The sequence below is a fragment of the Nicotiana tomentosiformis genome, chromosome 6, assembly GCF_000390325.3.
Source record: "Nicotiana tomentosiformis chromosome 6, ASM39032v3, whole genome shotgun sequence".
Taxonomy (NCBI): Eukaryota; Viridiplantae; Streptophyta; class Magnoliopsida; order Solanales; family Solanaceae; genus Nicotiana; species Nicotiana tomentosiformis.
Window position 1 is genome coordinate 66,440,360 of NC_090817.1, and position 72,089 is coordinate 66,512,448.

General features: G+C 38.9%; 4 protein-coding genes across 5 annotated transcripts; 2 read left to right on the forward strand and 2 right to left on the reverse strand.

Moving 5' to 3' along the window:
- Nucleotides 1-27,683: 27,683 nt before the first annotated feature.
- Nucleotides 27,684-33,752, forward strand: LOC104107740 (probable protein S-acyltransferase 7). Of its 2 annotated transcripts, XM_009616619.4 has the most exons (6): nt 27,684-27,985; nt 28,139-28,261; nt 29,951-30,133; nt 31,831-32,127; nt 32,664-32,897; nt 33,074-33,752. In XM_009616619.4, the coding sequence occupies exons 2-6, from the start codon at nt 28,163-28,165 to the stop codon at nt 33,584-33,586; spliced, it is 1,326 nt and encodes a 441-aa protein (XP_009614914.1). In that variant the 5' UTR covers nt 27,684-27,985; nt 28,139-28,162; the 3' UTR covers nt 33,587-33,752. The 2 variants fall into 2 exon arrangements, with proteins under 2 accessions (XP_009614914.1, XP_070033536.1); XM_070177435.1 differs by having other exon boundaries at nt 27,684-28,261.
- Nucleotides 33,753-34,846: 1,094 nt separating this feature from the next.
- LOC104107739 (mitochondrial import inner membrane translocase subunit TIM8-like) lies at nt 34,847-37,456 on the reverse strand. Its single transcript, XM_009616617.4, has 2 exons — nt 37,262-37,456; nt 34,847-35,142 (listed from the first exon to the last, which is right to left on the reverse strand). The coding sequence occupies exons 1-2, from the start codon at nt 37,307-37,309 to the stop codon at nt 34,954-34,956; spliced, it is 237 nt and encodes a 78-aa protein (XP_009614912.1). The 5' UTR covers nt 37,310-37,456; the 3' UTR covers nt 34,847-34,953.
- Nucleotides 37,457-45,622: 8,166 nt separating this feature from the next.
- On the reverse strand, nt 45,623-46,090 carry LOC138894136 (uncharacterized). Its single transcript, XM_070178816.1, has one exon. The coding sequence runs from the start codon at nt 46,088-46,090 to the stop codon at nt 45,623-45,625; it is 468 nt and encodes a 155-aa protein (XP_070034917.1).
- Nucleotides 46,091-67,962: 21,872 nt separating this feature from the next.
- LOC138894137 (uncharacterized) lies at nt 67,963-68,351 on the forward strand. The gene is made up of 2 exons (XM_070178817.1): nt 67,963-68,112; nt 68,196-68,351. Exons 1-2 carry the CDS (start codon nt 67,963-67,965, stop codon nt 68,349-68,351), a joined length of 306 nt encoding a protein of 101 aa, XP_070034918.1.
- Nucleotides 68,352-72,089: the final 3,738 nt, after the last annotated feature.

Sequence of the window (72,089 nt, forward strand, 5' to 3'; positions counted from 1 at the left end):
TTGCGTGGATCAACTATTAGTGATGCATCTCTTCTTGTTTTTTTGTCTTCCTATTATATATTTGCGTATTCAAATCTTATATTTGGAGGAGAACTCGAGCTATTTATTTCATAAATATTTAACTTGTGGCATACTGATAATCTTTAAATTCAGTCTTACTGTTAGTTGGTACTTGGATTTGTTTTTGGTTTCCCACTCGGTATCCGATATCTATATTGGGGCCCGACTAAATCCGTATTCGCGTCGGAATGTTTCACATTGAGGGGGGATAAAGCACTCCCTAATAAAGGTGACTCCATACCCAGAGACTTGAACCCGAGACCTCTGATTAAGGATGAAGGAGTACTTACCACTCCACCGCAACCTTTGTTGGTAGTGATAAGTTAATTTTATCTTTTATCTTTAGTTTATGAGTAAATCCGACAAAAACTCCTTAACCTTTAGGGGTTGGGAAACTATACCCCTCCACCTTTTGAACAGGAAAGACAACCCCATTGAACCTTTATTTTTCGATGGGTAAATTTTACTTAACCTCCTTTAACTTCTAAAGGTTAGAAAACAATACCCTTCACATTTTTGAAGAGACCGATAATTAACCCCTTTAGCTTGAAGATAATTTTTCGTGAAGTTTATAATTTTAACACAAAACAACTATTGGTGTCTTTTTTCTATGCTATAAGATCATTATTTTGGTAGTGAATAATGATAATAAACTTTTTGTCAATGAACTGCCTGCATACTTTAATCGCCTGAAACTGCCTGCGTACTTTAATCGCCTAGAAAACATTTCTATGGGCTTAAGATTCTAGAGTTTGCCAATTCCTAATTGACATATGTGTTTACGTGCGTTTGCTGCTTAGGTGTGGAGGTCAATATAAGCCTTTAATTATTTTATGTGGAGTCCATATATGTTTTGCTTGTCACCTAGTTTTTTGCAATTTTGAGCTGCCTAGATAATGGTCTAGAACCATCCAAATAGAGGTCCAAAGCCTCAGGGACCATAGGTATGACTTAGAATTGAATTAGAACGCTTTTAGGTAGTAACTTTAACATAGTAATCGGGCAGCAGGAGATGATAGTATGTGCCCGCTGAATAATATGAGTAACTCCTTATTGTAAGAGAGTTGCGAAGTATTATTTATGTTGCACGGGGTGATATTTTAGGCTAAAAAACTTAAGACCCCCCCATTAGAACGAAAAATAGTTGCACCTCCCTGTTCAAGATTTCTTTGTAATAAAATTCTTAGATTTTGTACTCTCTTTGCTTACTTGATCATATAGCCTAACACCTTCTCTTTAAGGTAACTTGAGCCCTTACCCGATCTTTGGTGGAGTTGACCAGTTAAACTGGAGTCATTTGCAAATGGGTGCCCTAACGCACCTTAAGAAATCGTTAGGTGGTGACTCTCCTCTTTTAATACCTCATTTAAAAGAGTTGTCACGTGTCGAATCCCTCCTTCGCGAGAAAAAGGGGCGTAACATCATGGCGACTCTGCTGGGGATTTACACTTAGGCTCTTACCATAGCGAATTTGGCTTATATGGATTAGTCTTCTTTGATAAAACGTGCTTCCCTCTTCCTTTTTATTTTGCTGCTACATGCACATCCCTCCCCTATTCTCCCTTTATTTGAATTCGTTATAATATGCAAATCCTTTCCCTTGTCCACCCTTCCTTGCTTAAATTGGTTATAACATGCGTATCCCTTTTCCTATTCATATTTATTTGCTCTAAAAATGCTCTTCATTGGTTTAAAAATTGCTACATCATGTCTCTCCCACCCCTATTCCCTTGCTTACTTTATTATATTCCATATATTCCACGAACTAACTTCTTCTTTTGTCTTTCTTTTTACGTCCTTTATGTTTTACCTTAATACTGCGTTTATTGCTTTCACATATTTATCATGCAAATACTTGGCAATGTGTTATTATCTTTGCATAAAGCATGCTACACATCATATTCCACTCGTGCCCAACAAATACTATAGTGGCACTTGATGAGTGTTCGCGCTCTTCCAAAATTATCCTTGGTATTAGAAAGGCTTATTTGCGGTAAACTAGTCGATCAGCGGTGCAGTCGACGGTTCCGTGCCTTTCCCTCTCAAGTTGTCCACTTGAGATACCAGTCTAGACCCTTCTAGAAACCTCACTCCAATATCAACTGTGCATGCATCATGTCAAACCTAGTATGGGTTAGAATGTTGTCCACGTGATAATCCACTAAGATAAGCCTTGTCCAAAGTCTGACAGGATTTCCATAATCCCAATGGACACCATCACGTTATGTGCATTACTTGGAGAAAACATGCTGGTATGTTGATCATTAATGCGTAAATAGTCAGACTCGGAAGGGAAAAGGTCTAACTCTATTTGTTTTGTAGAAAATGAGGCATGAAGTCCCCAGGTTTGGCATGGTTCAAAACACCCCACCCTTGCTACCAGATTGGTGGAAGAACCTCTCACCTAGTGACAAGAATCATGTGAAAAGGGTCCTCGGAAATTTACCTTTCTTATTGGACATTCGGCCAAATAACGCATTGATTGAGGTCGCCACTATGTTTTGGGATGAGAAAAGAGATGTCTTTCGCTTTGGTGATGTAGAAATGACTCCTCTCTTAGAGGAAATAGGAGGCTTCGCTAGGCTACCATGGGATAGTCCGGGTTTATTAGTACCAAATAATCGCACTCCCCGCAGGTTTTTGAAAATGATGGGTTTCAAGAAAAATGATGAGTTACTCTGTCTGAAGAAGTCATACGTACCATTTGAATTCCTTTATGAACGTTATGGTCATAGCAAGTCCTATCGCCTTCCCCATGATGAACTTGTCATTACTTCTTTGGGTTGGACACACCGCCGAGTTTTTGTGTTCATTGTCTGTTTCTTGGGGTTGCTGATATTTCCGATGAAAGGGGGGAGGATCCACACTTGCTTAGCCATGGTCGCTGGGACTCTAATGAAAGGAATTGAGGGACAAACTTACACTATCATCCCCATGATCTTGGCCGAACTGTACCGAGCTCTAGATCGATGCAAGCAGGGGTATGGGAACTTCGAGGGCTATAATCTGTTGCTGGATGTTTGGTTATTAGAATATTTCTAGATAAGTGAATATCATTAGGAGATTCTGTGATGACCATTGAATGACTACATAGCCTACCATCATCCAAAAAGAATGACATTTATCCCAGATAGGTTCGTGCAACCTGGAAGTGCTGTGAGCTGAGTGCGCTTCTTCAGCAATTTGACTGACGAAAAGTACATTGGATGTTCGAATGGTTCCCTAGCAGCGAATTCATCATCAGGTCAAGAGAAACCACTCATTTATTGTTGATCGGGTTAAGAGGAATCTATCCGTATGCTCCTATAAGGGTAATGAGGCAAGCAGGAAGAAAGCAGGTTATACCTCGAGTTTCCAACATGTTCCAGTACAAAGCAGACTTTAAAGGGAACATCATTCCGTTCAAGTTCGAGGCACATCATATGTGGAATCAAAAGGTCATTATAGAGAAAGACACTATCGAGCCAGATAGGTACCATGTCGTCCATGTATACTTCTACCCATCATGGTTGGTAGATGATATAGCGGGAGATGTCAAGCCAGGAATTAATCTAAAAAATAGGGTTATAGATGACGCTGCTGAAGCACAAGTCAAGTATAGGATGCTGCGCAAGAGGGTTTTCAAGTCTGAAGCTAGGCATTTGGAACAACACAAAGTGGATATGGAAGCAATCAACGAATGGAAAGAAATTGCTACTAAATCGAAAGAAAGATTAGAATATTTGGAGCAAGGGTTAATGGAACTTGAGTGGAAGATGAGGAAGAGGCACTCGGATTGTCAGAATACGGAAGGCAATGAAGGAGGGCATTTAGCAAGGGCTTACCTACTATTGGACATGCGCGACCTGGGGAACTTGATTGATGGATCCAAGAGAGCCAAGCACGGGGAAGGTCCTTCTGGGACCAAATAGATTAGGAAATGATGTTCTTTACTGCTTTTTAGCTTAGTTTTAGATTTCGAATGTAATAAGGCAAATGCCATTAGTAACCTTCTTATTATTGTCATTTTAGTAAGGATTTGATTTATTTTCGCATTAATGAAATGACACAATTATTGGCATCAATTTTCTCCAAGTCTATATATCGCTTAGGCCTACCTCAGGCACAACGAGGTCCCCCAAATTAGGACGCAATTATGTTATACAATTTTGCATAGCATGTTCAATATTGCAAGCATTCTTTCAATATCCCTTACTGACTTGGTTACCTTTTGTTTTTCTTTCTTTTGATTATTCTCATTCCCCAAGGTTGGTTCGTGCATACTGGCATCATCCGCATATCATACTAGATCCAGAGGTCCTCCCCCTCCTCCTCCACCAAGTGATCCTAAAGGCAAAGGCAAAGGGAAAGGAAAAATGGAAAATTTAAGCGGTATCAGAAAGGACAACGCAGAGAATGTTGAAACTTCGGACAGTCGGAGTACTCCAGCACATAATGAATTGGTCCTATGTCTAGAACATAAAATATTGGAGCTACAAAGGTAACTTGAGCAGGTCCAGAACTTGAGCAGGTCGGAACTTGGCAAACCTTTAACTCACTCTAAACGTCCCTGACTTCAAGCAACAAAACACAAACGCCCAAAACCCGACACCTCCCCAAATCATGCAGAATCAAAACCCACCACCGAATCCTCCCACACCATATCAATACACCACAACTTCTCAGAACCACAAACCTCCACCGGTACCTACTCCTTAACAACACCATCACCATCCAACTCAATACTCACAAACAACCACATACCACACCCCTCAGAATGCACCACAGCCTACTCCTGATCCACAAAACTTAACCAATGACCACCATTACACCCATATTCCCAGAGTCTACCAAAGCAATCCCATATATGTGGAAACTTTACCCCACACCCCACAACAGACCCTATATATACCCAAATCTGCTGAGAAAGACCTGCTCATCAAGAACATGGCGGAAGAACTCAAGAAGCTTACTAGCAGAGTTCAAAGTGTAAAAGGTGGCAAAGGCATTAGGGGTTTGAATTATGATGATTTGTGTATTCAGCCAGATGTAGAACTGCCATAGGGTTACAAACCTCCTAAGTTCGAAATGTTCGACGAAACTGGTGATCCGAAGGTACATTTGAGAACGTATTTTGACAAACTTGTAGGGGTTGGCAAGGATGAACGAATCAGTACGAAGCTGTTCATGAGGAGCCTCACCAGAGACGCCTTGTCTTGGTACATCAGTCAGAACCCAAAGAAGTGGGTTAATTGGGTGAGCATGGCATCAGATTTTATGGATCGGTTCAAGTTTAACATAGAAAATGCACCAGACATTTTCTACATTCAGAATCTCAAGAAGAAGCCAACGGAAACTTTTCGCGAGTATGCTACTCGGTGGAGGTCTGAAGCTGCAAAAGTAAGGCCAGAACTAGAAGAAGAACAGATGAATAAGTTCTTCGTCAGAGCTCAGGATTCGCAATACTATGAAAGACTGATGGTTATTGAAAACCATAAATTTTCTGACATCATCAAATTTGGAGAAAGAATAGAAGAAGGGATCAAAAGCGGAATGGTGACAAATTTTGAAGCACTCCAAGCCACAAATAAAGCCTTACAGTTAGGAGGCATCTCCAAGAAGAAAGAAGTAAGTGCGGTGATGGTAGCCCAAGGTCTAAAGTCTCCTCTTACATACCAAACACCCCCACCCACATATTAGCCTTCACCTCTCAGATACCAACAACCTGCCACCACTTACCATACTTATAACACCCAACCAGCATACTACCACTCACCACCAGCCCGCCAAAACTACTAAAAACCTAGACCAAATTTCGACCGCAAACCACCCAGATAATACACCCCAATTGCTGAACCCATAGACCAATTGTACGAGAGACTGAAGGCTACCGGTTATGTCACTCCCATTCCTGTTGTTGCTATGGGAAACTCCTCTCAGTGGATTAATCCAAATAAGACACGTGCCTATCACTCAGGCATGAAGGGTCATACTATTGATGAGTGTCGTACTTGAAGGATAAGATTCAGATATTACTTGACACCAAAGTCATACAGGCAAAGGAGGCTGCGCCCAATGTCCGTAACAATCCTCTCCCAGATCACAGGGGTGAATGGGTAAACGTGATAGAGACCGATGAAGAATAGGACTCAGAGGGGTCAATTGGACTCATTCGAGAAGGGGATAATCTTGAAACATCTCCAGTCACTCTCACACCTATCGTGGTACAAACTCGGCACCGATTGAAGTTGAGGTAGCCGCACCAACTCCGTTTGAGGTTGAGGTAACAACACCCTTCACCGTGATGGTGGCACCCACGTCGGCTTTTAAGTCTAATGTTATACCTTAGGATTATGTTGCGGAAGCAAGAAGGAAAGGAAAGGCAAAAATGGAAGAAACAGGTGCAGCGCAAGGCATGACCAGAACTGGTATGGTTTATACACCTGAGCATTCGGGAGGAACAAACAAAGAAGCCGCCTCTAAACCGCCTATCATTGAGACTGACCCAGATGATCTTTGGAGAAAGATGCAGGCGAGAGAGTATTCTGTGGTTGATCATCTGAACAAAACCTCTGCTCAAATATCTATTTTATCTCTGCTGCAAAACTCCGAGGGGCATAGGAATGCCTTGATAAATGTGTTGAATGAAGCTTGTGTACCAAATAATATCACCAGTGGAGAGATGGCCAACATGGTAGGGCAAGTGTTGGAAAGACACAAGATTTCTTTTCATGAAGACGAGTTGCCACCGGAAGGACTAAGTCACAACAGGGCACTACATATCACCGTGCAGTTTGAGGATAAATTCATTGCCAGGGTCCTGATAGATAGGGGTTCGAGTCTCAACATTTGTCCACTAACTACTTTGAAAAGGTTGGGTAAAGGTCTGCACGAGATACAAGCAGGGAGTATGAATGTGAAAGTATTTGATGGGTCTCAAAGGGCTACAATTGGAGAGACCAACCTCAGCCTACAGATAGGCCCGACCTGGTTCGGTGTTGAGTTTCAAGTATTGGATATATCTGCTACATACAATCTGTTTGTTGGGGTGACAGTGGATACATGTCGCTGGGGCCGTGGCTTCTACTCTACATAAGGCCGTGAAGTTTGAGTGGAAACATCAGGAAGTGATCATCCATGGGGATGGAAGTAATCCCATTTACACCAATCAAACTGTTCCGGTTGTCGAGAATAGAAGGAAGTTGGGTGGATAAACATACCATCGCGTCGAGCGCGTCAACACAATTAAAAAAGACAAATGGTGGAGCAGTAAGATAGAAGATATATTAGCATAGACAGGGTATGAATCTGGCAAGGGTCTCGGTAAGAATCTCTAGGGGATCGCCAAACCGATACAGCTAAAGCGTCACGGCACAACCTTTGGGCCTGGGTATGAATACACCTGGCACAAGTATCAGAATTGGTCGCCACCATGGCGTGGTCCTTATTACACTCTAGAGCAGCCAGTACCACATTTGCGCCAGTCGTTTCATCAAGCTGACATGATGTGGGGGTTCGAAGAAGATGAAATTCTAGCTAGCATACGGAATCTGTTTCTGGATGATGATGACATGGACTGCAGTGTGATAATTGAGGAGGAGGCGGGGGAAGACCTTATTATTCAGACAATGGAGAAGGGAGTTGTTCTCAAGAATTGGACTGTTGCACCATCAAGGGCCCATCGAGTTCCTGAGTAGCCTAGCAATTAGCATCATTTATTTTTGAAAGCAATTTTATGGGCATTTAAGACATTTTTAGTATTTTGTTTTTTTTAACGTTTATTTTTTGAAATAATTGCTAGAATCATTAAACTGCATTTGTTTGACGTTTTTAAATATTTATCAATGGATTGTTGTTTTAGTATTTATTATTATCCTTTGCATTTTTCTCTACAGCACTATTATTACTTATCCTGATGAACCTACGACTGTGACATGTAACGAGACAACGCAACATAAGGATAATGATTCAAAGGATCTGGGAGATGATATAATACCCGAGGAAATTGTCAGAGAAGTGGAAAATTTTGAAAACAAGCCTAAGTCTAATTTGGATAAGACTGAAACCTTTAATTTGGCAGACTCTGAAACAGTCAAGGAAACTCGTGTAAGCATTCACCTATCGCCGTCAGAGAAAGAAGAATACATCCGGTTCTTGAAGGAGTATGAGGATATTTTTGCATGGTCCTATCATGATATGACTGGTTTGAGCACGTCCATAGTGGCCCATAAACTACCTACTAACCCCATGTGTCCGCCTGTAAAGCAGAAGCTCAGAAAGTTCAAACCAGATATGAGTCTGAAAATAAAGGAGGAAGTCACCAAGCAGATCAAAGCTAAGGTTCTCAGAGTGGTTGAATATCTGACCTGGTTGGCCAACATTGTGTCGGTTCCAAAGAAAGATGGGAAGGTCAGAGTGTATATCGACTATCGGGATTTAAACAAAGCAAGTCCCAAAGATGATTTTCCTTTTCCCAATATACACATACTGATTGACAACTGTGCTAAGCATGAACTTCGATCCTTCGTGGATTGCTTCGCGAGATATCATCAGATCTGGATGGATGAAGAGGATGCCGAAAAGACAGCCTTTATTACACCATGGGGATTATATTGTTACAAAATGATGTTGTTTGGCCTAAAGAATGCTGGAACCACTTATATGAGGGCCATGACAATCATTTTCCATGACATGATACACAAGGAAATAGAGGTGTACGTGGATGACGTCATCATCAAATCCAAGAGAAGCATAGATCATATAGCAGATTCGAGGAAATTCTTTGATCGACTTTGAAGGTACAACCTGAAACTGAATCCCGCAAAATGTGCCTTCGGAGTCCCTGCTGGAATGCTGTTAGGGTTCATCATCAACCGCCGAGGAATTGAGCTAGACCCGTCAAAGGTCAAGGCTATCCTAGATTTGCCACCTCCGAAGAACAAGAAAGATGTGATGAGTTTCTTAGGGCTTCTCAATTACATCAGCCGTTTCATAGCACAATCAATTGCGATCTGTGAACCGATTTTCAAAATGTTGAAGAAAGACACTGCAACAAGTTGGACTGAAGAGTTCCAGAAAGCCTTTGACAAGATCAAGGAATATTTATCCAAACCACCTATTCTGGTCCCACCGGAACCTGGGAGACCTCTGCTACTCTATTTACCTGTACTAGATGGGGCTTTTGGTTGTGTCTTGGGACAACACGACGAGACAGGAAGAAAGAGTCGGGCCTAGACAATTCACACTAGGCCAATTGGTGCTAAAGCGGATCTTCCCGCATCAAGATGAAGCCAAAGGGAAATTTTCACCCAATTAGCAAGGGCCCTACATGGTTCACAAAGTACTAACAGGAGGAGCGCTCATACTTGCAGAAATGGACGGAGAAATTTGGCTAAAACCTATCAACTCAGACGCAGTCAAGAGATACTATATTTAGATTGTTTACATTTCTTCATTTGATGTAACTGAACTATGCTTGACCTGATTCCCATTTAAGAAGGGATACGTAGGCAGCCCTGTGGGTTCGGTCACATCTCAATAAGATCTTCATTTTGCCATGGTCAGAAACTGGGGCAGAATTTTGAGGAGGAGCCTAAAAATTCTGAAGCAAGTCCAGCCAACCTCGTAATTCATAGAACAGTCACATAATTGCTTTTAAACTGGAGCAGAATTTTGAGGAGGACCCTCAAAATTCTAAAGCAAGGGAATCGCAGTGTCTCTAAAATATGTCACAGTCATTGGTTCATCTAAATTACTTGATATTACATACTACTATATTTAAATAATTACATTCATCAAATGCACGCATATTTTTTGAAAACTTTATAAACAGCCAGATGCTGCCCAGGGTAACTCAAACAGGATCTTAAGATAGGAGCAAAAGCAAAGCGAGAAGGCGAAAGCACAGACCGACCTTCCCCCCAAACTCACGATTTTTCTTTGGATGCAGGCACAATGAACATAACAGGAATATGCGCAAATACATACACACATCAGAATCACTGCCTTCATAATGACAAAGTTGCCAAACGCCAACACATCTCCAACTGAGAAATACTTTGCTTTCTCACTACCACTCATTGTTTACTTGCATGAGGCTAAGCATTGCCTCTTTAACTGCACAAGGCTAAGCACTGCCTTTCTTTGCATGAGACTAAGCATTGTCTCCTATTTGCATGAGGCTAAGCATTGCCTCCTTAACTGCATAAGGCTAAGCACTACCTTTCTTTGCATGAGACTAAGCATTGTCTCCTATTTGCATGAGGCTAAGCATTGCCTCCTTAACTGCATAAGGCTAAGCACTACCTTTCTTTACATGAGACTAAGCATTGTCTCCTATTTGCATGAGGTTAAGCCTTGCCTCCTTAACTACATAAGGCTAAGCACTGCCTTTCTTTGCATGAGACTAAGCATTGTATCCTATTTGCATGAGGCTAGGCTTTGCCTCCTTAACTGCATAAGGCTAAGCATTGCCTTTCTTTGCATGAGACTAAGCATTGTCTCCTATTTGCATGAGGCTAAGCCCTGCCTCCTTAACTGCATAAGGCTAAGCACTGCCTTTCTTTGCATGAGACTAAGCATTGTCTCCTATTTGCATAAGGCTAAGCATTGCCTTTCCCGCATGAGACTAAGCATTGTCTCCCCTTCTTGCATACGGCTAAGCACTTACTTTTCCTCAAGATTAAATACTATCTTCGTTATGCCATCTAAGACCAAGCATTATCCTCTACTCACCCAGGGCTAAGCATTGCCCTCACCTTACCCAAGACTAAGCCTTGTCTTGTCTTATCTTCGCATATGACCAAAAACCATGTCTTTGCATTTCATGGGCTGAAACAGTGTCATTTTGTCCAAAGGCGTCATAGTCTGAAGGCATCATCCTCATAGCCGGAAGACACCATTCCATGGCCCGAGGATCTCTCAAAAGTGTACATCATTATTCAAAGGCGTCATGGTTCAGAGGCACCATTCTCATAGCCCGGGGACATCATTTTATGGCCTGCAAATCCCTTATCACATGATTCATAACCCAGGACGTCATGGTCTAAGGACATCATCCTCACCGTCCAAAAACAATCTTCATGGTCCGAAAGGAATTTGCATCATGTATAAATTCTCGCATTCTTCCATATATACTTGCTTGCATCGTGTTTTAAGTTTTGCAGGTAATCCAGGAAGTAACCGTTCTCGTAACGGGTGTAATCTTTGCTCCGATTTCGGTTCATAGCGTTCACATCCTGCAACTATTTCAAGCATAACCCAATCACTATCAGTTACCCACTTCTACTTGATAACCGTTCAGATACTCGTCCTGAGATACATCCGTAACATTTCAGGTAACGTATAAACTATCTGATACTGTCCTACCCAAAAGAACCCTTTCCAAAGCACACGATCATTCATATAACAACTTCATCGGTTTCGTTCATCGTTGGATCTAGAACTACACACGACCTGATTTTCGTAATACCAGGGATATATAGGCAACTCAGGGACCAGGGCTTGGCCTCCATTTTAAAAACAAAATCACCTCATTCGGTCAAAATCGGTCATCATTTTCTTTACCCGACAACTCTTTCATCATTCCCGAGTAAAGATAGGCAGTTGTTGATACCTAATTTTGCCCTCATATATTTTTCAAATAATATGCATACTTTCAAAATATCATTTTTGCATTATAATTAATTTACAGGATTTACACAAGCATTTCCTATAATTTTTCATAATTTTAGAGTTTTAAAATTAATTTTTCTTGCATTAATTTACATAAAAATTCAGTAATCACTCTTTTAAATTATTTGTGATGAGTTAATCACCTACAATTATTATTTGCATCCCTAATACATTTTTGAAATATTTTTACCCTATTTTTTTATATAATTACAATGGTATTTTTAGGCTATTTGCATAAATTTGCAATAATAGCCTACATTTTGCATTCTTATTGCAATTGATATTTCATTTAGGGTCAAAATAATATTTTATATTTTTATAGTCTCCTATTATTGTAAAGTATTAATTTGCATAAGTAGCATTTTTATATATTTATTTAACTATTTATTTAAATTATTTTTCTTTTAATTTCTATTTTTTAAAGCTGGCCCAATTTTGAGTCAAATTTTCGGAACAAACCAGCCCAATACACTAACCCAATAACCCCAGCCCAAGCCGGTCATGACCCGCCTAGACAACCCGACCCAACCCCTCTTTAAAATCCTGGTCGTTGATCTCTAAGATCAACGGCCCACATTTAATCCCCCCTTTTAAATCACCCAGACGCAAACCTTAATCCTATTCCCTCTAAATCTGTCGCCCTAAAACTCTCCCCCTCTCTGAAGAATCCTAATCGCCGCCTCTCTAAACCCCTCTCCTAATCCCTCTTCTAATGGGATTCTCCTCTCATTTACTTACCATATTTGTGTGTTTCCGCTACTGGTTGATTTTCTATGGTATCACCTAGTACTTACCTAAACATGGCAAGTACTACTTCTCCTATTCTGTCCGACTTATTCCTATCTCTTGAATCTGGACCATATTTCATCTACACGCGTTCTATTCTACACCGTGTGAGTCCGATTTTATTTGTATTTTGCTGATTTACACTTTCCCTAAAAATTAGGGTTTACCAGATTTTCTCTCTTAAATTGATTTCAAATTGATTTGCATGTTTCTTTTCCTCATTTGTTGTTTAAATAATTCTATTTCCTTATATGTTTGCTCGATTTTTGACTACTATATAAACCCCCTCATTTTTCCTTCTGGGACAGACTTTGAGAAAATCTATTTCTTCACTAATATTTTGAGGTTTTTGCTACTCTCTCTTGCTTGGTATTCTGTATTGGCCGGCTGAAAGTCAAGGCCATTAGCATCTTGTTACTTAACCCGTTCTTGGTACGAGCATTGTCCTGAGTTCATCGAAGCTCTTGGGAACTTTAACGCATTAGGGATTCTGGATTTTCTATGAAAACCTATTCTTTACTGTTCTTCGCTAAACTGGTGAGTCACTATACTTTGCAATTTCATTCCTAGGCATCTATGGTTTGTATACATTTTCATTCCTTAAATTAGGCAGTTCAGTATATTTTCTGGATTGCTTTTGTGTGTAATTCCATTTGCATTCCTCAACTCTTTAGGTCTCTTTAGACTTTAGCTTCAAGCATGCCTAAACCTAGTTTTATTAAGCTCTGACCAATCAATGTGTTAGAAATTATTACTGTTTGGGACCCTTATACTTGTTATCATATTTCGGTGTTTAATGCATAATTTGTACTTCTTTAGTCGACTAGTTGATTGAGTTTAAAAGCATGAATATGTACCCCCACTGTATGTCACAAGCATGTTTCCCCTCATATTCTGAATTTCTGTATTGATGACTTGCCTATCTGACATATTTTGACCCTGCTCTCCATCAGTATGCCCTTTAGTATGTTTAACTCCCCCCCCCCCCCCAAGCCAGTATGTCTTAATCACTTATTACTTCAGTGGTTACTTGGCCTGTCATAATATGTGCTTCAACACTGCCTTACCTCCTGATGAGAATTAACCTATTTGTCTTGTGATGCTAAGATGTATACTTAGCCTAAATCGGACTTCTTAGGTCTTAACCTGTTAGTGTTGATTTTTTGTCAAACTTTGCAAACATGTTCCTTCCTCTAATTCTCCCAATATGTGTTTGTGATGTGCTACTTTGCCAAACATTGAAGTTCTACTGAACAAGTCTTATGACCTACTTGACTGGCTATTCTGTATGCTCAACTTGGCTATGTCTACTTTAGGATATGAGTGTATCCCCTAACTTCTGTCCACTCTCCTTAATTGCAATTTATGCTATTCTGAACTCTTCATTCTTAGCCGGCTGAATGCCAAGGCTACCTAGGTTCTATTGTTAGCCTCCCTAGTGTGAGCACTGCTCGAGGTCCAATTGAGACCCTTGTGAACTCTGACATACTAGGGCTTGATTCTTAGTTACTCCCTCAATCCCAAACTGTTCCTATTCACTCTACTTCCCCTTGTTATGTGTTATGTACTTAAATTGGCTAATTTAAATGGTGCAACACTTGGTGCCATAGTTGAGTAAACTAGTTCTGGACTCCTCTATGGATCCCTGAGTCGTGTATTGAATGTGGCTCTTTGTTGAAGGCCTGGGTATGCTATGTAAGAGCTATTGAAGGCCCTGGCAATGATGGGTATTTATTTTATTTGGGCCTTCTATGGGCCTCTTATCACTATGATGTAACATTTGTATATTTTACTCATTATTGGGCTTGTAATAACCTTTTGTATAAGTAATTGAGGTGTTAGTAAAAAGGGAATGGATAGAATTTAATATCTACATGCAATGGGTAGATAACATGCTTATAGGACTTGGTAATATGTTTGTTATATGTGTTGTTCGATCACATGAGCACTGTAGAGATCATGCCATTAAAAGAAGCACACACACACTACTTGTTTACCATTAAACATGAGTTCAAATGCTATGTCTACTGCTACGTGTTTATAGACAACATGCCTATAGGAAGTGAGCAGTCCTTCAATTTGCATGACTACTTTCAACTGCATTAGAAACCTGCCTATAGGAACAAATGACAATAAACTTTCCTTCAATTCACTATTAGGTAATCGCTAGAAATCATGCCTATAGGATTTTGATCACTTCGTTTGCTATTGTATCGCATTGTTCACTAGAAATCTTGTTTATAAGACTAAGTATAAATAAAATGAATTCTAATCATCAGCTGTTAGAGATCTTGCCTATAGGAAATAATTGCTTGTTAATTGGTTAATATTAGACTACTTAAACACTGTTCCTGAGCGACACTGTTAGGAAAATCTGGATAATTCTGGGACTCTCCCTAGCAGATTCTATTATACCCAACTGCGTAGATCACCTAGGCATCACACATATAGGATTGGTAACTTAAAACTTTCAATAACCAGCTTGTCATACCTGCATAATTCTGTCTATAAGTAATATCTTACATCTGGAATTGCCTGCGTACTTTGGTCGCCTAGAAAGCATGTCTATAGGCTTAAGATTCTGGAGTTTGCCAATTTCTAATTGACATATGTGTTTGCGTTCGTTTGCTGCTTAGGTGTCGAGGTCAATATGAGCCTTTAATTGTTTTATGTGGAGTCTTTATATGTTTTGCTTGTCGCCTAGTTTTTTGTAATTTTGAGCTGCCTAGATAATGGTCTAGAACCATCCAAATAGAGGTTCAAAGTCTCCTGGACCATAGGTATGGGACGGGTAATGCACGCATAGGGTACGACTTAGAATTGAATTAGAACGCTTTTAGGTAGTAACTTTAACATAGTAATCGAGGTAGCAGGAGATGATAGTCTGTGCCCGCTGAATAATATGAGTAACTCCATATTCTAAGGGAGTTGTGAAGTATTATTTATGTTGCATGGGATGATCCTTTAGGCTAAAAAACTTAGGACCCCCCCCCCTATTAGAGCGAAAAATAGTTGCACCTCTATATTTAAGATCTCTTTGTAATAAAATTCTTAGATTTTGTACTCTCTTTGCTTACTTGATCATATAGACTAATCCATATAATTTAAGTTCGGCCGGGAACTACAATTGTGGACCTCGAGAAGTGTCTACACCTTCTCTTTGAGGTAACTTGAGCCCTTACCCGATTTTTGGTGGCGTTGCCCAGTTAAACCAGAGTCATTTGCAAATAGGTGCTCTAACGCACCTTAAAAAATCGTTAGGTGGCGACTCTCCTCTTTTAATACCTTATTTACAAGATTTGTCACGTGTCAAATCCCTACTTCGCGAGTAAAAGGGGGGCGACAAGTGAGAAGTCTACGATACTGCGTTCATGATCCATGAGAGGACAATTGCATTGCATGTCTCCCATTCTTCATGTAATTCCTTCTTAAAGGAATCTTTTTTACAAGTACCTGTCACGAACCATAATTTTTGTTTAGCTTGAAATGCAATTCGCATCGTTCTCTGCCACAAGCAATAGTTTTCAGTAAGTTGAATCGAAATTAAAACTGAGGATGAGTGTGATTGATCTTCTCGTCTCTCGTTGTTCAACTTGAGCAAACTACTGAAATCGACGCACAATTACACATGTAGCACATGATCATTCACGACTGCTCTGGTACCATGTGAGTAAAGCTCCAACTGAGATAAATCTGGATCTCCATTAATGGAGCCTGGGACACAACAATGTCGTGAGGGGAATTAGTGACAGAGAGAGAAGAAGGGAAGAAGAGAAACTATTTTTATTATTTTGAAGAAATATATTGAAAGAATAACAGTATAAGACTATATATAGGCACAATCCTAATCAATCACTTAATTAAGCTAAGGACCCCCAACTAGTGGCAACTAACTCTGACAAATGTAACTAACAGTGACAACTGGCTGACCATCTCCTAACTACAACTAACTATGGTCTATACACAGTTAACTATTCTCACACTCATATCCTTCTTTACCTCTAAGCAGAAGATCTGTCTTGCTCTCACACAGTTGCATGCATTGATCTTGCGTGGATCAACTATTAGTGATGCATCTCTTCTTGTTTTTTTGTCTTCCTATTATATATTTGCGTATTCAAATCTTATATTTGGAGGAGAACTCGAGCTATTTATTTCATAAATATTTAACTCGTGGCATACTGATAATCTTTAAGTTCAGTCTTACTGTTAGTTGGTACTTGGATTTGTTTTTGGTTATCCACTCGGTATCCGATATCCATATTGGGGCCCGACTAAATTCGTATTCGCGTCCGAACGTTTCACATTGAGGGGGGATAAAGCACTCCCTAATAAAGGCGACTCCATACCCAGAGACTCGAACCCGAGACCTCTGGTTAAGGATGAAGGAGTACTTACCACTCCACCACAACCCTTGTTGGTAGTGATAAGTTAATTTTATCTTTTATCTTTAGTTTATGAGTAAATCCGACAAAAACTCCTTAACCTTTAGGGGTTGGGAAACTATACCCCTCCACCTTTTGAACAGGAAAGACAACCCCATTGAACCTTTATTTTTCGATGGGTAAATTTTACTTAACCTCCTTTAACTTCTAAAGGTTAGGAAACAATACCCTTCACATTTTTGAAGAGACCGATAATTAACCCCTTTAGCTTGAAGATAATTTTTCGTGAAGTTTACAATTTTAACACAAAAAACTATTGGTGTCTTTTTTCTGTGCTATAAGATCATTATTTTGGTAGTGAATAATGATAATAAATTTTTTGTCAATGAATTCTTGCCGAGGGAAGCTTCGAGAATCAATCAACTCTTTAGATGTAAGTTGCTACATTTTCCTCTTAATGCGAATTCTGAATAAAGATATTGTGAAATCAGATACAGATGTTAACAAATGAGGAAATGTTATCCACTAAGTATTTTATTTAAACGGGAAACCATTAGTTTGATCAGTGTTGGCTTGCCTAACAATGATGTTGGGCGCCATCACGACCTAAGATGGAATTGGGTCATTTCAATATGGTATCAGAGCTCTAGGTTCACGTAGGTCTCACAAGTTATGGGCAGACCTAGTAGATTCTTGCGGATCGGTGCGGAGACATCCGTACTTATCTTCGAGAGGCTATAGGGTGTTAGGAAACTACTCTTTATTCATCTCCGATCGTGCAGTTGGTGGTATACTAAAACCCTTTCTCTCATTCTCTCACATATAGTGAGGACGCGTACGGCGGACATTCCAGACCCGGAAGGAGCTTCTCCCACCATTGCTAGAGGCCGAGGCAGAGGCCGGGGGAGGGCACCGGCCCAAAGTAGGGTACAAGGGCGTCCCAAAGCTGCCCCGGTAGCACCACCAGCGGATCCAGTGGAGGATCCCATCATTGAGGAGCAGAGCGAGGTGTCTGCCACAGAGCCAGCCCCGCTAGATTTCATGTCAACACCAGGTTTTTAGGAGGTCATGGGCCGTATGTTGCGGTTCATGGACACTATGACTCAGGCTAGTTTATTTCCAGCGGACCCAGCCACATCTCAGGCGGGAGGGGAAGCACAGACCCCTACTGCCCAGGCTCCAGGGCATGCAACTGCAGTATATAAGACTCCGGGTACACTTCCCGTGGGTGGAGCCCAACCAGTTGCAGCGGTTGCACCTGAGCCTAGATCAGTTGCGGACGGCGATCCGCATAAGCTATTGGACAAATAAACTAGGCTACACCCTCCTATTTTCGGGGGTGAGCAGCATGAGAATCCCCAGGACTTCATTGACCGGTGCAGGGACAGACTGCACAACATGAGGATATTGGAGTCCTATGGGGTGGATTTCACTACTTTCCAGTTAGAGGGCAGGGCCCGTAGATGGTGGCAGTCTTATCTACTTAGCAGACCACCGGGTTCTCCTCCCATGACTTGGGACCAGTTTACATAGCTTTTCTTGGACAGGTATATTCCACCTTCTCAGAGGGAAGAATTGTGAGGTCAGTTCGAGCAGCTCGAGCAGGGTCAAATGTCAGTGACCGATTATGAGGTGAGATTCTCTGAGTTGTCTCGCCACGCACTTATGATACTTCCTACCAATGCAGAGAGAGTGCAGAGATTTATTGTGGGGTTACACCCCGGTATTCGGGCTAGTATGGCCCGGGAGGTTGAGATGGGCACTGATTATCAGCTAGTAGTGGAGATTGCTCGGAGGATTGAGGGCTACCGCTAGAGGGGTAGAGAGCAGATGCAACAGGACAAGAGGACCCCTTTCTTTGGAGAGTTTAGAGGTGCCCCAGCTAGGGGCAGAGGTCAGTTTGGGAGGGGTCAGCCTAGCAGGCCCACATATCCAGCACCACCACCTCCTCGGGGTGCTCCAGCGCGACCCTATTTTAGTGCAATGCCAGAGATTTCTTATCGCCCACCAGCTCATCAAGGTTCTTCCAGTGCCTATTTCAGTGCCATGTCGAAGAGTTCATACCTCCCACCAGCCATCCAGGGTTCTTCTAGTGGGTACTCAGGCCATCAGGGTCAGACTTCGGGGTAATAGTCTATGGTACCGAGAGGTTGTTTCTAGTGTGGGGATCCAGGTCACATGAAGAGAACCTGTCCCAGACTTTGGGGCAAGGCAGTACAGCAGGGTTATTAGCCTATGATTGCAGCACCAGCCGTCTGACCGCCCAGAGGTGGGAGACAGACGTGTAGGGGCCGTCCTAGAGGTGGAGGCCAGGTAGGGGGAGGTCAGCCAGTTATTGTTCAGCCAGGTGGTTGCTAGCCAGCCGACGCTCCATCTAGATTCTAAGCTTTTTCGGCCAGACCAGATGCAATAGCCTCAGATGTCGTGATCACAGGTATTATTTCTGTCTGCGGTAGGGATACTTCGATATTATTTGATCTAGGGTCTACCTATTCATAGGTATCATCTCTGTTTGATCATTTCCTAGATATTCCTCGTGAGTCCTTGGGTACTCCTGTTTATGTGGCCACTTCTGTGGGCGATTCTGTGATTGTGGATCGGATCTATCGGTCCCGTGTGTCACATTTTGTGGTTACGAGACTAGAGCGGACCTTCAGTCACTTGATATGACTGACTTTGAGGTCATCCTGGGCATGGACTGGTGATCCCCATATCACGCCATCCTTGATTGCCATGCCAAGACTATTACCTTAGCAATGCCAGAGTTGCCTCGATTGGAGTGGAAGGGTTCGTCTGTCAGTACATCTAGTCAGGTTATCTCTTTTCTGAAGGCTCGACATATGGTCGAGAAGGGTTGTTTGGCATATCTAGCCTATGTTCGGGATACCACCGCAGAGTCCCCGACAATTGATTCAGTGCCAGTAGTCTGGGAGTTCGCCGATGTGTTTCCTTCTGACCTTCCAAGCATGCCACCAGATCGTGATATTGATTTCTGTATTGACTTGGCTCCAGGAACTTAGCCTATATCCATCCCACCGTATCGTATGGCTCCGAAAGAATTGAAGGAGTTGAAGGAACAACTTGAGAAGTTGCTAGCGAAGGGGTTCGCCAGGCCGAGTGTATCACCTTTGGGTGCACCAGTATTATTTGTGAAGAAGAAGGATGGGACTATGCGGATGTGCATTGATTACCGCCAATTGAATAAATTCACCATTAAGAAAAAGTACCCGTTGCAGCGTATTGATGATTTGTTTGACCAGTTGCAGGGTGCTAGGGTGTTTTCTAAGATCGACTTGAGACCAGGATACCATCAGTTAAAGATTCAGGACTCAGATGTTGTGAAGACTACCTTTCGTTCTAGATATGGCCATTATGAGTTTCTAGTGATGTCCTTCGGCCTGACTAATGCCCCAACGACATTTATCGATTTGATGAACAGGGTGTTCATGCCTTATATCGATTCCTTTGTTATTGTCATCATTGATGACATCTTGATTTACTCGCGTAGCATGAGCAGCATTTGCGAGTAGTACTTCAGACCTTGAGGGAACATAAGTTATATGCTAAGTTCTCCAAATATGAGTTTTGGTTAGATTCTGTGGCATTCTTGGGGCATGTGGTATCAGGCGAGGGTATTAAGGTGGATCCCAAGAAGATTGAAGCAGTTCAGAGTTAGCCTCGTCCTACTTCGCTTAACTGGTGAGTCATCAAACAAATGCCCTCAGTTCACTTCGCATTTCTGGAGAGCCGTACAGAGTGAGTTGGGGACCCGTGTAGAGCTCAACACTGCGTTTCATCCACAGACCGACGGGCAGTCAGAGCGGACAGTCCAGATCTTAGAGGACATGCTCAGAGCATGTGTGATTGACTTTGGGGGACAGTGGGATCAATTCTTGGCTTTGGTTGAGTTTTCTTACAACAACAGTTATCAGTCCAGCATTGAGATGGCTCCATTTGAGGCTTTATATGGTCGGCGATGTCGTTCTCCTATCGGGTGGTTTGAGCCCGACGAGGCTAAGTTATATGGTACTGATTTGGTGAAGGATGCCTTGGAAAAGGTAAAGTTGATTCAGGAGAGACTTCGCACAGCACAGTCCAGACAGAAGAGTTACGTGGATCAAAAGGGACGTGATGTATCATTTATTGTAGGCGAGAAGGTTCTCTTGAAAGTCTCGCCGATGAAGGTCATTATGAGATTCGAGAAGAAGGGCAAGTTGAGCCCAAGGTTTATAGGCCCATTTGAGGTATTGAGGCGGGTTGGGGAGGTTGCTTATGAGCTTGCTTTACCTCCCAACCTATCAGGGGTTCAACCGATTTTTCACGTGTCTATGCTACGGAGGTATCACGCCGACTTGTCACATATGTTAGATTTCAGCACTATTTAGCTAGATGAGAGCTTGGGTTATGAGGAGGAGCTAGTTGCCATTATTGCTAGACATGATCACAAGTTGAGATCCAAGAGAATTTCTGAGGTAAAGGTCTAGTGGAGGGGCCAACCAGTCGAGGAGGCGACCTGGGAGTCTGAGGAGGACATGCAGAGCAGATATCCACACTTATTCATCACTTTAGGTATGATTCTAAACCCGTTCTAGGATGAACACTTGTTTAAGAGGTCGAGAATGTAACGACCCGACCGATCGTTTTTCTTTCTAGAACCCTATTCCCCTAAATAAGACTTCCCGTACATGCTCTTACTATTTTATGACTTGCGGGGATGGTTAGTTAGGGATTTGGAAGAGTTCGGGTTGAAATCGAAACACTTGGTTCCTTAAGGTTGGCTTAAAAGGCCAAGTTTGGCTTCGGTCATCATTTTGAGTAAACGACCTAGAATTAGGATTTGACAGTTCCAATAGGTTCATATGATCATTTCGGACTTGGGCGCATGTTCGGATCGGGTTTTGGATGACCCAGGAGCATTTCGACGCCTAATAGTGAAAGTTGGTTCTTGAAGGTTTTAAAAATTCCTTAAATTTGGTTTGGAGTGGATTTTGGTGATATCGAGGTACCAACAGAATTCCAAGACCGAGAAATCAGAATTCCAAGACCGAGAAATAGTACCGTAATGTCATTTAGGACTTGCACGTAAAATTTGGTGTCATTCGGAGTAGTTTAAGTACGTTTCGGCGCATTGAAAGTAAATTGAAGAACTTGAAGTTCTTAAATTTGATTCAATGGGTTTTGGGGTGCGATTCTTAGTTTTAATGTTGTTTTGGGCGTTCCGAGAGTTCGAGTGAGTCCGTTTTATGATTTCAAACTTGTTGGTATGTTTGGTCGGGACCCCGAGGGCCCCCAGTGTCAATCGGACGAGGCTCGGACCAAAAATGAGAATTTGGAGTAGCAGCTGATACACCAGATCTGTCAAAACCGCACATGCGCTTGGTCAGCCGCAGGTGTGGGCCAAGCCTCGTAGAAGCGGCCAAAGGAGGGCAGCCCAGGTTCCGCAGATACGGCCCATCCTCCGCAGAAACAGGACCGCAGAAGCGGGTACCCGTCCGCAGAAGCGGTCCCAGTCAGCTAAGTGAATTCCGCCGAAGCGGACCCTTATCCGCAGAAGCGAGGGCGCAGGTGCGACCCTATGACCGTAGGTGCGGAAACCGCTGGAGGCAGTGAGCCTCATTTATTACGGGTTAGGACCATTTTTCTCACATTTTCTTCCACTCTTGGGCGATTTGAGAGCTTCTAAGGAGGGGATTTCGACCTAGCTTTGTGAGGTAAGTAATTTCTTCTAAATATGAGTTTAGTACATATATTATGTGTAGATTTTCACATGAAAATTGGTAGAAATCATGGGTTGAGATGAAAAACTTAGGATTTAATAAAGAAAATGAGATTTTACCATGAAAATAATTATGAAACTTAGTGAAAATCATATATTATGTTCCTAAGGTTATGGGTAACAACTTTCTTCAAAAGGTTTCGGAATCCGGGCGTGTGGGCCCGGGGGTGAATTTTAGGAATCTTGCAATTTTGGTTGGGTAATCACTTTAATAGTGGAGATATGAACTGTTGAGCAATAGATTGATCGATTTATATAATGTTTGGCTAGTTCCGAGTCGTTTGGCATCAAATTGGAGGTTTGAGCGCATTCTTGAATTGGGAAGTAAGCTTTGAGACGAGGTGAGTCTCTTTTCTAACCTTGTAAGATGGAACTTACCCCATAGGTGAACTTAATTAATATGCGTTGTTATTTATAGGGGGCTACGTATGCACAAAGTGACGAGAGTCCGTACGTAGCTACTATTCCTGTTTAAGTCCGGGTAGATTAAGGTTTATACCATGCTTATGGACACCGTTATTTGATTATATTTGTTGACTGTATCAAATGGAACTGAGTTAAGGGTTTTTTAAGGATTTAAAAGCTTCAAGTCGAATTGTCTTTATTTTGAAAAGAATCAAGGAAGGGTTATGATTTATTGATAAATTTATTTTTGACCGCGTCGCATGTATGATTCGCGAGCGGGGTAATAGATGCATCTATGATTCGTGCCGTCGACCCTCGGTAGTGCACAATTTATATTTATGTTAGATCGGGCCGAACGTCCTCGGTGGCATTCGTGTGTGATAATAGAACTGGAAGTTCCTTTCATAATCGGTATAAATTCATTGTTTGTGTGATCATATGTTTTAAAGGAAAGAAGTGATTCAAGCTCTTAAATATTTCTGAAGACTTGTTCAGTTATTTCTTGTTCTGAGTCTTATTGTTGTATATACTGCTTAATTAAAATTTCATATTATCAGGTTATTGGCCCTAGTAAGTGTCGGAGTCGACCCCTCGTTAATACTTCTTCGAGGTTAGACTAGATACTTACTGGGTACATATTATTTATGTACTCACGCTATACTTATGTACAGGATCTGAGGCAAGTGCATCCGGTTACCCGTCTGGTGCTCAAATTTGATCCCCATCCCGAGACTTCACGGTAAGCTGCCTTCCGAGCCGTTCTACAGCAGCTGGAGTCTCCCTTATATTTTATTTTTTTCTGTCTATTTCATTTTAGACAGTAGGCTAGTGTCCTTTTGTATATTCTACTAGATTGCCCACATACTTGTGATACCAGGTCTTGGCACACACACTAGTAGACTTGTGATTTTGGGTTTGTTTACATAATTATGATTTGTATTCGTTTGCTTCCATTTAATTATGTCACATTCGCAAATTTCTAAATCTCTTTAATAAATGAGGAAATGTTATCCACTTAGTATTTTATTTAAATGGAAAACCATTACTTTGATCAGTGTTGGCTTGCCTAACAATGGTGTTGGGCGCCATCACAACCTAAGATGGAATTGGGTCGTGACACTGTTTGTCTAGAAGACACATGACACAAGTAGTGCCTGAATAATATTTGATTGTGGACAATAAATTGAAGGTTCCAGAAGAGCTTATATGCAAATTTGTCATTCATATTATATGATTATGGTTAAAACATATGTTGTAGTAAACCTGAAGTTTACTAATACAAATATCTATATGGAAGATTGAAAATCTTTATGTTTCCACAATAATACATGGTAAAATATTATGTATGTGAGAAGTTTACTAGTGCAAAAGCAGTCACAGTAAATCAAAAGTTTTACTGAGGCAAAAGTACTTACAGTAAATCATAAATTCGCTGATACAAAAGTAGCCACAGTAAATCAGAAGTTTACCCATGCAAAAGCAGTTACAGTACATCAGAAATTCACTGATACAAAAGTAGCCACAGTAAACCAGAAGTTTACTAATGCAAATGCAGTCACAGTAAGTCAGAAATTTTACTGAGGGAAAAGTAGCTATAGTAAATCATAAATTCGCTGATACAAAAGTAGCCACAGTAAATCAGAAGTTTACTAATGCAACAAGTTTATGTCATAGTAAACCAGAAGCTTACTAAGAGATAGCACATGCCATGATAAACTTGGAGTTTTTATTTGCCATTTTTAAATGAGCCATTTGAGAATTCAGATAAGCATATACTGAAGAACTAGAAGATTCTTCAAGAATTCTCTTGTGTTGCTTGTTCTCATAATAAATTGATTATACCAGCTAAAGTTGGGACTAAAATCCATGAATTCTAGACTATATAAAAGGTGAATATGGGCCCATTCACCTATCATGTGAACCACTTATAAATGCATATATGAGATGGTTACATGTGTCTTTATTGTCAACCTACAGTTTGGCATTTGAAATTGCCTTTCTCAATTAAGAGCATAATTTTTAGATTATGAAATCAAGAAAGTTCATGTTGATGATGTTGGTTTATATCCCAACTAGTTTAGCATTGAATACCTCCTATTAATGGCTAAACTATTGCTTATGAGAACAAAGCCTCATGTGTTGGTCTAAGATTTTCTAAATTGCATACAACAATACTTGCATGCATCAGACCAACAAAATATGATAAGTCATCCCCTCGCAATTGGTTTAGGATCAGAAACCAAATATTTTTACTATCTAATAACTTTTGATGTGTGGTATATGATTAATTTCTCTACCACAATGCACAAAGATAAGCTTCCTCACTTAGAAGATAATTCAAGTCAAATGCCCGAAGCATTTGCTGATCCAAAATTAAATATCATATTTCAGCTGCAAATACTCCTATTAAAATTAAAGTCCTTGAAGGATAAAGTTTACTGCACGCATGAAGCGTAGTAAACCTATCGGTTCCAAAGGTAACAATCCTTGAAAAGGATAGGGGCAAATGATCATAATGAGGAGGAAATGAGTTCTAGAAGAGCCCGCGACATAATATTTCACGAAACTCCAGAAGAAGTTTAGGTGCCTGAAAATATAGAAAGTGATGAGATCTCAACAAGTTATGTCGCTTAGGAACCGATACAAAATGATCGTCGACGATATATTTGATACAATATAGTTCACAATATTGTAAAAGATTGTGAGGTCGGACCTGTAGTCCAGACACCTGAAGATGTCATGCCATTTAAATACAAGTCATAACCTATATGACTCATTTGATTAAGTCTATATAAAGATCCCTGGAGGATTTAAAATGCCTAAAGCATATAATTCAAAGTATCGTGAAATGTACTCAATTATATTACAAAGATCTTTGTATGGTTTAAATCAATCTGGGCGCATGTGATATAATCGCCTCAGTGCATATTTGCTAAAAGAAGGTTACATAAATGATATTATTTGTCTATGTATTTTTTTAAAGAAAATGACATCACAATTTGTTATACTTCTTGTTTATGTTGATGGCATAAATTTTGTTGGAACTTCAGAAGAGTTCCAAAAAGGCAATTGAATATCTTAAGAAATAATTTGAGATGAAAGATCTTAAAAAGACAAAACTTTGTCTTGATCTGCAAATTGAACATTTAGCAGACATGATCTTTATCCATCAATCTTCCTAAAGAGAAAGAGTTTTAAAATGCTTTTACATGGACAAAGTGCACCCATTAAGTACACCAATGGGTGTTCGATCACTTGAACTGAATAAGGATCCGTTCCGACATCCGGAAGAGGATGAGGAACTCCTTGATCCTGAAATACCCTATCTCAGTGCAATTGGTGCACTTACATATCTTGCTAATGCTAACAAAGGTGGTATAGATCGTATTGGTTATACAGATGCAGGTTATTTATCTGATTTCCATAAAGCTCGGTCTCAAACCGGGTATGTGTTTACATGTGGAGGTACTGTCATATCATGGTGCTTCACAAAGTAATTTATTGCTGCTACTTCTTCAAATCATGCTGAGATAATCGTTATTCATGAAGCAAGTAGGGAATGCGTATGGTTGAGATCAGTGATTCATTTTATTCGAAAAAAATGTGGGTTGGAATGTGATAAAAAAACCCACAACATTATACGAAGACAATGCTACATGCATAGCCCAATTAAAGGGATGATTTATAAAAGGAGATAGAATGAAATGCATTTCACCAAAATTATTCTACACACATGATCTTCAGAAAAATGGTGACATCGATGTGCAACAAATCTGTTCAAGTGACAATCCAGCAAATTTGTTCACTTTGCCAACTTCAACTTTTGAGAAGATGATATACAAGATTGGAATGCGGAGACTCAAATATTTGGAACAATGTTTTCATCAGGGGGAGTGAAATATGCGTTGTACTCTTTTTTTCTTACGAAGGTTTTTCCCATGGGGTTTTTCTTGTAAGATTTTTAATGAGGCAGCTAGAATTGCGTATTACTAAATATGTGTACTCTTTTTCCTTCACTAGGATTTTTTCCGTTGGGTTTTTTCTAGTAAGGTTTTAACGAAGTACAATATCTTTTAATGAACATCCAATGGGGAGTGTTATAAATATATTATATTATGGATGTTCATTTATTACTTTGTTGTAAATAAGCTTCCTGAAGAAGCTTATCCATATGGGATTTCGCCGTAAATATGAAGAAGCTTATCCTTTCGGTACTCCGTTATGGATAAATATTACCCCTGGTAGAAGATTATCTATATCTGGTACAGTAGCAACTTACAAGCAGCTTACACAACAGCTTAGAGTAGCAACTTACAAGCAGCTTACACAGCAACTTGCAGTAGCATCTTACAAACAGCTTACACAGCAGCTTGCAGTAGCATCTTACACAACAACTTCCTTTCTTCTATAAATAGAGGAGAATTCAATTCATTATTTACATCAGTTTGAAGTTGAATAAAAATATCAATCTTCCTCTATTCTTGTCTTTAATTTATTTACTTTACGGTCTTTATTTTATAACATTGATCTTATTTTTGAACATTTCTCTTTCCCAATTGCCTAACCAGTCATAAAGTTTGGAAATTTCAGAGAGAAAAGAAGTAATTCCATTATTTGTCCCCTATTCCCACTGTTCCACATTCCAAAATACTTGTCTTCAATCATTTCAATTGCCACTCACCCCCTCCACTTTTTAATCTAAATCCAACTTGGATCCCATTTAAATCTCTCACTTTCCGTTAACGCCGCCGCCGTCCATTTGGCCTTAGCTGTATAGAATTCACTCCCCTCATTATACCACCGGTAGAAGTGTCGCCGTCACCGTGATCTGACGCCACATTCCCTCGTGGCTGACGCAGTCACATTATTGCCAGTTTTTCAGTCAAAGCAAAAAGCCTAAAATAGAAGAAATACTGGAGAAGTAATAAATAGGAGTAGTAATAAAAGTTAGAGAAAAAAATAAACAAATAAAAAGCCGCCTTTTTTTCTTTTCCTTTCTTCTTTCGTTTCATTGACCTTTTCCTAATTCAACTTGTACTGATTTCTTCATTTTTCTTCCTAATTTTTCTCTAAGAGATTTCGTACAGAGAGAAAAAACATGAATGGAGTCGCTCCGCCGAGGAGTTCGGGTTCCGACGGTGGCGCCGTCGAAAGTACGACGGTTCTCCGGGCTTATCAGACCTGGAAAGGCAGCAACGTAATTACTCTATTATTTTCCTCAGCTCCTCGTACTTTAAGCATATTTTAGGTTTTATAATGTTTTTATAGTATGATGTTGTATTTTTCTGCATGAATTTTTCTCCATTTTCTGTAGGAGTTGGATTGATTGGAATCGATTTATTATTTTGATCTTGAACTGCTTGAGATAATTGAAATCTACAATACTATTGATTTCATTATTGCCTCCTTTTCAGATTATTTGAACTTTTGGCTGTTGAATTAGTCATTCATAGTCGATATTTTGGAATTAGTTTTCTGACACGTAGTAGATTTTAGCTTTTGGAAAAAAGTTTGATGCCGTTTGGATCAGAGATAAGAGTCTGTTTGAGTGAATTGAGAAATGGAAATAAGAAACTTAAAAATGGAATGCTAATTATATTATGCTCTCAGAATCATTATAAGATGGGAAAGTGATCTTGCTAGGTTGTGCATTAATAGAGAAAAGGGTAGGAAATTATTGAATGAAAAAGGATTCGGTGTAGGTAATTGTTCAGTATCTGGTTGAGGTTGCACCCAAAGATGTGACGTAACGGTCAATGAGGTTGGATGAGAACCTGGGGAGACTACGGTTCAAATTCCAGTAGAGACAAAAATATCAGGTGATTATTCTCGTTCTGCTAGTGGAGGTATCAGGTACTTGATGGAATAGTTGAAGTGGGCATAAGCTTACCTGAATAACACTGTATAGAAAATAGCACTACTACAATTTGAGGTTTCGGAGCTGGAGAAATCACAATTGAGGAAAGAAAAGTTGTAAGAATTGCTCCAGTAACCTTAGGTATCTCTCTGGGGATGAGAAGTAAATACGAACACTCAGGAAAAGCGGAACTGCTTCAAAATTCTGTAGCACTACTACAATTTGAGGTTTTGGAGCTGGAGAAATCACAATTGAGGAAAGAAAAATTGTAAGAATTGCTCCAGTAACCTTAGGTATCTCTCTGGGGATGAGAAGTAAATATGAACACTCAGGAAAAGCGGAACTGCTTCAAAATTCTGTACTTTCTACTCTCAAAATCAAAAAGAAACACAAAGATAGTATTTATAGAACCCGAAATCCTTTCCTCATCCAGAATAACTACTCCTAAACAAAATCTATTTACCTTAAGGGTCCAGAACCATAAGCTACCTCAACTTATAAAAGGAAATAAAATGAAAAAGAACCATAAGCTACCCAAAAAATGGTAATATACTATCTATTTCCAGAATTTCTTGCAAAATGTGACAAATCAGATTAAAACAGTAATACACAAATACCTTAAGTTGAAACTCTAGATAAAACTATAAGATCAGAAAGAAAGACAAAGAAAAAAAACACTTATATACTAATTAAGACCAGACAAAAGCGTGAAATGACTCAATATTCTGGTTGCTGTTATATTGAAGCAATCATCACAATTCAATTTTATCTTAGTTTACTTTCTCTTGTGTTTCTCACGGACTTAATTGTGTGTGGATGAGATTGTGATGTATTGCTACTAAAGAACTTTACTCTTTGCCTTTTGCCATAAAGAGCAGCAAGTATTCCTGGCGTGTTATCCCAATCAGCTATATTGTTGTTTGTTGTCAAAATTTTGACAGTTTTCTGTATTCCTGTTTGTCTTAAATAGCATATCTCATGATTTTGCTACTCTTCCTCAGTTCTAAGTATTGCCTCTTGATTGTGCAGAAATTTTGTCTTCAAGGAAGGTTTATATTTGGGCCTGACGTGAGGTCACTCTTTATGACTATCTTCCTTATAGTTGCCCCAGTTGCTGTGTTTTGCGTCTTTGTTGCAAGGAAAATTGTGGATGACTTTGCTGGTCATTGGGGGTGGTCTATCATGGTCGTGGCGGTCATTTTTACACTATATGTAAGTTCTTATATTCTGTTTCCTCTGAAAACATGATTCCAAAATCTTTATATACCTGTAACATTATATGGTTACGTTGACCATCTTAGTTGGTGGGAATTAAAGCAAGCATTCTGCCTTTTGTCCATTTTCGGATAATGGTTTTTGCCACTAGTTTCATTTGCTTTAGCTGTTTCTTTTCCTGCTTTGCATTTGCATTCAATTGGGCATAGGATTTTAAATTAAGTCCAGTGATTCATGAGTGATAACAAGTTTAGTTTGCACAATAATTGTAAATGTTGACAATTTGTCAAAAAGACCGTGTTATGATTCACTAATTGTGATCTAAATGCAAGAGATCTTCTGCCATTGCGTAACTTTGTATCTTGATTACTATTGTAAATCCACAGTTTCATCAAAAGTGAAACTGTCAGGGAGTTGGTTTCTTTGACCAGCCTAATCTCTTTAGCTTCTAAAACTGGAGCATGCTTAATGACTTATTTCTCAAAAAGACTACATGCTAGTTCCAGTCTGTTTAGATGCCTTTGGCGATTGGCTTAGTCTGACAATCTATTGCTCAACCAACCTAAGCCTTTCCTAGCTACTCCATTAGTGCATGGGTTCTTTTTAACAGGAATTCTCCTTGTAAGACCACATCTTTTTCTAGTTGTATTAATTCTTTTTAATGTAGGCAATATGGATTGAATGCATACTTATAATAAATATGGATTGCATGGATAATTATGTCAAAAATATAAAATGGTCAGTCGTGCTTGGTTAGACAAGAGGCTGGAGATATTTTGGATAGACAACGCAGATTATATTTTGAAGTGGATTCAATTCAGTCCCATCTTCTGCCATTTTCTCCAGTTGAATAAAATGAATTTCTGCAATTAAACGGGGATGAATATTGTTTCATAAATTACTAGACACCAATGTAGTCTGGATCATTTTTTTTTCTGATAAAGTACTCTGGATCATCAACATTTTAAAATCTACTGAGCAAAGAAGGGACACTAACTAATGGCAATAACAAGGAAACATGCTGCTGTCTATTTAAGAAAAAGTGGAAGTCTGTGCATAGAAAGCATGCAGGTTTCATCAATTCTCAAGAGAATAATAAAATTAAGACAGATTTTTTGCCAGATACTTTCTTGCCTTCTGTACTTGAAGAGTTTCCATTTACTGGATAATTCCTGTGTTTCTCCCTTTCCTCTTTACTGTGTCGGGGGACTTCAGTAATTTTATCATACTGACGTTCTATTGCTTAGCTATAAGGAATATATAAGCTTTCTGCAAAGAATAGAGATGTCTAACCACAGCATACAGATGGTAGTGATGAAAATCTGGTGGGGGGTGGGGGGTGGAGGACCACAAACATCTGATGTTGTGTGGTTTCGTGATGGAAGTTTCGATGTTCCTTATTATTTACTGCACTAGGGATTTTCTTTTGCAGTTTTATGATCATTTCCTGGTGTCACATGAACGTGGATGGCCTGTTTCCTTTTTTTTTCCTCGAGTATCATATTGAAGTAGATGAACTTCTGAATTCTTAGTACGAAAATGATTTCTGATGTTTCTTGCTAATTTCCGTAACAGAAAGGAACTACTAAATGGGTTGTCTCCTGATCTGTTTTATTAATTTATTCTATGGCCAAGAGGGAATATGATTCATGAGTCAAAGTAGAATGTAATATAGGTTTTTTTTTTTCCTAAAGGTCTTAGTCCTTCTTCTACTAACATCTGGAAGAGATCCTGGTATAATTCCTCGCAATCCTCATCCTCCGGAGCCAGAAAACTTTGAAGGAAGTGCCCAAGCTGGACCTGGTCAAACTCCACAATTACGTTTGCCCCGCATCAAGGAAGTGAATGTCAATGGAATAACTGTAAAAGTTAAATATTGTGATACCTGCATGCTGTATAGGCCTCCACGCTGTTCTCACTGTTCAATTTGCAATAACTGTGTGGAACGTTTTGACCATCACTGTCCCTGGGTAGGGCAATGTATTGGATTGGTGAGCACTTTTATCCTAGTCACTTTTCTCTTGGACCCTACGATATGTTCATTCTTTTCCAGTTTTATTTTCCTCTTGAAAAGCATGACTGTTATTGTTGTATTTACCAAAAAATGTACTTGATATTTTTCTTTTCCAGCAAGCCTTGCAATGATCAAGTGTATTAACTTAGAACTGGTTATCTGCTAAATATTTGAGATTACAGAATGAGTAAATCGGGTGGGGATGGCTCTTGTTTTTATTCGTTATTTTAACAAAATTTCTTATATAAAACGTTTTCTGATTGCAATGTTTCTGCGCATCTTCTCTTCACTTAATCCAGTTAGCACATCTTGGCCGTCTTCCTTGTTGTGATAAGGACATCTTGTCTTAAAGTTGTGGAAATAAATTGTTAGAACTTGTTTTTCTAGATTACCGTGGAAACTGTTTTGCTAGTCTGACAGCAAAGATTCTTCTTTTGTTATTGCCTTCATTGAAAATTTCTCACTTTAATGCTTTAGCTTCAAATTTGAACAATGTTCTGTTTGGTGGTGCAGAGGAATTACCGTTTCTTCTTCATGTTTGTCTTCTCAACAACTCTTCTTTGCTTATACGTTCATGGCTTCTGCTGGGTCTATATTAGAAGGATCATGGATGGTGAGCAGACCACAGTCTGGAAAGCAATGGCCAAGACTCCGGCCTCCATTGTGTTAATCATTTATACATTCATATCAGTCTGGTTTGTTGGTGGCCTGACTGTCTTCCATCTTTATCTTATCGGCACAAACCAGGTAATATATTCGTCTTCACAGCTGGGGCATTTCAGTTGTTTTCCCTTCTTTTTCTTTTTTCGTATCCAAAAAGTTTTCCTGCTTCAGTTCTATAAATGATTCGAACTCGTGAAGGCCTTCAATTTCTAGGATTAAAGTACTTGTTTTTGATACTTGACTCTTCTATGTGCTTGCAGTCGACATATGAGAACTTTAGATATCGATATGATCGGCGGATCAATCCCTTTGACAAAGGTGTACTCCGTAACTTCTTAGAGATATTCTGCACCAGTATTTCTCCTTCCATGAATAGATTCAGGGCCAAAGTACAGAAAGAACCCGAGATACCAGCTCGTGAAGTGGCTGGTGGTTTTGTTAGCCCGAACTTGGAGAAAACTATGAGCGACTTAGAAATGGGAAGGAAACCAGCTTGGCGTGAGATTGCAAGAGGAAGTGGTGATTTTGAAGGACAGCCTAGAAATGATAGTCAGTTAGATAAGGATGAAGAGCTCTCGGCTGCATCCCCAGAGCTAAGCAACTCCACCTTGGCTGAGGGGCGTAGTATCCTACATCCCAGACGCTCTAGTTGGGGAAGAAGAAGTGGAACTTTGAACATACCACCTGATGTAATTGCCATGGCATCTGAAATTGGAGAGTCTAATCGGACTACTGTCAGTGATAGTGCTTACCGGACTGACTACCAGCAATAGTAGCTGATCTGGATGCTGTTTAAATTATTGTAGAAAAACTGACAAATAGAGATCTTAAGCCAGAGGATGATAGAATCAATGGATGGGATCTGATTATCCTTGAGGTGTGCTGTTGTGTGTATAATTCTATTTATTTTTTTTTGAAAGTTCTTTGAAATGTGTTTAATCTTTTTGCGATAAAGTTGAAATATGTGCTTAATCTGCAAAGACCCCCCCCCCCCCCCCCCCCCCACAAAAAAAAAAAAAAAAAAAAAGAAATGTCTTACCACTCTTATATATGATATATTATCGTGACTCGTGAAGATTCAACTTTTATTTCTACTTCATCCCTCTCTTCACTTCTTGGTAATTACCTTTAGTTGTTACAGACTGGAATCTATGGTCCACTCCAGCTACCACCATTTTTCTCAAGATGTACGCACTTCTTTGATTTGCAAAGTCGTCTTCTAGAGAAACACATGTTAGTTTTGCAAGGATGAAAATGAAACAAAATAACGAAAGAGAATATTCAAAGGCTAGTATAAACATTTGTCTTTAATCAGAAGTCAATATTAGGAAGGAGAAAAAAAAAGGAAGTGTCATTTACGTCATCCATTTTCCCTGAGTGCCCTCCATTAGCAAGACTTGTTTGTTGATGGACAGGATTATGGGGTTTATTATCTTTTGGGTTATACTCAGAGGAACAAAAGTCGAAAATAGGATTTTTTTTTTTTTTTAACTTTTAATAAATATTAAGAACTTTGATAAAACCTAGCAATTTTGCACGAATGCTCATACAGCAGTATGTCAATTCGATTAGAGATCTGATGTGATGCACTTCAAATTTTTCTTCTATAGACATTTTGGACCTTTCATGCAAAAATCATCATGAGTCAATTTATGAATCTACACTTCAAAATCCCAAACTGGTTGACCATACAAATCTTTTGAATTTACTAATCGTCCTGCTCTACTCAGTTTCAGGGAATTTTTTTGTAACATACATACAGTAATATATAAAAGTGGGCAATTGGTCTTTTACTGTACTTAAACCGTCCATGCATTTCAAAGGATGTGGATGCTTCAAACCGTCCATCTTTATCGCTCTAAATCCAGGATAAACATTATTGGCACAGCCAAAACAGAGTTTTTAACGGAGGGGTCCCAATATCGATATGTAACGATATCCTTACATGACAAGTGACAACTATCCTCCTGCCCTAACGATTGTGAGACACCATTAGTAAATAAAATTAGAGATAGCATCCTGCAGCTAGTAGATTAACCAACAAGAAACATCAATAAAATTGCACCAGAAAAGTACTGCTAGTGACAACTGTAAGTATGTGGGAATGGAAAAGTAAGCAAAATATGAAGCTAATCGCTCTTCACTGCATGTTCCGAAAGCGTTTGACAATAATGAGGCTCATATCTATGTAGCGTTGTGCACAGTTGGTTAGACAATAAGATTCGCTGGAGCTGAACTTGCTTCCGGGAGTTCCAGTGATGCATTTGTCCCAGCAAGCACTTGTAAGCTTTCCAACCATTTCAGTCATCATAGCCCTTTCCTTCTCTTGCTGTAGAAATTAAGGATTCAGGAGCTAATATTAGTGACATGAACACATATAGGGCAATCAGAAAAGCAAAACACAACAGTTGACTGATGTTCTATAAATCACTCTGGAGCTCTTAGCCTCATATGGCGAAAGAGGAAAAGGCAGTGAACAAGATCAGAACAAGCCTCACAAGTCACAAATATGTATCGTTATGAAGAGGCAGGGAATGGTTGACAACTAGCTAGAGAAGTTACTAATAAACTGATATTCAAAGGAAAAAACATAAATTAATCATCAGGCAAAACTTGACTAAGAATCCTGTTTTAACAATCAAAAGAATATCCTGTTTCATTTGTGTGTTGTGTCCAACAGGCAGCATAGAGTAAACTTCATGTTGTACTGTTAAACAAGTTTAAAGATTTTAGTGAAACAAAAATTAAAGATACTAATTCATTAATCACTAAAGTAAAATCCAAAAATAATGAGTTAAGATCAACTTACTAAAATACATATCATTCCAAGATTGTTTTCACACATTCCTTGTAAATGACTTTCACCAAGACTTCCTGGTGAAGATGGATTGCACGGGAATTAGGATATAATCTGTCATCCCACGAACAAAACTAACTAGCAAATAAGATTTTCATGCAGCTAGAGTAAGATCAATGGACTTACATAAGTATCCTTTTTTATGTTCTTACAGTAAATGCTTTTTTTTATGATCAGTAAGTAAGAATTTTATTCCACAAAAGCACACCAACAAGGTGCAGGAATATGTACAAGCAAAAGTTAGTGCCCCTTTATAAATGAAGTGAACTAAGAAATACAAGTAAGGTGTCATAATCATAAACATTTTGCATCCTACACCAAAATGCCACAAAATATAAAGATCAGTATTTAAGCCTATGTACTGATTCAACTTTCCCCTCAGATAGATGCTTATTTTATAATACCACCTCGGGTTAGAGGTTACTAGGGATTGCTCATTTTCTAGTGCCTTATCTTCTATCTCGCAAAAGTAGGACTTCAGGAATCTAAGCCAAAGAGCAAAACGAAGGAACCAATTTCTCAACTAACCAGATCAATATCTAATTTTTATAGAAAGAATTACTGTATTATTCACAGAAATGTACCATTTTAAATTTCTTGTGATCGTTTTATCCATAGTATCTTGCTTTAACAGTAATAATCTCCAAATTAGTTTTCAGTTATCTTGTCAGTATAAAAACGTTTCAGAAAGAAAGACTCATGTGAGTTAATAACACCACACTAACCAAAGCTACCCCCACATTTTCAACTTTAGAGTTATAAAATTCAAAAGAACAAAAGAAACAAGAACGACACTCAATATTTTCTAAACTATTTGATTAAAAGCAGCTCAAGTATCGCACCCAAGGGTGTGGCCTAATAGTTAATGAAGTGGGTTGAGAACCATGACATCTCAGGTTCAAATACTAGTGGAGGCAAAACACTAGGTGATTTCTCCCTATCTGCCTAAGCTTTGGTGGACAAAGCTACTTGTTCCTGATGCTGGTGGAAGGTAGCAGGTATGCCTGTATTAGTCGAGGTGCGCGCAAGCTGGCCCGGACACCACAGTTATAAAAAAGAAAAAAAGCAGCTCAAGCATCGTCTAGAACACAATGGAATACCATTTAAAGCTCCAAGAAAGAATCTCAAAGCGTGAGAAAAAACAGATAAAACAAAGTCGCATAATTAGCTTCTACCAGAAAAATGAAAATAACAAAAAAGGGTATCTGTGTAACCTCTATAAGCAAAATCAAGAGCAGATTCAAATCCTTAATACTATAAAATTTATCAAGATTAGTTTCCTTCTGAAAGTGACCTAACTTACTTTAGACCAATATTAATAAAGTAGACAATTCCTCTCCTATAACCAAGTAGAATAAAGACCTCAACACTAAATACCTAGAATAACAGCAATCAGGAAAAGCATAAAAAAATTAACAAAAACAAACTCAGAATTAAGCATCAGTCCTACACACACCCGCTAACACAGAATATATATATGCCAATGAAAATTAGCTAAAACTCCAACATCACAGGAAGAAAAAAATCAATATACAAATACTCATGAAATTGAGCACAAAGCTGAATGGATTAGTAAATCTGAACAACTCACTTCGAGAAGTTGCTGTAATTCTGGGGACTGAAGAGCTGAAGGATCCATGGAAACTTTTCCAAAATTGACTTGAAGGAAAATTTATTGACTTGAAAAACCCTATGCAAAACCCTATGCCGATTGAGTCGGATTATATTAAGATGAACTATAATTAGACAGCTGTGTAGTTGTGTTGGATTGGCCCATAAGTTACTTATGTCCGGTCGTCTTGAGTTCTAACTTTTCATTTCATGCTTTGAAACCTTACATTGTCTTATTTGATGATTTTTGACTTGTTTGCATGGTCCGTGTTGATTTTCGGAAGGTTTAAATGTGATTTTTTAAAGAAAAATTGATTTTTGAACTTCAAAATAGTTAGAGTTGATCACGATCAATATTGTTGGTAAACAACCTCAGATTGATGTTTGTACAATTTCGGTAGGTTTGTATGATGCTTTTAGACCTGTACTGATGTTTGATTGGGGTCTCGGGTGACCCGAGGCCGTTTCAGCGATTATTGTGAAAAGTTAAAATTTGAAGTTATGAACTTTGAAATGCTTGAGTTTTGATGCTTGATTCTTGATTGTAGATGTTATTTTGACGTTTTGAACTTACGAGCGAGGTCGTAAGATGTTATTATACTTGTGTGGATGTTTGGATTGGAGCCCCAAGGATTCACGTGAGTTTCGGATGGGTTCCGAATTGATTTGGTAAGAATTGAGTGTGCTGGTGCTGTAGACATCGCAATTGTGATGGTTTGTTCGCAAATGCGAGAACCATATTTGCGAGAGATGCTCGCATTTGCGATATTATGGGGATTTGGGGCAGCTTCGCATATTTGCGAAGCTCAGTTCGCATTTGCGATATGCCATCCTTCACATTTGCGAAGTTTCTGTCGCATTTACGACTGCCACAATTGCGATACTTCTGTCGCAATTGCGAGATCTGAGGCCCAGGGGCTGGTTCATATTTGCGATAAGCTGTTCGCTTTTGCGAACATTACAATTGCGATATGATGGATTTTAAGGTCATCATTATTAATGGTTTTGATACTATAATTGATCTCTTATTGTTGAATATGGTGGATTTTAAGGTCATTCTTGGTATGGATTGGTTGTCCCTATATCACGCTATTTTGGTTTGTCATGCCAAGACTGTTACTTTAGTCATGTCGGGGCTTCCTAGATTAGAGTGGAGAGGGACCCTCGGCCATTCTATTAGTAGGGTGGTTTCATTTTTGAAGGCTCTAACTTTCTAGTGCGAAGGTTCCTTCTATGGATTCAGTGCCGGTTGTGAGGGAGTTCCTAGAGGTATTTCCTGTAGATTTACTGGGCATGCTACCGGATAAGGATATCGACTTTTACATTAACTTGGTCCCAGGCACTCAGCCCATTTCTATCCCACCGTACCGTATGGCTCCAATCGAGTATAAGGAATTGAAGGATTAGTTGCAGGATTTGCTTGATAAAGGATTCATTAGGCCGACTGTTTCACCTTGGGGTGCACCAGTGTTGTTTGTAAAAAAGGACGGATCGATGAGGATGTGCATTGACTATTGGCAGTTGAACAAGGTTACAATCAAGAACAAGTATTCGTTGCGTAGGATTGATGATCTGTTTGACCAGCTTTAGGGTGCCAAAGTATTTTCCAAGATTTATTTGAGATATGGCTACCATTAGGTGAAGATTAGGGTATCAGATTTCCCTACGACAACTTTTAGGACTCGCTATGGTCATTGTGAGCTCTTGGTGATGTCATTTGATTTGGCTAATGCTCCAGCAGCCTTCATGGATTTGATGAATCGAGTGTTAAAGCCTTATTTGGATTCCTTTGTGATTGTGTTTATTGATAATATTCTAGTTTACTCCCGTAGTAGAGAAGATCATGAGCAACACCTATGGATTGCACTTCAGACTTTGAAGGATCATTAGCTTTATGCCAAGCTTTCGAAGTGTGAGTTCTGGTTGGGATCAACTGCCTTCTTAGGTCATGTTGTATCTCCTGATGGTATCAAGGTAGATCCTAAGAAGATTGAAGTAGTTCAGAATTGGCCTAGACCTAGTTCAACTACAGAGATTTGAAGCTTCTTGGGTTTGGCGGGCTACTATCACCGTTTTGTGAAAGGATTTTCATCTGTCGCAACCAGGTTGACTTTGTGAGGAGAGCTTTTAGAAGCTCACGACTTCTTTGACTATAGCCCCGATGTTGGTGTTTCCCACAGGTTTGGGGCGTTATACTATGTATTATGATGCTTCACGTATTGGGCGTGCCACAATATTGATGCAAGACGGTGGGGTGATTGCCTACACATCTCGTTAGTTGAAGTTCCATGAGAAGAGCTATCTTTTGCATTATTTGGAGTTGGCAGCTATTGTGCACGCGCTCAAGATTTTGAGGCACTACTTATAAGGCATGTCATGTGAGATTTACATCGATCATCAGAGTCTCCAGCATCTATTCAAGCAAAAGGATCTGAACTTGAGGCAGGGGAGATGGTTAAAGTTGTTGAAGGACTATGATATTAGTATATTATATCATCCGAAGAAGGCTAATGTGGTGGCCAACGCCTTGAGTAGGAAGGCAGAGAGCATGGGCAGTTTGGCATTTATACCAGTAGTAGAGTGGCCATTGGCTATGGATGTTCAGGCCTGACTAACAAATTCGTGAGGTTGGATATTTCGGAGCCTAGTAGGGTTATTGCTTATGTTGTGGCGTAGTCGTCTTTATTAGAGCGAATCAAGGCTCGCCAATTTGATGATCTTCACTTGTTGGTAATGAAAGACATGGTGCAGCACGGTGGTGCTAAGAAGGGCATGATTGGGGATGATGGTGTTATGCAGCTTCATGGTCGGATTTGTATTCTAGATGTTGATGGTTTGAGAGAGTTGATCCTTGAGAAGGCTCGTAGCTCACATAATTCTATTCACCCATGTGTCACGAAGATGTATCATGACTTGAAGCAGCATTATTGGTGGTGGAAGATAAAGAAAGAGATTGTTGGACATGTCTCTCGATGTTTTAATTGTCAGCATGTGAAGTATGAACATTAGAAACCAGGTGGTTTGACTCAAAAGTTGGTACCAAAGTAGAAGTGGGAGCACATCACTATGGATTTTGTAGCAGGCTTACCATGAACTTTGAGGAAGTATGATGTTGTTTGGGTCTTTGTGGACCAGTTGACCAAGTCCGAAAGTTTCATTCCGGTGATGACTACCTACATTTCAGAGAGGCTACCTCAGATCTATATTAGGGAGATTATTCACCTACATGGTGTGCCCATTTTTATAATTTCAGGTCGTGGCGTGCAGTTCACTTCACACTTTTAGAGAGCTATTCAGTATGAGTTGGGCACACAGGTTGAGTTGAGTATTGCATTTCATCCTCAAACAGACAGACACTCGGAGCAAACCATTCAGATTTTGGAGGATATGTTGAGGGCCTAAGTTATTGATTTCGGAGGCCAGTGGGATCAATTTCTCCCATTAGCAGAATCTGCATACAACGTCAACTACCAGTCGAGCATCCATATGGCTCCGTATGAGGCCTTATATGGAAGACGATATCGTTCTTCGGTTGCTTGGTTTGATCCTGGTGAGGTTAGATTGTTGGGCACATATTTAGTTCGTGATGCTTTGGAGAAGGTAAAATTATTTCAGGAGAGGCATTATATAGCACAGTCCAGACAAAAGAGTTATGCTGATAGGAAGGTTCGTGATATGGCTTTCATGGATGGTGAGAAGGCTCTTCTCCGAGTTTCGCTTATAAAGAGCGTGATGAGATTTGGGAAGAAGGGCAAGTTGAGCCCGAGATTTATTGGCTCATTTGAGATCTTAGAGAGAGTTGGGGAGATTTCTTATAGGCTTGAATTACCTCCCAGCCTAGCAGGGGTACATCCGGTATTTCATATTTTTATGCTCCGACAATATCATGAAAATAAGTCGCATGTATTGGACTTCAGCACAATGTAGTTTGATGGGGATTTGACTTATGACGAAGAGCCGGTAACCATTCTAGATCGACATGTTCAAAAGTTGATATCTAAGGATATTTCTTCTGTAAAAGTACTTTGGAAAGGTTAGCCAATTGAGGAGGCTACTTGGGAGTCCGAGTTTGATATGAAGAGTGGATACCCACACTTTTTTACCAGTTTAGTTCCATTTCTATGTCCCTTCAAAGATGAAAGTTTCCTTTAGAGGTGGAGAATGTAACGATCTGATAGGTCATTTTCAGTTCTAGCTTCCCATTTCGTGATTGAGACCTTACATCGCCTCATTTGATGATTTATTACTTGCATGCATGATCCGTGTTGACGATTCTAGTAGGTTCGTATGATTGGTGTTTGGACGATTCTGGTAGGTTCGTCTGATTATTTTGGACAGTACACATGTGTGCTTGGGGTTCCGGGTGAATCGAGGCTGTTTCGGCGCTTATTGTGAAAATTTAAAATTTGAAGTTATGAACTTTGAAATCTTTGAGTTTTGATGCTTGATTCTTGATTGTAGACATGTGTGGTTAGGATGTTACTGTACTTGTGTGGGTGATTGGGTTAGAGACCGAGAGGCTCGGGTGAGTTTTAGATGGGATATGGACTGATTTGGTAAAAACTGAGTGCTCTGGTGCTGCAGATATCGCAATTATGATGGTCTATTTGCAAATACGAGCATCACATTTGCGATACTGGGGGAGTTGAGCAGATTTGCATTTGCGAAGCTCAGTTCGCATTTGCGATGTACCATTCTTCGCATTTGCGAAGTTTATGTCGCATTACTGACTCCCGCAATTGCGATACTTGTGTCGCAATTGCGAGATCTGAGGCTCAAGTGATGGTTCGCATTTTCGATTAGTTATTCGCTTTTGGGAACATCTCAATTGTGAACAAGAGTTCGCAATTACGATACTTGCAGTTGGGTAAAAATGAGGGTTTCAGGATTTAGCTCATTTTATTCCATGTTTGAGGCATAGACTCAACATAGAGGCGATTTTGGAGAGAAATGTCTTCCCAACTTTATGGGTGACGAGCACAAAACATACTATAAAATTAAGCTCGTGCTACGTCGAAGATAGTTTAGAAAGTTATTGTCTCCACAGTGATTGGACTAAACAATGTTCAAGTAATTTGTAGTTAAATTATATCCATGATGATTAACACCTTGATTGGGAATGATTTTGAACTATAGTTACCTACTAAAAGAAAAGCAAATAACAATTGGTCACGAAGAACTAGAGATTAGCAGAATTGGATTGTTATCAGTGTGAGAAGTAAGGGTCATGACATAATATGTGCAAGAATGTTATCCTAGATTTGACAATGTTAAATTTCACTCTTAATGTTCTATTGATTCTCACGAATTCAACAAGTTATTATCCTATTATTCCGATTCGGGTTCCTCTCTCGATTAAACCTAAACCGTTAAATAAGCTAATATGAAGTGCAGTGAAACTTGAAAGAATATATTGGTAGGAATGATCTAAGAGAAACTTCTCGCGAATATTTCTCAATCTTAATTTAAACGGTAACTCAAAAAGCTCTCTCGATTACTTCAAAGAATCACTAAAATAAACTAAGGCATGCGCTGCAATAACATTCAATAAGATATTCCTCTTTCAATTAAACACTATAAAGAATAAAATCATAACTAATATTAAAGCTCCTCCAATAAATTCAATTAATTAAATAGTAGTCAAAACTATAAAAAACAACTAAGTCACCAAATCGTGTCAAACCCTAAGGTAAACTACTCCATCGATATGGAGAAAGTCATCACAAGTAGAGTTAAAGAATAAGAAAATATTAATTCAACCTATAATCCAAACTCGTGTATTGAGTTGGTAGAAGGAAGATGAAATCTTGTGCTTGAAGCCTTCAATGCTCTCCAAAATCTCCCAAGGTCAAAAGTGCTCTAAAAAACGTGTTTCTAATGTATTTATACCAAGTCGGAACGTGCCTGGACCAAACTACCCTCTTTGAGCCGAAGTGGGAAAACTCTGGAAAACTTCTTACACTTCCTGCGTTGCACAGTGCTACGCGTCCTGCGTCGTATTAGTGTATTTTGCTCGGGTGTAAACTCTCTGAACTTTGCTTGTTTGACAAATATTTTTACTAATGCGTCGCACCTTGCTACGCACCCTGTATTGCATTAGTGTATTTTCTTGTCAGACCCAAAAACTCCAAGTCTGAACTTCTCGAACTTTTGACGAACTCATTTTGCTCTGGCTTTTGTGCTTTCTTTCAACTTTCATATGCAATGCCAGTCCACGAGCCCCAGATACGATCCCAGATGATCATTTGAAGCTTTTACTCAGACTTCGAAGCTACATATTCTATTATGGCTCGGATTTAAGTCCTTAACACACAAACCACATCACAAGTACAAATTTCACATAATTAACCTCAAACACGATTGAAATGCAATAAGAAATAGGTGAAATTGAGACCAATTCATGCTTCTAGCCTACCATCAATACTCCACACTTAAACCATTGCTCGTCCTCAAGAAATATGACTATACATTAGAGAGATAACCTATATATGAAACTCTCCTAACTCATCATGCCAAGAATATTTAAAACAGACCAAGCACCATGCCATAACATCCTAGCCTCAAGACTCGACTCAAAAGTACCAATAATTTTTCAAACCCTCTCACTTACTCTAACACAAAAGCCAAAGACATTACCTTTCCTTCGCAAGTCATGTGCCCTCACACAAATAATAGAGAGTAGTTCCACACATAATAAAATTCAAGAACAATTAGGACCTCGGATAGAAAGAATTCGCTCTCTCTCAAAATAAAATTCATGTTCCACAGATGACGTACCATAGGCTTGCCCGTAGTGTAATACTCTACTAAATTGAGCTCATTCAGTCAAGAATCGAGTATGACTTAATTTGGTTGTAATGTAGGCTATGGGATGGGTAGGATACATTTAGATACAATGACTACACCTCCTTGAGCACTTTAATACATACATTTCACAATCTAAACCCCACACTTGTGTTGAATAAAATTCCAACCTTCCTAACATAATAACATCACGCTCCCAATTTCTTTAAGTACAACAATAACTACCACTAGCAAGGAATCAAATAATTTATTTTTTCTTTCTAATAAATACACAAACCTTTTTTTTCTTTCAATTCAAGCAACTTTATATTTTTTTTCATTCAATTCCTTACATGTGGCTCTTATAAATTTTCAAACAATGCATCTTTCTCCTATTTTTTTCAGTTCCACTCAAAACTCAACCATACCTCCGCTTAGCTTCTAAGAAGCATATAACAATTTCAGGTGCTCAAGAGAGGTAAAAGGTTCAAACAGATAATCAATTTAAACAAATGGGTCAGGCTTGTAGTGTGGTTGCTAAAGAAAATAGGATTACAAGCTCAAAGTGGCTAACTAATGTGCACATTAATTAGGTGGGCAAAAGTATATATTTGGCTCAACAAAGAAACGCCTCTATCACATCCTAGACTGAACAAGATTGCTATTTCGCTTTGCAAACACACGCGGAGAGTTCTAGACAACAACTGAGATGCACAAAATATCAACAATAATCTCACACACACATTGGCACATAACTCATTCAGGATCGGATCTATCCCGATTCTCTAGTCAAAGCAGTTAAGCAAAGTCAAAATCAAACAATTTAAGACACATATAGATGAGTCAAGAAATGAGACTAGGCATCACAACTAAAGTACTCACCGCTCTCAAGGCACAACAGAGTTAAGACAAGTCATCTCCGTTTAACACCATAGCACAAAACTTCTCTATTCTTAACAAAAGAAAAACTAACTACATCCGGTTCAAGCAAAACCCTTAAAAAAGAACCGCGACACAAAGAAAAACCAAGGGAAAATTGTTACACTATCTAAAGAAAAAAAATAAAATGAAAAGACATTTTTTTTCTTCTTCGACTTTAATCCCTGAAGAAGACAGTCGAGAAAATCCATCGTCGGAAAAAGTTAATTTTGTTTCTCAGACAAAACAATGACGAAAACACACACAAAGATAAGGAGAATAAAAACAAACACACATGCACATATTTTAATCCCCCACACTTTAAATTGTGTCATGTCCCCACGACACACAAATAAAAAGTAAGAGGTTAAGGAACTCCCCTGAATCATCTAGTCTTGGTTTGAATCAATGTCGGGGTCCACTTTGCGTGCCCGACCCAATGCACACAACCTTGCCGAGATTTTATTTTTTAACTTCTTCGGGCATACCCCACACTTATCTTGCTTGCCATCTTCAACTAGCTCCTTTAGGACATCCAGCTTAAAATTAGAGTATGCAGCCGACTCATCTCTAATGCCCCTATTGCGTCTTTCATCTTGAACACCACTCTTTCTTCACCCACTCTTAGCATGAGCTGCCTTTACTGAATATCCAATATAGCTTTGCCCATAGCCAAGAAGGGTCTCCCCAAAATCAGAGGCACCTCTTTATTCTTTTCCATATTCATCATAATAAAGTCCACAACAAACGCAAATTTGTCCACCCGAACTAACACGTCTTCCACTATTCCTTCGGGTATGATTGTGGTCTGATCCGCCAGCTGGAAAGACACAGGTATAGATCTGATTACTCTAATCTCTCTATCATATTTTCTGAAAATAGACAAAGGTATAAGATTAATACAAGCACCTGAATCACACAAAGATTTTTCAAAGTTAGTACTTCCTAAAGAGCAAGGTATAGTGAAACTCCATTGATCTCTACACTTTTGAGGGAGATTATTTTGCAGAATAGAACTACAATACTCTATGAGCTTGACAACCGATGTCTCTTCTACTTTCTGCTTGTTGGAAAAGATCTCCTTCAGGAACTTGGCATATGCTGGCATTCGTGAGAGCCCTCTATGAAAGGTAGATTAACATGCACATGCTTGAGCACTTCTAGAAAATGCCTAAATTGTTTGTCCAACTTCTCTCTTCTTTGCTTCTGGGAGAAAGGTAGAGCAGACATATATTTACTTTCCTCAGTCTCCTCATTCATTTGAATTTTCATTTTTCTTCCTTTTCAGAGCTATAGTCTTCCTCATCCTCTGGGTCTACCCTCACTTCACCTTCTTGGTTTTCGTTATTTTTCTGCTCCTCCACAATCTCCACTTGTCTTTTAATCAACTCACCCTTCATTTTATGCAATGGGGTCCTTCAATACTTGGTCACTCCTTAAAGACACCTCATTTATTATTTCTTTTGGATTCCTTTTGGTATCAGCCGGAAGAGTTCTTGGAGCCCTTTCACACAATAGATTAGCAATTTGTCTCATCTGTCTTTCAAAGTTTTGGATGGTTGTGCCCTCTTCCCGGATGGTTTGTGCCATGAGTTTCAAGTCTCTCGTCTGTCTTAATAATGAAGGCCTTCATTAGATCTTTCATGGTAGACTGATTAGACTGTTGAGGATGGTATTGCTGGCTTTGCTAATTTTGAAAGCATGGAGCTCCTTGTCCTTGGGGTATGAGATTATTCTATTTCCATGCTTCAAACTACCACCAGGTGAACTCTATGAAAATTCGGGGTGCCTCTACCCCATGGAGTTAAATTTTTTACTACTTTGGTAGTTACCTCTATCAAAGCTTCCACAATCCCAGATGATCAATTGAAGCTTTTACCCAGACTTCGAAACTCTATATTCCATTATGGCTCGGATTTAAGTCATGAACACACAAACCACATCATAAGTATAATTTTCTCATAATTAAGCTCAAACACGATTGAAATGCAATCACCAATTGGTGAAATTGAGACCAAAATTCATGCTTCTAGCCTCCCATCAATAGGTTAGCTACTAAAACCTATTACTTTTCCATTACTTTTTCAGAGATTTTCACAACTAAAACTAAGATTTCATAGAGTAAAAATAGAGTTTTTGGATAGAAATATAGGATTTTGTATTTTAGATATTTAGACTTAGATCTGAGGTCGGATCTTGGAACATATCACATATTAGGACTCGAGAGTGAATAGGTAATCGGGATTTAGTTTGAATTTCGGATTTCAACCACATGGGCACGGGTTGAATTTTTGTTAGCTCTTTCAAATATGATAAAGAGCGAATCATTTTGGTACTAGGGAAGTTCCTAAAGCTTGTTTTGACTTGTTTAGTAATACTTGACTAGATACAAGTGATTTAAAGGCTTGTTCTAAAGGGAAACCTGTGTTGGATTATTGAATTGTGCTGGAAAGAGGTAAGTGTCTTGGTTAACCTTAATTTGAGGGAATCAAGAAGTACTTGTGTCTATTATGTGTTCTATGTGTTGGGAGTGTCATATATGCAAGGTGACGAGTATATATGCATTTTCCATGGGTTAAGCATGGGGTAAAACTAGCTTTATTTATGCCATGTTGCTTTATGTATCATATCTTCCATGCTATAAATAAATTGTGAAACCTTTGATTGTTATTTTTCATGTTAATAGCTATGTTGAGCTTGTTGAGATTGTGAAGTCTTGTCTTAGAATTGTCACTACCTTGTCAGGGTTAGGCTCGAAACTTAAGGAGTATATTGGGTCGGTTGTAATCATACTACAGTTCTGCATTTCTTGTGCAGATTTTTGTGTGGATCCTAGTAGCATCCAGCGAGGGGGATAACTTGGTGATTATGGAGACTCGTGGTAGTGCTGCTTTTCGTCCACAGACTCCGGAGTTACCTTCGCTCCATTTATTGCTGTTTCATTATATCAAACAATGTCACATTTCATTTCAGACCTTATATGTAGTATTCTTAGTAGCTCATGTACTTCGTGACACCAAATCTTATGAGGTTGTGTAGATGGTGTATGGTTTAGACTTATTTACTTATTTTTGAGCATTTATTATTTCTTTTGGATTCCTTTCGGTATCAGCCAGAAGAGTTCCTAGAGCCTTTCCACACAATAGATTAACAATTTGTCCCATCTGTCTTTCTAAGTTCTGGATAGCTGTGTCCTATTCCCGGTTGGCTGTGCCATGAGTTTCAAGTCTCTCGTCTGTCTTAATAATGAAGGCCTTCATTAGATCTTCCATGCTAGGTTGATTAGACTGTTGAGGTTGGTATTGCTGCCTTTGCTGATTTTGAAAGCATGGAGCTCCTTGTCCTTGGGGTATGAGATTATTTTGTTTACATGCATTCAAACTTCTACCAGGTGAACTCCATGAAAACTTTGGGTGCCTCTGCCCCATGGAGTAAAAGGTTTTACTACTTTGGTAGTTGCCTCTATCAAAGCTTCCACTGCATTTACCACTTCATCTGTAGATGAGGCCTAACACTTATGCGTTGGATGACCCATTCCATAAAAATCATAAACTGATGATGGTTGGTTCTGGACCCTAGCTAAGGTCAACTTTCTAATCTCTTTTTCCATGAAGTCTAGTTGGGCTTGGACAGAAGCTTTAGAATCCGCTTGATGTATCCTAACCTTTTTCCTTCTCTCGTTATCATCTGCAGGCTATTGATTTTTACCTTCAGATAATTTATTTAGAATTTCAACAATCTTCATAGGAGTTTTCTTCATAAGAGGATCTCCAACTGCGTTGTTTAGATACCTCCTGCCAGAGGGTATCAGCCCATCCCAGAAATCTTGGAGTTCCATCCACAAGATGACTCCATGATGCTGACATCTTCTCACAATATACTTAAATCTTTCCTATGCTTCAAACACTGTTTTTGTATCTTTCTGCTCGAAGTTGTGGATCTCTATTCAAATTTTTCTTATTTTTGCAGCCGAAAAATATTTTTCAAGGAACTTCTTTGTCATGTCTTCCCAAGTTTGAATTGACCAAATCGGCAAACTCTGCAACCAGTTCTTAGCATCATCCTTCAGTGAAAAAGGAAATATCCTCAAGTAGATAGCATCTTCGATACCTCGTTATACTGGAAGGTATTCATAATCTCATCAAAATTCATCAAGTGAGTATTTGGAACTTCGTTGGGTTTGCCTCAGAAGACACAATTGTTCTGAATGTTATGAAGTAGCCCTTGCTTGATCTCAACATTATTCGTTGCCGTCGAAGGAGGTCGCACACTAGATACTCCTTGGTTGTAGACTGGCTTGGTGTAGTCACCCAATGATCTGCCTACTTTGGGACTTACATTTTCGAATGCATCTTCTGCAAGAGGCTAGTTCAGGTTGAATCTCCATCCTCCGTCCCCATTAACAGTTTCCTCATCTCCCAAAGCTACGTCAGCAGCTTCCCGTGCAGTTAACTACTAAAAGTAAAGCAAATAACAATTTATCATGAAGAACTAGAGACTAGCATAATTGAATTGTTATCAGTATGAGAAATAAGGGTCATGACATGATAGATGCAAAAATGTTTTCCTGGATTTGACACTGTTAAATTTCACAATTAATGTTCTATCGATTCTCTCGAATTCAATAGGTTATTATCATATTATTCTAATTCAGGTTCCTCTCTTGATTAAACCTAAATCGTTCAAATAAGCTAATATGATGTGCAGTGAAACTTGCAAGAATATATTAGTAGGAATGATCTAAGGGAAATTTCTAGCGAATATTTATCAATCTTAATTTAAACCATAACTCAAAAAGCTCTCTCGATTACTTTAAAGAATCACCAAAATAAATTAAGGCATACACTGCAATAATATTCAATAAGATGTTCCGCTTTCAATTAAACACTATAAAGAATAAAATCAAAACTAATATTAAAGGTACTCCAATAAATTCAAGCAATTAAATGGTAGTCAAATCCATAAACAACAACCAAGTCACCAAACCATGTCAAATCCTAAGGTAAACTACTCCATAGATATGGAAAAAGTCATCACAAATAGATATGGAAAAAGTCATGCGTCGCACAGTGCTATGCGCCCTGTGTTGTATTAGTGTATTTTGCTCGGTTGTAAACTCTCTGAACTTAGCTTGTCTGAAAAACTTTTGTTCTAATGCGTCGCACCATGCTACGCACCCTGCGTCGCATTAGTATATTTTCTTGTCAGACCCAAAAACTCCAAGTCTCTGATCTTCTCAAACTTCTAATGAACTTTTGTACTAATGCATCGCTTTGTGCCACGCCTTATGCGATGCATTAGTACATTTTTCTCTAACCCTTGCACTTTCTTCCAACTTTCGCATGCAACGCCGGTCCACAATCCCCAGATACAATCCCAGATGATCAATTAAAGCTTTTACTCAGACTTCAAAGCTCTATATTCTATTATGGCTCGGATTTAAGACATGAACACACAAACCACATCATAAGTACAAATGTTTCATAATTAAGCACAAACACGATTGAAATGCAATCAACAATTGGTGAAATTGAGACCAAAATTCATGCTTCTAGCCTACCTTCAATAGGTTAGCTACTATAACCTATTACTTTTCCATTACTTTTTCATAGATTTTCACAACTAAAACTAAGATTTCATAGAGTAAAAATAGAGTTTTTGGATAGAAATATAGGATTTTGTATTTTAGATATTTAGACCTCGATCTGAGGTCAGATCTTGGAACATATCACATATTTGGACTCAAGAGTGAATGGGTAATCGAGATTTAGTTTGAATTTTTCGAATTTCAACCACATGGGCACGAGTTAAATTTTTGTTAGCTCTTTTAAATATGATAAAGAGCGAATCGTTTTGGTACTAGAGAAGTTCCTAAAGTTTGTTTTGACTTGTTTAGTAATATTTGACTAGATACAAGTGATTTAGAGGCTTGTTCTAAAGGGAAACCTGTGTTGGATTATTGAATTATGCCGGAAAGAGGCAAGTGTCTTGGTTAACCTTAATTTGAGGGAATCAAGATGTAATTGTGTCTATTATGTGTTCTATGTGTTGGGAGTGTCATATATGCAAGGTGACGAGTGTATATGCATTTGCCATGGGTTAAGCATGGGGTAAAACTAGCTATATTTATGCCATGTTGCTTTATGTATCATATCTTCCATGCTCTAAATAGATTGTGAAATCTTTGATTGTTCTTCTTCATGTTAATAGCTATGTTAAGCTTGTTGAGATATTGGGCGTTAAGATTATTGAAATATTAATTTAGCTACTGGTGCAAAAGTGATAGTAAATTCTCATATAGTGAGTTACGTTCAATTACTCTTCTTAGTGTTTATTGTGTTTCCCACCTTACTTGGTACTGTCTTAAATGTGATGCTTGGTGAGGAAGAGTAAATTTATGGAAGGGTGCTTCCGTGCGTGTGAGGAAAAATGATTGTGCACAAAGGGTGTTTCTGTGCTTTCCTTATATATATTGATATCATTGCATGAAGGGTATTACCATTCTTGAGAGGGACATTGATTATGCATGAAGGGTATTTTCGTGCTTGATATTATGCTTTAGTTGTGAGGTTGAGAGTAAAAGCACGAAGGGTGATGCCATGCCATGCCATTGGTTTGATATCTCTCGTTCCTTATTTTCTACATTGTCTGAGGTTTTGGCTATGTTGTCTCGTGGTTATTCTTTTGAAAGTGTAGTTGGAGTTGCTGGTGGAAGTATAAAACTGTGGTTTACTGCAGTCGTTTTATCCTTTATCATCCTGTTCTTTATCTCCTTACTGTTATACTTGTTGTCTATCTTATGTTATTTATCTTGTCATCTTACTTGTTAATTTGTTCGTCTTTATGTTCCTATATCTCTAGTTATTTTCTCTTTACTTAACTGTACAAGTTTATAAGTAGGTGTATTGTCTTAGACTCGTCACTACCTTGTTAGGGTTAGGCTCGAAACTTACAGAGTATATTGGGTCGGTTGTAATCATACTACAATTCTGCACTTCTTGTGCAGATTTTGGTGTGGATCCTAGTAGCATCTTGTGAGGGGCATAGCTTGGTGATTATGGAGACTCGAGGTAGTGTTGCTTTTCGTCCACAGGCTCCGGAGTTACCTTCGCTCCATTTATTGTTGTTTTCTTGTATCAGACAATGTCACATTTCATTTCAGACCCTTATATGTAGTATTCTAAGTAGCTCATGTACTTCGTGACACCAAATCTTAGGAGGTTGTGTAGATGGTGTACTTATTTACATATTTCTGAGCTTTACTCTTGTTCTATATTATTATGTTGTTATTCGTTAGATTAGTTCCTTATTTATCGTTAAGTGTGGGCTTGCCTAGCAAGTAGTGTTAGGTGCCATCACGACCCCATTGGTTGGGATTTTGGGTCGTGACAACTTCTAAGCCCATTATGAGAAGTTTGTAACAAATTTCATAAAAAAAACAGAGACATAATACTTTGAGGGCTGATGTTTTGCGGATAAAAGACCAAATAGCATAAGTATAATTTTTTTAAAGTTCTATAGTGCCCGAGCATAACTTTGTAAAAATTTCACAGGGCTAACTATTTGGTCACCCCAATTTAATTTGTACCTATTTAAAAAACTAATTTAATTGATACCCAATTCTTGGGTAACTTCAGATATGTTTTTCTCTTTTTATTCGTGGCTGCTTTCTTTTTATCTGTATTTATGTTTCATGTATCCAGGATGTCACTGCTACTTTCTTCTTCTCTATATTCATGCCCCATGTATCCAGGAGCCGTTTGGTTTCTTATTTTTCTTCTTGTTAGTTGCAATATAATATTGTAGGTTGTGCTTAGGGTTTCTTCTTATTCTTAGTTGCAAAATAGGTTTGTTGGATTTATTGTTGTTTTGATAATTTGATGATTGAGGTTTGTTGTTTATGATATTTGAAAGTTATCTTTCAAAATTGATCTTATTTGGAGTGGATCTGGGCATTAAATTGTATGTTGGATTGTTAAAATTCGAAGAATAAATTTATGATTTAGAACCTAAGATCCAATTACTGAAGTTATATTGAAAAGATATGTCACGACCCGAAATTCCAATCATGGGGCCGTGATGGTGCTTAAATCCACTTGCTAAATAATTTACCAATTTTAACCATTATTAAAGTTAGAATGGCCTAAATGGCACCTATACTTGTGCCACTTTGTCATGCCGGTCTCCAAACTTAATAATTTGCCAATGGAATACTTATACTCCTTCAAACCGTGTATAATAAACGCTTATGACAGGAGGCTGTCAGTGCGTGTAATACAATCTCCTCCACGTTGGCTGCCACGTCAAAAAATAATAATGTGTAGATGCCATGTCACATGGTAGATTAAAAAGAATTAAAATCAAAAATTAAAAATTAAAAATTAAAATTAAAAATAAAATTCAAACATTAATCCCCTAATTCCCCCCCTCATTGATTTCTGTCTCTCCCCTCACGTTCTTCCTCCTGCCCATCTCGCTTCTCTCTCTTCATGTTCTTCCTCCTCTCCCCTCCAATTCTTCCCTTTTTGTATTATAGAAATAAAATTAAAATGAATAAAGAAAAGAAATCGAGGTAAAATTAATATTTTTTTCCAGATCGAAAAGTGGGAGAAGAAGTTCGGTGGTCCATTTTCATGGCTGAAGGCATTATGGGTTATTTTGAGCTTCAAAATCCTTTATGGGTTAAAGCTCAGGAAAGAATGATTCTTTCCCTAGTTGTCTACCTTCTTTTCATTTTACTTTACAACAACTAATGTATATTTATTATTCGGAGTTGAATTGCTTCCCAAAGAATCTCCTCACTATTCTTGTTTATCTCACCTCAAAAACTACATGAAGCCACTGGAAAGTACCACAGAAAACCATTAGACCCGTTCGTCTTCAACTGAGTGCTTCAATTTTTGTCGCCAACATTTCAAAAAGTAATAAGATCTTCTTTTTTATCTTCCAATTTCAAGAATCACAAGTTTATTTGCTTTATTTGGGAATATACCAGATACTTTTAATCTCTCTTTTTGCAACTGATCTTAAAACAGAGGAAGATAGATGTTGGAGGTGGTGGAGAAAAATTAGACGACCACGGCAAAGGTGGTGGTCGTGGAAGGGGAGGAGCACGGCCAAGAGGCAACAGTAGTGGACTAATTTTTGGGAGGAAGATGGAATTGACTGCTCTTCTTTTGTTTTTTAGCCTTTTCCTTTTTAATTGTTTTCCAAAAATCTCATTTCAGTACTTTTAAATCAACTCACGCCCCTTATGCGCATGTGTAATACACATTTCATCCAACTCAGTTATGTTAATGCCACATAAGATCGGTCAACGATCAGAGGTATTTAAAAAATGTATTTTGAATAACTATAAGTGTTCACTTGACAAACTGTTGAGTATAGGGACCGGGATGACAAAAGCTAACAAGTACAAGGATCTACTAGGCTATTCTGCCATTATTAAAAGCAGACCAGTAATAATTAACGACTGATAAACTCTAAAAATACATGAGATAAATGGCAAAAGTAACGCAATCTATACTAATCCTAGAAATCTGGAGTTACAAGTACATGAGCAACTAGAATTCTACAAATATTGTATGAAAGGAAGTATAACTGTATGAAACTAGATAAATAGTAAAATCAAGATAGAAGGGGACTTCAAGGATTGCGAACGTCATACAACTCTATCTCGAATCTATTGTGAAAGTCGGATCCAATCAATCTCCACTATGCGCCATTGGGACCAACACCGAAATCTGTACAAGAAGTACAGAAGTGTAGTATGAGTACAACCGACCCAATGTACTCTGTAAGTGTCGAGCCTAACCTCGACAAAGTAGTGACGAGACTATGACATGACACTCACTATAAACCATTACATATAATAATAAAAAAAGATAGAAATATAGATATACCAGTAAACTCATATGAACAGGACCCAAAGATCAACTAATAGAGGTCCCTAGAATAACATCATCTCATAACCTCATATCACAGTACCGAAATAGAGCACTACGGCTACAAATAGTTATAACACATCAAACTCCGTTGCAACGCGCAACCCGATCCCAACATTTATCACAATATCTGTTGCGGCGTGCAACTCGATCCCATTTTCATATCAATATCTGTTGCGGCGTGCAACCCGTTCCCATTATCAATTCATTTCAATACTATTGGGGCGCGCAACTTGTTCCCAATATCAACTCATTAACATGAACAACCCAACACAACCAAATTGCATAATCTCAGCATAAAAGAAAATAAAGCGTTTAGAACATCAAGGATCTACCAGTACAAACAGAGAATAACTGACGAGCGCAAATCCACATTATCGTCATCTCCAGCCATGATTTCTGATTCTAGCGTTTAGAACAGAGGATTGTCCAATCTTCTCTATATTCTCGGGGAGATTTCTTTCCTTCCTCAGCTGTCGTAGTTGTTTCTCGATTTCTGGTTCGTATGGTAGCACTTCCTTCCTAGAAGATAGAGTCATGCACCAATATAACCTGTAGCCTGCGCACAGTCAAATAACACCAAGCATAAAAAGAGAAAGGTAAAATAAAAAAAAAAAATTCAATAATTAGCACTACAAACTATTTCAAAATACTACTGATTGCCAATCCCTGCCAAAGACGCCAAAATTTGACGAGCGTAAAACACACACTTAAATATGCTCGCTAGTCGAATATAGTATAATATAATATCGTATCCACAGGGATTGGAGTTAAACAATATTATCGTAGTTTGTCGCTAGATTTCTATCCAAGATAATCAATAGTTTAGAATTATGTGATTTAAAACTAAAGTTTCCTAGAATCTAAAGCTAATTGACAAATGACAATCGAACAAAAGTGAGCAAGGAACATATCAAGGGGAGAAAATAGGGATTGATTGGATAGGTGCAAGATAAATGTCTAGGATTTAACTCTAGTTAATTCACTTCTAATGTTCAAGTGTGTCTCTCGAATTCACTCAATTATTAGTTCAAATGTTTAGTAGAAACTCCTCTCTTGATTAAGTCTCAACCTCATAATATGAACCATTATAATCTCAGTGAAGATATGCAAAAATTCGTAGTGGATTGGTCTTTAGGAGAACCTCTCTCGATTATCCTCCTAACTAGGGTTAAACAATAATTCAACTAGCCTCTTTTGACTACTAAGAAGAATTAATGAACTCACCCAACAAGATAATGCTAAGATAAAACAAGTTATGCCTCTCTCGATTACATGGACATGTGAATATAGATGCAACTATTAAAACATCCAAAACGATTCAATATATAAAAATAGAGTTATCATCCACAAACAAATATCAATACAGCAAATCCATCAAACCCTAAAAACAACTACTCCATAGATATGGAGCAATTCATCACAAATATGTTTAAAGTAAAGAAAAACATAAAACGATACAAACTCTTGTCTTGAGTGAGGATTGAATGATGAATTCCTTGTGCTATTGCTTCCCCCCTCCTCCTTAGCCTCCTTAGGTCATAGATATGTCAAAAGTACAAAAAATGACGTTTTCCATGTATTTATACCAAGTAGGGTCGGGCCCAGACGAAAATACCTTCTCCTGTGCGAAATAGGACAAATACTCTGTAAAAATTGCACAGGCACGCCGCATGTGGCAACGCGCCAGGTGGGGAGGCAGTGGGAAACTTCAGAGAGCTTGTAATTTGACAGGAGCAGAAATTTGCACAGATGCGGCACCCCATGCGCCGCTCCACATGCCGCAGGTGTGGAAAATTCTCAGAGTACATATTTGTTTCTTGCTTTTTTGATATCCAAACGTGGTTCTCGACCCCCGAACGCGATCCCGGCTTAATCCCTTGGGCTTTTGTTTTTTTCAAAGCTCCTAATCACTCGAATTCATTCCATAACATCTACATAGCTCGAAATCCCTCCTACAAGGAATAAAACACATAATTAGTGCAAAACACTAGAGATTAAAGCTAAAACTCAATTAAAGTGTAGTAAATTAGAGTGTAATAATCGACTAAAATACGAGATTATAGCCTACCATCAACACCCCACACTTAACCCATTGCTTGTCCTCGAGCAATCAAACTACACTCTATAAAGACACGACATTTTTAAACAACTCTCCTAAATCATCATACCAAGAATATTTAACATAGATTAAGCACAATAGTGTAAAATTCTAGCCTCAAGAATTGACTCACAAGTACCATGCATTATTTGTAACCCACTCACTTACTCCAACCTAGAGGTTAAGCATTACCTTTCCTTCATGAATCAAGTGCCCTCACTCAATAATAGAGAGTAGTTCCACACATAATGAAATTAAGAACAATTAGGAACTCCAGATATAAAGAATTCACTTGCTCTCTGAAATAACATTCATATGCCACAAAAGATGCATCATAGGATTGCCCGTAGTGTACTACTCAACTAATCGAGCCCATTCAGTCAAGGATCAAGTAGGGCTTTCATTGGTTGTAATGTAGGCTACGGGACGGGTAGGATATATTTAGATATAAGAGTGACTACACCCCCCTAAGTACTTTAATACATACATTTCATTGTTCAAACCCCACACTTATGTCAAACCATAACTCCACCTTCACATCAATATACATTAACTCCCAACTTCTTTAAGCACAATTACATCAAGATTCACCACTTTCAATGAACATTTTGCACAACAATACACTATTTTGTTTCTCATTCTTTTTCAATTCAAGTGGCTCTTACTTTTTCAATACATTGCACATTTCTTCTTATTTCATTAGTCCCGTTCAAAAGACAAACTAACCACCCCACACTTCAACTTTTACAAAGTTCATAACAATTTTAAGTGCTCACGAGAGGTAAAAGGTTCAAATAGATGGTCAATTCAAACAAATGGGTAAGACTTGTAATGTGGTTGCCAAAGAAATAGGATTACAATCTCAAAGGGGTTAACTACGATACATAATAATTAGATGGGTAAAAGCATATAACTGGCTCAACAAGGAAACACCTAAATCACTTCCAAGACTGAATAAAACTACTATTTGGCTTTGTAAACACACATGGCAAGTTCTAGACATCAAATGCAATGTACAAAATACACAAAACCTCACACACATATGGCACATAACTCACTCAGGATCGAATTCATCAAGACACTCTAGTCAAAGCAGTTAAGCAAAGTTAAAATCATACAGTTTAGGGTACTTATACAAGAGTAAAAAACTGAGCCTAAGCGTCACAAATAAGACACTCACTACTCTCAAGGCATAATAAAGTCAAGAAATATTGTCTTCAATTCAAACCATAGCACAAGGTTTCCTACTTCTAGATATAAAAACTGACTACATATTGTTCAAACAAAACCCTTGGAAAAGAAACCGTGGTACAAAGAAAAACCAATGGGAAATTATTACACTAACTACAAAAGAAAATCTTTTTGTCTTTTTCTTTCGACTTTAATCCCTCAATAAACCTGTCGAATGATATCCATTGTCGGGAAAAATCAAAATCTTTTCAAATTTTATGTTTTGTTTTTCAAATTTTTTCTATCTCTAACTACTAAAACAACAAAAACTAACACATATAAATACAACATACAATTATACCCTACCCAATACTTTAAGTTGTGGCATGTCCCCATGACACGCAATTAAAAAGCATAAGGTAAAGAAAACTTCCCTGAATATCTAGTCAGGGTCTGAATCAAAGTCGGGCTCCATTCCTCTTGCCCGAACTAGTGCACATATTCATGCAGACAGTTTATTCTCAGCCTTCTTGAGGTACACCCCACACTTATATTTTTCAATCATTGGAGCCTTCTCCTTCGAACTCTTCACTTTTCACTCAACACTTCCAGCTGGCTTCTCCTTTCTCACCCCTGTTTCTATATTTATCTCGAAAGTCACCGTTTCCTCACCCACTCTAAGCATGCATTTTCTATCATATATATCCAATATTGCTCTACCCGTTGCTAAGAATGGTCTTCCTAAGATAAGGGGGACCTCTTTGTTCTCCTCCATAGTCACCACTATGAAATCTACAGGAAATACAAACTTATCTACCCGAGCTAAGACAGCTTCAACTATCCCCTCAGGTATCAAAGTTGTTTGGGAGTGCCAGCTGCAAAGATATTGGTGCAGACCTTATCTCTCCAATCTCATTCTCCATCTTTCTGTAAATAGACAAAGGCATTAAATTAATTGAGGCACCCGAATCATATAAAGACTTATCAAAATTAATAGTGCCTAACGAGCAAGGTATAGTAAAACTCCCCAGATATCCACACTTTTGTGGGAGTTTATCTTGCAAGATTGCACTGCAATGCTCTGTGAGCTTGACCACTGAGGTCTCTTCTATCTTCCTCTTCTTTGTAAGGATCTCCTTTAAGAACTTGGCATAAGTTGGCATTTGTGAGAGCACTTCTGTGAATGGCAAATTTACATTAACTTATTTCAGCACATCTAGAAATTTCTCAAATTATTTATCCATCTTTTCTCGATACAACTTTTGGGGAAAAGGTAGAGCATGCATGTGCTCGCTCTCATTCCGATCCTCCTTTATCGAAGTGCCCTCCTTCATCTTTTTGTCAGCTCCATTTTTGCCTTTATTCTTCTTATCAATTTTATTTTTCAGCTGCTCCCCACTTTCTTTTTCAGGTACCATCTTTTTTTTGGATTGGAGTGGGATCTTTCAACACTTGCCCGCTTCACAATGTCACACCATTCACTATTTCTTTAGGGTTTCTTTCAGTTTCAGCTAGCAGAGTACCTGGGATTCTCTCAGACAATACAGTTATAATTTGCCCTACTTGCTTCTCCAAGTTTCGCAACCCTGTGCCAAGTTCTTTGATAGCTGCACCATGAGCATCTAATCTCTCATCTGTCTTGACAATGAAAGACTTCATCAGATCATCTAGCCCAGGCTGAGTGGAATGTTGAGGCTGAAACTGCGGCCTATGCTGATTCACAAAACCCTAAGCTCTTGTCCCTGAAATTTGGGGTTGTTTTGTTTCCATGCATTTGTAGTACCCCCAGGTGAACTCCACGAAAAACCGGGGTGCTCCTGACCCATTTCCATGAAGTTGTAATTCCCAACAGCATTAACTTCCTCAATTGAGGCTTGGCACTTATGAGTAGGGTGTCCTCTTTCACATATATCACAAGCTGCGTGAGGCTCACTATGTACTGAAGCTAAGGTCAGCTTCCTTATTTCCTTGGCCATGGCATCAAGCTACACATGCACCGATGTGTTAGCATCAACTTGGTGAACACCAGTTGATCCTCTTCTTTCAACACTCACCGAAGGTGTGATGACCCAAAAGGTCATCTTATGTTTTAGAACTCGAATCTGGGCTCTTAACCTTAAAAATCTCATTTTTACCCTCTTCGATTTGCGTGCACAGTCCGGGCAGGTTTTCGAAAAGCTTTTATGTTAAAAACTGATAAAAATAAGAATTTTTACCTTAAACGTTAATTTTAGTTGACTTCGGTCAACGTTTTTGGTAAATGGTCCCGGATTTGTGCTTTGACAGGTAGGTCCGTATCGAATTATGGGACCTGGGCGTATGCCCGGAATCGAATTCGGAGGTCCCTAGCTCAAGTTATGAATTTTTGATGAAAATTAAAAGTGTGAAAATTAATTATTTTTAAGAATTAATTGATGTTTGGCATTGTTAGTACCAGGTCCGTATTTTGATTCTGGAGCCCGGTATAGATTCATTATGATATTTAAGATATGTCTGTGAAATTTTGTGAGAAACATAGTTGATTTGACGTGATTCGGACGTCCAGTTGAGAAAATAGAAATTTTAAAGTGTTCTTGAGAATTTCATTTGATTTGGTGCTAAATTTAGAGTTCTAGGTGTTAGTTTGGTGATTTGATCATGCGAGCAGGTCCGTATGATGTTTTTAGACTTGCTTGCATGTTTGGTTTGGAGCCCGGAGGGCTCGGATTCCATTCGGGCGATGTGCGAGTTGAGTTCAAACCTCAACAAGGCTGCTGGTGCACCAAATCTGGTGTGCCCGCACCTGCGAGCCTTTGGTCACAGGTGCGAGCGAAAGCCCCAGCTGGACTTCGTTTTTACGCAGATGCTGACTTTTCTCCGTAGGAGCGGGACCGCAGAAGCGGGACCGCAGAAGCGGAACCCTATCCGCAGGTGCGACCCCAGTTGGCCGAGCCCTTTTTCGCAGAAGCGCACAAACTGTCCGCATATGCAGATGCGCAGGTGCGACCAAAGCACCGCAGGTGCGAAGGTCGCGAGGCAGTGAGCATTTAATTCGGACTCCAGCCATTTTTCTTCTCGTTTTCAAAATGATAGGAGGCCTAGGGAGATTTTTCAAAGACATTTTCTGCCCAAAATCATAGGTAAGTGTTCCTTAACTCGTTTCTTTCAATTACCCATTACATTTATTGAAAAGGTTAGGGTAGAAAATAGGGATTTCGGGAATTTGGGGATTTAGACCTCAATTTGAGGTCGGATTCCAAAACTAATTACATATTCGGGCTCGGGGGTAAATGGGTAAAAGGATTTTGGTCCGAACCTCGGGTTTTGACCAAGCGTGCCCGGGGTCGTTTTTCGACTTTTTGGAGGAAAATTTGGAAAATTTAATTTTTGCAATATTATTGATTCCTTTAGCAATATTTGATGTTAGTGAGTCATTTTTGAATAGATACGAGTGGTTTGGAGGTGAATTCCAAAGAAAAAGCTATGTTTGAGAATTAAGTGGCCTTCGGAGCGAGGTAAATGTTGTGTCTAACCCTGACTTGAGGGAATTAGGAACCTTAGATTATTTGCTAAGTGAAATTCATGTGAGCGGTATATATGTGAGGTGATGAGTAACTATACGCCGCCAATTCACCTGTTTTTTTTTTTTTTTTTCATGTTTCTCTGTTTTTTTGATATTGTCTCATTCCTATGCCAAATTGCTACGTGTTATACTAGTGTTGTTCAAATTATCGTTCTTATTATGTTTTCAGAAAAGTTTTGGTGATAATTGAGTTTTTATTTCAAAGTTAAGATTGATATTATAGAACCAAATGTTGAAGTAAGGTTTGTACTTGTTATTCTATCTCCCTGTTATTATTTATGCATTGCATTATGGTAAGGGAGACTGTTAATGCACGAAGGGTGATGCCGTGCCATGATATGAAAGTAAAAGCATGAAGGGTGATGCCGTGCCATTTCTATTAATTTTATGGTGAGATTGAGAGTAAAAGCACGAAGGGTGATGTCGTGCCATGATATGAGAGTAAAAGCACGAAGGGTGATACCGTGCTATTTCTATTAATTTTATGGTGAGATTGAGAGTAAAAGCACGAAGGGTGATGCCGTGCATTCTTCTTTACTATATTTATTATTCCTATTGATTCATGGTATATTGACTACTCCGGTGATCATTCTGTTGTAGTTCTTTATCTTATATTCCCCTTAGTATGTCTCCCCTCCCGACATTTCCTGTTTAGTTCTTCATTCATGTTATTTGCGTATACACTGTTAAATTATACAGGTTGATTGTAGGTGCCTTACCTTAGCCTCGTCACTACTTCGTCGAGGTTAGGCTCGACACTTACCAGTACATGGGGTCGGTTGTACTGATGCTGCACTCTGCACTTTCTGTGTAGATTTTGATACCAGCTCAGGTTGATCGAGATTTGCTATTGGTCCGCTGTCCGGAGACTCAAGGTAGATCTGTCGGCATTCACAGACCTTGAAGTCTCCGTCTATCTTTTTATGTCCTACTGTTTTCTTTCATTCAGACATTTGTATTTCTTTTAGACTATTACTTGTAGTAAATTCTAGAATGCTTGTGAATTGTGACTCCAGATCCGGGTGGTAGTAATTAATACAGTTTTATGAAATTTTGCACTTATTATATTTTATTTTAGTTAATTATTGTTATTTACTGAATGGAAATAAGGAATTGGTTTAATGATTTTCTAACGTTGGCTTGCCTGGCAAGTAAAATGTTAGGCGCTATCACGGTCCCGTCGGTGGGAAATTTCGGGTCATGACAGAAGGCCACTGGTTTGCGTGTTCAGATAACCCATATAGAATTGTGACTATCTCCTCTGGAGTCTTCTTAATCAACGGGCCTCCAGCTGCATTGCTCAATGTTCTGCATGAGGCTGGTGTCAATCTATACCAAAAATACTGGAGTTGCATCCAGAGTTCAATTCCACTATTTTGACACTTTCGCACTATTTCCTTAAACCTCTCCCAAGCTTCAAACACAGTTTCAGTGTCGTTCTGGCAAAAGTTATGGATTTCTCTTCTAAACTTGCTCGTCTTAGCTGATGAAAAATATTTATCAAGAAATTTTCTGGTCATCTCATCCCATGTTCTAATTGATCATTGGGGCAACCTTTAAAGCCAAGCTTTGCATCATCTTTGAGTGTGAATGTGAATGCCCTTAAGTAAACTGCATCTTGTGACACACCATTGTATTGAAAGGTGTTCATAATCTCCTTTAATTCCATGAGATGGTTGTTTGGATCTTCGTTCATCTTCTCTCTGAAGACACAATAGTTTTGAAGGGTTCGGACGAACCCTTGCTTTAGCTCAAAATTGTTAGCTGCAACTGGAGGGGGTCTAATACTTGATAAACCTTGATTGTAGACCGGTCTAGCATAATCATCAAGTGGTCTTCCAGCCCCGGGAGGTATATTTCCGAACTGGTCTCCACCCAAGGGATGATTCTGAGCAATTCTCCGAGCCCTCTCCTCTTCATAAACAAGTTGTACATTTTGAAGAGCAGCTTCCTCCGCATCTCGTGCAGCTTTTTCTCGTTGTTGGGCTGCCTCTCTTGCAGCCAAATCCACATTATCATCACCTCCAGCCATGATTTCTTTGGTTGAGGATTGCCCAACCTTCTCTATATTCTCGGGGAGATTTCTTTCCTTCCTCAGCTGTCGCAGTTGTTTCTCGATTTCTGGTTCGTATGGTAGCACTTCCTTCCCAGAAGATCGAGTCATGCACCAATCTAACCTGTAGCCTGCACACAGTCAAAGAACACCAAGCATAAAAAGAGAAAGGTAAAATAAAACAAAAACAAAAATTCCATAATTAGCACTACAAACTATTTCAAAACACTATTGATTGCCAATCCCTGGCAATGACACCAAAATTTGACGAGCGTAAAACACACACTTAAATATACTCGCTAGTCGAATATAGTATAATATAATATCTTATCCACAGGGATTGGAGTTAAACAATATTATCATAGTTTGTCGCTAGATTGCTATCCAAGATAATCAACAATTTAGAATTATGTGATTTAAAACTAAAATTTCCTAGAATCTAAAGCTAATTGACGAATGACAATCGAACAAAAGTGAGCAAGGAACATATCAAGGGGAGAAAATAGGGATTGATTGGATAGGTGCAAGATAAATGTCTGGGATTTGACTCTAGTTAATTCACTTCTAATGTTCAAGTGAGTCTCTCGAGTTCACTCAATTATTAGTTCAAACGTTTAGTAGAAACTCCTCTCTTGATAAAGTCTCAACCTCACAATATGAACTAATTTAAGCTCAGTGAAGATATGCAAAAATTCATAGTGGATTGATCTTTAGGAGAACCTCTCTCGATTACCCTCCTAACTAGGGTTAAACAATAATTCAACTAGCCTCTTTCGATTACTAAGAAGAATTAATGAACTCACCCAACAAGATAATGCAAAGATAAAACAAGTTATGCCTCTCTCGATTATATGAACATGTGAATATAGATGCAACTATTAAAACATCCTAAATGATTCAATACATAAAACTAGAGTTATCATCCACAAACAAATATCAATACACCAAATCCATCAAACCCTAAAGAGAATTACTCCATAGATATGGAGCAATTCACCACAAATATGTTTAAAGAAAAGAAAAACTTAAAACGATCCAAACTCTTGTCTTGAGTGAGGATTGAATGATGAATTCCGTGTGCTCTTGCTTCTCCCCTCCTCCTTAGCATCCTTAGGTCTTAGATGTGTCAAAAGTTCAAAAATAACGTTTCTCCATGTATTTACACCAAGTAGGGTCGGGCCTAGATGAAAACACCTTCTCCTGATGAAATAGGATAAATACTCTGTAAATATTGCATAGGCGCACCGCATGGGGCGACGCGCTAGGCGGGGCGGTAGTGGGAAACTTCAAAGAGCTTATAATTTGATGGGAGCAGAAATTTGCACAGATGCGGTGCCCCACGTGCCGCTCCACGTGCCGCGGGTATGGAAAATTCTTAGAGTACGGATTTGTTTCTTGCTTTTTTGATATCCAGACGTGGTTCTCGACCCCCGAACGCGATCCCGATTTAATCCCTTGGGCTTTTACTCAGACTTCAAAGCTCCAAATCACTCAGATTTATTCCATAACATCTACATATCTCGAAATCCCTCCTACAAGGAATAAAACACATAATTAGTGCAAAACACTAGCAATTAAATCTCAAACTCAATTAAAGTGCAGTAAATTAGAGTGTAATAAGCTCTAAAACGTGAGATTATAGCCTACCATCAATAACCAATACCTCGTATTCACCAACCTCGTCAAATCATCAATACGAGAATAGATAAAGGACTCCCACAATTGGACACAATATAATAAAGTGCACAAGGAAGGTAAAGACAACAAAGGCAAGTAAAGACATGAATCAATGAAGATACACAATTAATATTAGTATCCACCTATCACCATCCAACAACGAAGAGTACATCATATTTTTGAAAGAATATAAGGACATCTTTGCCTGGTCCTACAGTGACATGATAGGGTTGAGCACATCCGTAGTAGCCTATAAGCTACCTACCAACCTAATGTGTCCACCGGCAAAGAAGAAACTCAGAAAATTCAAGCTAGACATGAGTTTGAAAATAAAAGAGGAGGTTACCAAGGAGATCAATGACAAGGTCCTTCGAGTGGTCGAGCATCTGACTTGGATATCTAATACGTATCCGTACCAAAGAAAGATGGGAAGGTCAGGGTATGCATCGACTATAGATATCTGAAATGAGTAAGTCCTAAGGATGATTTCCCGCTGCCAAACATACATATCTTGATTGATAATTGTGCCAAGCATGAAGTCCAATCCTTTGTTGATTTCTTTGCGGGATATCACCAGATCTAGATGGATGAAGAAGACGTAGAGAAAACAGTCTTCATCATGCTATGGGGTGTGTATTGTTATAAAATGATGCCATTTGGTTTAAAGAATGCCGAAGCTACTTACATGAGGGCCATGACTACCCTTTTTCATGATATGATACATAAGAAGATCGAAGATTATATGGATGACGTAATCATCTAATCCAAGAAGATCCTAGATCAAATAGTTGATCTAAGAAAGTTTGACCGCCTGCGGAGATACAATTTGAAACTGAACCCCACAAAATATGCCTTCGGGGTCCCCATCAGAAAGCTACTAGGTTTCATTGTCAGCCACCGAGGAATCGAGCGAGACCCGTCAAAGATCAAAGCCATCCAAGATCTGTTGCCGCCAAAGAACAAGAAAGATGTGATGATCTTCTTGGGTCGTCTCAATTACATCAGCCATTTCATAGCGCAGTCAACGATAATATGTGAGCCAATCTTAAGGATGTTGAGAAAAGATGCTGCAACATGATGGACTGAAGAATGCCAAAAGGCTTTTGATAAAATCAAGGAGTATTTGTCCAAACCTCATGTGCTGGTCCAACTGAAGCCCGGGAGACCTTTACTATTGTACTTTTCCATGTTGGATGGAGTATTTGGATACGTCTTAGGACAATATGACGAGATCGGAAGGAAAGAGCAAGCCATATACTACTTGAGCAAAAAGTTCACACCCTATGAAGCTCTGTACTCTTTATGGAGCGCACTTGCTGCACCTTGACATGGATAGCCCGGAAACTAAGGCACTATTTTTGCGTCTACACCACATACCTCATATCAAGAATGGATCCCCTAAATTATATTTTCCAGAAACATATGCCTACTGGCAAGTTGGAAGATATTGCTGAGTGAGTTCGACATTGTTAATGTTACCCAAAAGGCAGTCAAAAGGCAAGCATTGGTCGATCACCTGGCAGAAAACCCTGTGGGTAGAGAGTACAAACCATTGAAGACATATTTTCCCGATGAGGAGACATCTTTCATATGGGAAGATATTTGCGAAGATTATGATGGTTGGAGAATGTTCGGCATCAGAATTATCCTGGTATCGAAAACCGGCCAACACTATCCGGTATCCGCCAAGCTCAGGTTCCCATGTACCAAACATATGGTGGAATATAAGGCTTGCATTATGGGACTTATGTTGGCAATCAACATGAACATCCAGGAATTATTGGTAATTGGAGACTCAGACTTGTTGATACATCAGGTACACGGGGATTGGTCCAGCAAGAATACCAAGATATTTCCATACTTGAATTGCATGCAGGGATTGATCAAGAGATTTGTAAAGAAGAATTCAAGCATGTTCCCCTAATTCAGAACGAGTTTGTAGATGCATTGGCCACCCTGTCTTCCATGATATAACATCCAGATAAGAATTATATCGACCCCATCCTGATAGAGATGTGCAAACAACCTGCCTACTATGCTCATGTCGAAGTAGAATTTGATGGGAATCAATGGTTTCATGATATCAAGGAGTACCTGGAATAGGGAGAATACCTAGAAAAATCCACACATACTCAAAAGCGCAAATTACGGAGACTAGCCAATCATTTCTTTTGGAGTGGAGGAATTCTATATAGACGGACTCCTGATCTCGGGTTGTTAAGATGTGTGGATGCCAAAGAAGCATCAAGGCTACTTTAAGAGATACATGCCAGAACATGCAGACCTCATATGAAAGGATTATTTCTAGACAAGAAGATACTAAGGGCATGATACTTCTGGATGACTATGGAGACTGACTGCATCAAGTATGTGCAGAAATGCCACCTGTGTCAGGTACATGCTGACATGATACGGGTTCCACTCCAATAAAGTCAATGTGACGAGCTTGCCTTGGCCTTTTGCCGCTTGGGTAATGGATGTCATTAGCCCAATCGAGCCTGTTTCCTTCAATGGACACAAATTTATCATGGTAGCCATTGATTACTTCACCAAATGGGTCGAAGCCGCCTCCTACAAAGCCATGACAAAGAAGGTCATAGCAGATTTTGTTCGAGATCGTATTGTCTGCCGATTCGGGGTGCCCGATTCAATTATCACTGACAATGACACCAACATCAATATTGTTCTGATGCAAACCATGTTCAGGCATTCAAGATCAAGCACCGCAACTCCACCGCATATAAACCTCAGATGAATGACGCCTTGGAAGCTGCCAACAAGAATATTAAGAAGATACTAAGGAAGATGATGGATAACTACAAACAATTGCATGAGAAGTTACCATTTGCTTTGCTTGGATAAACTAGGGAAACACCCTATCTATTGGTTTATGGTACTAAAGTCGTTATACCCATCGAGGTAGAAATTCCTTCAATACGGGTCATACAAGAAGCTGAGCTTAGTGATGCAGAATGGGTACATAGTTGATATGATCAGTTGGCTCTCATCGACGGGAAAACAATGAACATGGTGTGTCATGACCAACTTTACAAGAACAGAATGGCAAGGTCTTTCAATAAGAAGGCTAGACCAAGAAAGTTCACACCAGGGCAACTAATTTCGAAGCGAATCTTCCCACATCAAGATGAGGCAAAGGGTAAATTGTCACCAAACTGGCAAGGTACTTACATGATTCACCGAGTGTTGACAGGATGAGCACTCATACTAGCATAAATGGATGGAAAAATATGGATAAAGCCTATTAATACGGAAGTCGTCAAAAGATATTATGTCTAAGATTGTATTCACACTTTCTTCTTGATGTAACATAAACTACGCTTGACTGATTCCCGTTTAAGAGGGGATACATAGGCAGCCCTGTGGGTTTGGTTACATTATAATAAAATTTCCATTTTCTTCCATGATCAAAGGATTAGGGCAAACTTTGAATTTCATCAGATCCGATATCATCACACCAAGAGTCACTAGAAAAGGATTCTTGGAAATATATATTAGGGCATCACAATCCTAACATAGGACAAGGACGTTGCAATGTCTCAAAATGTGTCAGAGTCTATGATTTGACAAAACTGTCCATTTTACGCATTGTCACACATTTTAATAACTGCATTCTTTATGACTGACCCATTACAAAATGCATATTTTCGAAACTCAATTTTTGTGATAGCCAAAGGCTACCTAGGCTAGCTCAAAGAACATAAGTGTCAAGCTCAGAAGCTTGAGGCTAGCTCTGCCTCCATCTTTACAATGCTAAACATTGTCTGCATCTGCATTAGGGTCAAGCATGACCCTTCTACTTGCATAGGGCTAAGTTCTGCCCTCATACTTGCATGAGGTTAAGCTCTGTCTCCATCATTACATAAGGCTATTCATTGCCTTCCTCTGCATAGGACTAAGCACTATCCTTATTACTTACATAGAGCTAAGCACTGCCCTTATTATTTGCATAGGTCTAAGCACTGCCTTCATACTTGCATAAGGCTAAGCTGTGCCTCCATCATTTCATAAGGCTAAGCAGTCTTCCTCTGTATAGGGATAAGCATTGACCTCATTATTTGCATAGGGCAGCACTGACCTCATACTTGCATTAGGCTTATCTCTACCTCTATCATTGCATAAGGCTAGGCATTGCCTTCCTCTGCATAAGGCTAAGCACTGCCCTCATCATTTACATAGGACTAAGCACTGTCCTCATACTTGTATGAGGCTAAGCTATGCCTCAATCATTGCATAAGGCTAAGCATTGCCTTTCCCTGTATAGGGCTAAGCACTACACTCATCATTTGCATAGGGATAAGCACTGTCCTCATAGTCGTACAAGGCTAAGCACTGCCTTCCTCCATTCCTGCATAAGGCTAAACCCTGCCTTCATCACTTGCATATGGCTAAGCACTACATATCGCTTTTTTAGAATAGTCAAGTATTGCCACATCCTTGCATTTCATGGGCTGAGATATCTCCACATTATCCGAAGGCGTCATAGTCCAAAGGCATCAAATTCATAGCCCAATGACACCATTCCATGGCCTAAGGATCTCAAAGATGCACATCGTTATTCAAAGGCGTCATAGTCCGAAGGCACCATCCTCATGGCCCAAGGGCACCATTTCATAGCCTAGCGAATCCCTTCATTATAAGTTTCATGGACCTGGACGTCATAGTCTAAGGACATCATTTGCATCGTCCGAAGATATCTTACATGATCCGAAGGGAATTTGCATGATGTTCAAATTATTGCACTTGCAACAATGGTATTATAACTGTTATGTATGCGTGTGTTTTTGTATTCACTGTATTCTAAGATTTGCAGGTAACACGAAAGGTAACTGTTATTCAAATAGGAGCAATTCTCACTCTGGTTTCCATTCAAATGTTCACGTTCCTTTAATATCTCCAAGTAACCTCCAACCAATAGTTGAGCATTTCCTTTTTCGTAACTATTCCCCAATTACATCACCTCACGCGTCCGTAAAGATCGATTCCGCATTATTGTCATCTTTACTCTCCATATGTGATATCAACCATTCACGACACCGTCCTATCCAGAGAAAATTATTCTTTAAAGTTTGCAATCTTTCTACATTGATTTCATAGGCCTTATTCGCCTTTGGATCCAAAACTACACGCGGCCTGATTCTCAGGATATGTATGTAGCTCAAGGACCAGGGTTTGACCCCCATATTTTTAAACATCTCATTCGGACAAAATTGACTATTATCTTGATGTCTTTACTAGACAAAAGCCTTTGAGGGTTGATATATTTTGTAATGTATTTTTATGTTTTAAGGTGTATTCATGGGATATTTCCCTACATTATTACTCCATGAAATGCTTTAAATATCAATCTATTATTTTCATAGCATTTATTATCATGAAAGTTTTATACAAATAATTTTAATTGATAAATATTTATTTATTATTCTCTTAAAATTATTTCCGAGTGATTGGTTATCCAAACTAGTTTTTACTATATTTTTATGCATATTGTATAATATTTACATCATTTCATACAATTGCATTTGCATTTTTATACAATTTACATATTATTTGCAATAATAGACGATATTTTACAATAATTATATTTATCATGCTATTTAGGTCAAAATGGTACTTTTACATTTTTACAATTATAATATACTATTTTAAAATTGTTAATTTCAAAAATAGAATTTTTATCATTTTATAGTCATTTTTATAATTTACTTTAATTAATTTTCATGTGTTTAAATTATGGCCTAATTAAGCTAATTTTCGGACTAAAACAGGCCCAACACCTGCGACCCAATACCCTGTAACCCATCTGTGACCCGTTATCTGCCCCACCTCACTCGTTAAAATATCAGCCTATATCCCCTTACCCGAAACCCTAGCCCATTCTCACCCCACAACCGCCTCTCAATCCTCTATACTCCCTTCCTCTCTATAAAACCCTAACCACCTCACTCACAAAATCTTCTCCGAATCTGTCCAGACCATGGAACCTTTCCATGATTCGCTTGCCTTATCTGTGTTATCTCGTCATTACTCATACGTTAATGGCATTACATAGTACTTGCTCGATTTTGGCAAGTACTATCTTTCAAAATCGGGCATGACCAACTTCAATCTTTGAATTCAGACAATAATTCGTCAATATAAATGCGAAGAGAGATGATTCTTACACTCACAGGCCAATTAACAATCTTGGAACCCTAGCTAGGGTTTGAAAGTTGATTTCTTTCCTTTACAGGTTGTTTCACTAATTGCATGTGATTTTTCTTTTCCTTGTTTATGCCTAATCAATTTCTTTCCTTGTTTGTTCGCCTAATCAAATACTATATAAACCCTTTTCCCCGTTTCCCCTAAAGAGACTTTTAGTCGCTAATATCTCTTATTCATACTAGTTCTATTTTGTCTGGTTCTCTAAGAACTACTGTTGTTTGGATTCTATTCTTGGCCGGCTGAAAGCCAAGGACTTCTTGGTACTGCTCAAAACCCTCCTATAGTACAAGCACTGTTCGGAGCCTTTGAGGCTTTTGTGAACTCTAAAATGCTGGAGACCCTGAGTTTCTCATTGATATCATTCATTTGTAACTGCTG

Bases quoted from the DNA above. Each gene is read 5' to 3' on its own strand.
- LOC104107740 (XM_070177435.1), top strand. From the start codon at position 28,163: ATGAATGGAGTCGCTCCGCCGAGGAGTTCGGGTTCCGACGGTGGCGCC. The intron at 28,262-29,950 runs GTAATTACTCTA...TTGATTGTGCAG, and splicing joins AGACCTGGAAAGGCAGCAAC to AAATTTTGTCTTCAAGGAAG. The intron at 32,128-32,663 runs GTGAGCACTTTT...TTGGTGGTGCAG, and splicing joins TAGGGCAATGTATTGGATTG to AGGAATTACCGTTTCTTCTT.
- LOC104107739 (XM_009616617.4), bottom strand. From the start codon at position 37,309: ATGGATCCTTCAGCTCTTCAGTCCCCAGAATTACAGCAACTTCTCGAA. The intron at 35,143-37,261 runs GTGAGTTGTTCA...TAATTTCTACAG, and splicing joins AATTACAGCAACTTCTCGAA to CAAGAGAAGGAAAGGGCTAT.
- LOC138894136 (XM_070178816.1), bottom strand. From the start codon at position 46,090: ATGCCAGCATATGCCAAGTTCCTGAAGGAGATCTTTTCCAACAAGCAG.
- LOC138894137 (XM_070178817.1), top strand. From the start codon at position 67,963: ATGGATGTCATTAGCCCAATCGAGCCTGTTTCCTTCAATGGACACAAA. The intron at 68,113-68,195 runs GTCTGCCGATTC...AACCATGTTCAG, and splicing joins ATTTTGTTCGAGATCGTATT to GCATTCAAGATCAAGCACCG.